Here is a 72,089-nt window from a genome sequence, read left to right as displayed (position 1 = left end):
GTATTGTTGGATGAAGCGGCCCAGACCGACATTACGCGTACGCTTACGCGAGACCGGTTCTCCCGACGTGCTTTGCACAGAGGTGGCTTGTGGGTGACAGTTTCTCCAACTTTAGTTGAACCAAGTGTGCCTACGCCCGGTCCTTGCGAAGGTTAAAACAGCACCAACTTGACAAACTATCGTTGTGGTTTTGATGCCTAGGTAAGATTAGTTCTTGCTTAAGCCCGTAGCAGCCACGTAAAACTTGCAACAACAAAGTAGAGGACGTCTAACTTGTTTTTGCAGGGCATGTTGTGATGTGATATGGTCAAGACATGATGCTGAATTTTATTGTATGAGATGATCATGTTTTGTAACCGAGTTATCGGCAACTAGCAGGAGCCATATGGTTGTCGCTTTATTGTATGCAATGCAATCGCGATGTAATGCTTTACTTTATCACTAAACGGTAGCGATAGTCGTGGAAGCACAAGCTTGGCGAGACGACAACGACGCTACGATGGAGATCAAGGTGTCACGCCTGTGACGATGGTGATCACGACGGTGCTTCGGAGATGGAGATCACAAGCACAAGATGATGATGGCCATATCATATCACTTATATTGATTGCATGTGATGTTTATCTTTTATGCATCTTATCTTGCTTTGATTGACGGTAACATTTTAAGATGATCTCTCACTAATTATCAAGAAGTGTTCTCCCTGAGTATGCACCGTTGCGAAAGTTCTTCGTGCTGAGACACCACGTGATGATCGGGTGTGATAGGTTCTACGTTCAAATACAACGGGTGCAAAACAATTGCACACGCGGAATACTCAGGTTATACTTGACGAGCCAAGCATATACAGATATGGCCTCAGAACATGGATATCGAAAGGTCGAGCGTGAATCATATCGTAGATATGATCAACATAATGATGTTCACCAATGAAACTACTCCATCTCACGTGATGATCGGACATGGTTTAGTTGATTTGGATCACGTAATCACTTAGAGGATTAGGGGGATGTCTATCTAAGTGGGAGTTCTTTAAGTAAATTAACTGAACTTAAATTTATCATGAAACTTAGTACCTGATAAGTATCTTGCTTGTTTATGCTTGTTTGTAGATAGATGGCTCGTGCTGTTGTTCCGTTGAATTTTAATGCGTTCCTTGAGAAAGCAAAGTTGAAAGATGATGGTAGCAATTACACGGACTGGGTCCGTAACTTGAGGATTATCCTCATTGCTGCACAGAAGAATTACGTCCTGGAAGCACCGCTGGGTGCCAGGCCTGCTGCAGGAGCAACGCCGGATGTTATGAACGTCTGGCAGAGCAAAGCTGATGACTACTCAATAGTTCAGTGTGCCATGCTTTACGGCTTAGAATCGGGACTTCAACGACGTTTTGAACGTCATGGAGCATATGAGATGTTCCGGGAGTTGAAGTTAATATTTCAAGAAATGCCCGGATTGAGTGATATGAAGTCTCCAATAAGTTCTATAGCTGCAAGATGGAGGAGAACAGTTCTGTCAGTGAGCATATACTCAAAATGTCTGGGTATAATAATCACTTGATTCAATTGGGAGTTAATCTTCCAGATGATTGCGTCATTGACAGAATTCTCCAATCACTGCCACCAAGCTACAAGAGCTTCGTGATGAACTATAATATGCAAGGGATGAACAAGACTATTCCCGAGCTCTTCACAATGCTAAAAGCTGCGGAGGTAGAAATCAAGAAGGAGCATCAAGTGTTGATGGTCAACAAGACCACTAGTTTCAAGAAAAAGGGCAAAGGGAAGAAGAAGGGGAACTTCAAAAAGAACAGCAAGCAAGTTGCTACTCAAGAGAAGAAACCCAAACCTGGACCTAAGCCTGAAACTGAGTGCTTTTACTGCAAGCAGACTGGTCACTGGAAGCGGAACTGCCCCAAGTATTTGGCGGATAAGAAGGATGGCAAGGTGAACAAAGGTATATGTGATATACATGTTATTGATGTGTACCTTACTAATGCTCGCAGTAGCACCTGGGTATTTGATACTGGTTCTGTTGCTAATATTTGCAACTCGAAACAGGGACTACGGATTAAGCTAAGATTGGCTAAGGACGAGGTGACGATGCGCGTGGGAAACGGTTCCAAAGTCGATGTGATCGCAGTCGGCACGCTACCTCTACATCTACCTTCGGGATTAATATTAGACCTAAATAATTGTTATTTGGTGCCAGCGTTGAGCATGAACATTATATCTGGATCTTGTTTAATGCGAGACGGTTATTCATTTAAATCAGAGAATAATGGTTGTTCTATTTATATGAGTAATATCTTTTATGGTCATGCACCCTTGAAGAGTGGTCTATTTTTATTAAATCTCGATAGTAGTAACACACATATTCATAGTGTTGAAGCCAAAAGATGCAGAGTTGATAATGATAGTGCAACTTATTTGTGGCACTACCGTTTAGGTCATATCGGTGTAAAGCGCATGAAGAAACTCCATACTGATGGACTTTTGGAATCACTTGATTATGAATCACTTGGTACTTGCGAACCATGCCTCATGGGCAAGATGACTAAAACACCGTTCTCCGGTACTATGGAGAGAGCAACAAATTTGTTGGAAATCATACATACAGATGTATGTGGCCCGATGAATATTGAGGCTCGTGGTGGATATCTTTATTTTCTCACCTTCACAGATGACTTAAGCAGATATGGGTATATCTACTTAATGAAACATAAGTCTGAAACATTTGAAAAGTTCAAAGAATTTCAGAGTGAAGTTGAAAATCATCGTAACAAGAAAATAAAATTTCTACGATTTGATCGTGGAGGAGAATATTTGAGTTACGAGTTTGGTGTACATTTGAAACAATGTGGAATAGTTTCGCAACTCACGCCACCCGGAACACCACAGCGTAATGGCGTGTCCGAATGTCGTAATCATACTTTACTAGATATGGTGCGATCTATATGTCTCTTACTGATTTACCGCTATCGTTTTGGGGATACGCTCTAGAGACGGCCGCATTCACGTTAAATAGGGCACCATCAAAATCCGTTGAGACGACACCTTATGAACTGTGGTTTGGCAAGAAACCAAAGTTGTCGTTTCTGAAAGTTTGGGGCTGCGATGCTTATGTGAAAAAGCTTCAACCTGATAAGCTCGAACCCAAATCGGAGAAATGTGTCTTCATAGGATATCCAAAGGAGACTATTGGATACACCTTCTATCACAGATCCGAAGGCAAGACTTTTGTCGCTAAATTCAGAAACTTTCTGGAGAAGGAGTTTCTATCGAAAGAAGTGAGTGGGAGGAAAGTAGAACTTGACGAGGTAACTGTACCTGCTCCCTTATTGGAAAGTAGTGCATCACAGAAAACTGTTTCAGTGACACCTACACCAGTTAGTGAGGAAGCTAATGATAATGATCGTGAAACTTCAGAACAAGATACTACTGAACCTCGTAGATCAACCAGAGTAAGATCCGCGCCAGAGTGGTACGGTAATCCTGTTCTGGAAGTCATGCTACTAGATCATGATGAACCTACGAACTATGAAGAAGCGATGGTGAGCCCAGATTCCGCAAAGTGGCTTGAAGCCATGAAATCTGAGATGGGATCCATGTATGAGAACAAAGTATGGACTTTGGTTGACTTGCCCGATGATCGGCAAGCAATTGAGAATAAATGGATCTTCAAGAAGAAGACTGACGCCGACGATAATATTACTGTCTACAAAGCTCGACTTGTCGCAAAAGGTTTTTGGCAAGTTCAAGGGATTGACTACGATGAGACCTTCTCACCCGTAGCGATGCTTAAGTCTGTCCGAATCATGTTAGCAATTGCCGCATTTTATGATTATGAAATTTGGCAGATGGATGTCAAAACTGCATTCCTGAATGGATTTCTGGAAGAAGAGTTGTATATGATGCAACCAGAAGGTTTTGTCGATCCAAAGGGAGCTAACAAAGTGTGCAAGCTCCAGCGATCCATTTATGGACTGGTGCAAGCCTCTCGGAGTTGGAATAAACGTTTTGATAGTGTGATCAAAGCATTTGGTTTTATACAAACTTTTGGAGAAGCCTGTATTTACAAGAAAGTGAGTGGGAGCTCTGTAGCATTTCTGATATTATATGTGGATGACATATTGCTAATTGGAAATGATGTAGAATTTCTGGATAGCATAAAGAGATACTTGAATAAGAGTTTTTCAATGAAAGACCTCGGTGAAGCTGCTTACATATTAGGCATTAAGATCTATAGAGATAGATCAAGACGCTTAATTGGACTTTCACAAACCACATACCTTGACAAAGTTTTGAAAAAGTTCAAAATGGATCAAGCAAAGAAAGGGTTCTTGCTTGTGTTACAAGGTGTGCAGTTGAGTAAGACTCAATGCCCGACCACTGCAGAAGATAGAGAGAATATGAAAGATGTTCCCTATGCATCAGCCATAGGATCTATCATGTATGCAATGCTGTGTACCAGACATGATGTGTGCCTTGCTATAAGTCTAGCAATGAGGTACCAAAGTAATCCAGGAGTGGATCACTGGACAGCGGTCAAGAACATCCTGAAATACCTGAAAAGGACTAAGGATATGTTTCTCATATATGGAGGTGACAAAGAGCTCATCGTAAAAGGTTACGTTGATGCAAGCTTTGACACTGATCCGGATGATTCTAAATCGTAAACCGGATACGTGTTTACATTAAACGGTGGAGCTGTCAGTTGGTGCAGTTCTAAACAAAGCATTGTAGCGGGATCTACATGTGAAGCGGAGTACATAGCTGCTTCGGAAGCGGCAAATGAAGGAGTCTGGATGAAGGAGTTCATATTCGATCTAGGTGTCATACGTAGTGCATCGGGTCCAATGAAAATCTTTTGTGACAATACTGGTGCAATTGCCTTGGCAAAGGAATCCAGATTTCACAAGAGAACCAAGCACATCAAGAGACGCTTCAATTCCATCCGGGATCTAGTCCAGGTGGGAGACATAGAGATTTGCAAGATACATACGGATCTGAATATTGTAGACCCATTGACTAAGCCTCTTCCACGAGCAAAACATGATCAGCACCAAGGCTCCATGGGTGTTAGAATCATTACTGTGTAATCTAGATTATTGACTCTAGTGCAAGTGGGAGACTGAAGGAAATATGCCCTAGAGGCAATAATAAAGTTATTATGGAAATATGCCCTAGAGGCAATAATAAAGTTATTATTTATTTCCTTATATCATGATAAATGTTTATTATTCATGCTAGAATTGTATTAACCGGAAACATAATACATGTGTGAATACATAGACAAACAAAGTGTCACTAGTATGCCTCTACTTGACTAGCTCGTTAATCAAAGATGGTTATGTTTCCTAACCATGAACAAGTAGTTGTTATTTGATTAACGGATCACATCATTAGTGAATGATCTGATTGACATGACCCATTCCACTAGCTTAGCACCCGATCGTTTAGTATGTTGCTATTGCTTTCTTCATGACTATACAATGTTCCTATGACTATGAGATTATGCAACTCCCGTTGACCAGAGGAACACTTTGTGTGCTACCAAACGTCACAACATAACTGGGTGATTATAAAGGAGCTCTACAGGTGTCTCCAAAGGTACATGTTGGGTTGGCGTATTTCGAGATTAGGATTTGTCACTCCGATTGTCGGAGAGGTATCTCTGGGCCTCTCGGTAATGCACATCACTTAATCCGTGCAAGCATTGCAAACTAATGAGTTAGTTGCGGGATGATGTATTACAGAACGAGTAAAGAGACTTGCCGGTAACGAGATTGAACTAGGTATTGGATACCGACGATCGAATCTCGGGCAAGTAACATACCGATGACAAAGGGAACAACGTATGTTGTTATGCGGTCTGACCGATAAAAGATCTTCATAGAATATGTAGGAACCAATATGAGCATCCAGGTTCCGCTATTGGTTATTGACCGGAGACATGTCTCGGTCATGTCTACATTATTCTCGAACCCGTAGGGTCCGCACGCTTAAGGTTACGATGACAGTTATATTATGAGTTTATGCATTTTGATGTACCGAAGGTTGTTCGGAGTCCCGGATGTGATCATGGACATGACGAGGAGTCTCGAAATGATCGAGACATAAAGATTGATATATTGGAAGCCTATATTTGGATATCGGAAGTGTTCCAGGTGAAATCGGGATTTTACCGGAGTACCGGGAGGTTACCGGAACCCCCCGGGAGGTACATGGGCCTTAATGGGCCTTAGTGGAAGAAGAGGAGAGGCAGCCAGGGCTGGGCCGCGCGCCCCTCCCCCCTAGTCCGAATAGGACAAGGAGAGAGGGGGCCGGCGCCCTCTTCCTTCTCTCTCTCTTTTCCCACCTCGCGAGTCCTATTCCAACTAGGATTGGGGGAGAAGTCCTACTCTCGGAGGGAGTAGGACTCCTCCTGGCGCGCCCTATGTGGCCGGCCGGCCTCCCCCTCTTGGTCCTTTATATACGGAGGCAGGGGCACCCCAGAGAGACACAAGTTGATCCACGTGATCTTATTCTTAGCCGTGTGCGGCGCCCCAGCCACCATAGTCCTCGATAATATTGTAGCGTGCTTAGGCGAAGCCCTGCGCAGTAGTATATCAAGATCGTCACCACGCCGTCGTGCTGACGGAACTCTTCCCCGACACTTTGCTGGATCGGAGTCCGGGGATCGTCATCGAGCTGAACGTGTGCTAAAACTCGGAGGTGCCGTAGTTTCGGTGCTTGATCGGTCGGGCCGTGAAGACGTACGACTACATCAACCAAACGCTTCCGTTGTCGGTCTACAAAGAGTACGTAGATCACACTCTCCCCTTGTTGCTATGCATCACCATGATCTTGCGTGTGCGTAGGAATTTTTTTGAAATTACTACGTTCCCCAACAGTGGCATCCGAGCCTAGGTTTTATATGTTGATGTTATATGCACGAGTAGAACACAAGTGAGTTGTGGCGATATAAGTCATACTGCTTACCAGCATGTCATACTTTGGTTCGGCGGTATTGTTGGACGAAGCGGCCCGGACCGACATTACGTGTACGCTTATGCGAGACCGGTTCTCCCGACGTGCTTTGCACATAGGTGGCTTGCGGGTGACAGTTTCTCCAACTTTAGTTGAATCGAGTGTGGCTACGCCTGTTCCTTGCGAAGGTTAAAACAGCACCAACTTGAAAAAACTATCGCTGTGGTTTTGATGCGTAGGTAAGATTGGTTCTTGCTTAAGCCCGTAGCAGCCACGTAAAACTTGCAACAACAAAGTAGAGGACGTCTAACTTGTTTTTGCAGGGCATGTTGTGATGTGATATGGTCAAGACATGATGCTAAATTTTATTGTATGAGATGATCATGTTTTGTAACCGAGTTATCAGCAACTGGCAGGAGCCATATGGTTGTCGCTTTATTGTATGCAATGCAATCGCGCTGTAATGCTTTACTTTATCACTAAACGGTAGCGATAGTCGTGGAATCACAAACTTGGCGAGACGACAACGATGCTACGATGGAGATCAAGGTGTCGTGACGGTGACGATGGTGATCACGATGGTGCTTCGGAGATGGAGATCACAAGCACAAGATGATGATGGCCATATCATATCACTTATATTGATGATGTTTATCTTTTATACATCTTATTTTGCTTAGTTTGACGGTAGCATTTTAAGATGATCTCTCACTAATTATCAAGAAGTGTTCTCCCTGAGTATGCACCGTTGTGAAAGTTCTTCGTGCTGAGACACCACGTGATGATCGGGTGTGATAGGCTCTACGTTCAAATACAACGGGTGCAAAACAGTTGCACGCGCGGAATACTCAGGTTATACTTGACGAGCCAAGCATATACAGATATGGCCTCGGAAACACGGAGACCGAAAGGTCGAGCGTGAATCATATAGTAGATATGATCAACATAATGATGTCACCAATGAAACTACTCCATCTCACGTGATGATCGGACATGGTTTAGTTGATTTGGATCACGTAATCACTTAGAGGATTAGAGGGATGTCTATCTAAGTGGGAGTTCTTTAAGTAAATTAACTGAACTTACAATTTATCATGAAACTTAGTACCTGATTAGTATCTTGCTTGTTTATGTTTGATTTGTAGATAGATGGCTCGTGCTGTTGTTCCGTTGAATTTTAATGCGTTCCTTGAGAAAGCAAAGTTGAAAGATGATGGTAGCAATTACACGGACTGGGTCCGTAACTTGAGGATTATCCTCATTGCTTCACAGAAGAATTACGTCCTGGAGCACCGCTGGGTGCCAGGCCTGCTGCTGGAGCAACACCAGATGTTATGAACGTCTGGCAGAGCAAAGCTGATGACTACTCGATAGTTCAGTGTGCCATGCTTTACGGCTTAGAATCGGGACTTCAACGACGTTTTGAACGTCATGGAGCATATGAGATGTTCCAGGAGTTGAAGTTAATATTTCAAGCAAATGCCCGGATTGAGAGATATGAAGTCTCCAATAAGTTCTATAGCTGCAAGATGGAGGAGAACAGTTCTGTCAGTGAGCATATACTCAAAATGTCTGGGTATAATAATCACTTGATTCAATTGGGAATTAATCTTCCAGATGATTGCGTCATTGACAGAATTCTCCAATCACTGCCACCAAGCTACAAGAGCTTCATGATGAACTATAATATGCAAGGATGAATAAGACTATTCCCGAGCTCTTCGCAATGCTAAAGCTGCGGAGTAGAAATCAAGAAGAGAGCATCAAGTGTTGATGGTCAACAAGACCACTAGTTCAAGAAAAAGGCAAGGGAAGAAGAGGGGAACCTTCAAAAAGAATGCAAGCAAGTTGCTACTCAAGAGAAGAAACCCAAACCTGGACCTAAGCCTGAAACTGAGTGCTTCTATTGCAAGCAGACTGGTCACTGGAAGCGGAACTGCCCCAAGTATTTGGCGGATAAGAAGGATGGCAAGGTGAACAAAGGTATATGTGATATACATGTTATTGATGTGTACCTTACTAATGCTCGCAGTAGCACCTGGGTATTTGATACTGGTTTTGTTGCTAATATTTGCAACTCGAAACAGGGACTACGGATTAAGCGAAGATTGGTTAAGGACGAGGTGACGATGCGCGTGGGAAACGGTTCCAAAGTCGATGTGATCGCGGTCGGCAAGCTACCTCTACATCTACCTTCGGGATTAGTATTAGACCTACATAATTGTTATTTGGTGCCAGCGTTGAGCATGAACATTATATCTGGATCTTGTTTAATGCGAGACGGTTATTCATTTAAATCAGAGAATAATGGTTGTTCTATTTATATGAGTAATATCTTTTATGGTCATGCACCCTTGAAGAGTGGTCTATTCTTATTGAATCTCGATAGTAGTGACACACATATTCATAATGTTGAAGCCAAAAGATGCAGAGTTGATAATGATGGTGCAACTTATTTGTGGGACTGCCGATTAGGCCATATCGGTGTAAAGCGCATGAAGAAACTCCATACTGATGGACTTTTGGAACCACTTGATTATGAATCACTTGGTACTTGCAAACCGTGCCTCATGGGCAAGATGACTAAAACACCGTTCTCCGGTACTATGGAGAGAGCAACAGATTTGTTGGAAATCATACATACAGATGTATGTGGTCCGATGAATATTGAGGCTCATGGCGGATATCGTTATTTTCTCACCTTCACAGATGACTTAAGCAGATATGGGTATATCTACTTAATGAAACATAAGTCTGAAACGTTTGAAAAGTTCAAAGAATTTCAGAGTGAAGTTGAAAATCATCGTAACAAGAAAATAAAGTTTCTACGATCTGATCGTGGAGGAGAATATTTGAGTTACGAGTTTGGTGTACATTTGAAAAATTGTGGAATAGTTTCGCAACTCACGCCACCCGGAACACCACAGCGTAATGGTGTGTCCGAACGTCGTAATCGTACTTTACTAGATATGGTGCGATCTATGATGTCTCTTACTGATTTACCGCTATCGTTTTGGGGATACGCTCTAGAGACGGCCGCATTCACGTTAAATAGGGCACCATCAAAATCCGTTGAGACGACGCCTTATGAACTGTGGTTTGGCAAGAAACCAAAGTTGTCGTTTCTGAAAGTTTGGGGCTGCGATGCTTATGTGAAAAAGCTTCAACCTGATAAGCTCGAACCCAAATCGGAGAAATGTGTCTTCATAGGATATCCAAAGGAGACTATTGGATACACCTTCTATCACAGATCCGAAGGCAAGACTTTTGTTGCTAAATTCGGAAACTTTCTGGAGAAGGAGTTTCTCTCGAAAGAAGTGAGTGGGAGGAAAGTAGAACTTGACGAGGTAACTGTACCTGCTCCCTTATTGGAAAGTAGTACATCACAGAAAACTGTTTCTGTGACACCTACACCAGTTAGTGAGGAAGCTAATGATGATGATCATGAAACTTCAGAACAAGATACTACTGAACCTCGTAGATCAACCAGAGTAAGATCCGCACCAGAGTGGTACGGTAATCCCGTTCTGGAAGTCATGCTACTAGATCATGATGAACCTACGAACTATGAAGAAGCGATGGTGAGCCCAGATTCCGCAAAGTGGCTTGAAGCCATGAAATCTGAGATGGGATCCATGTATGAGAACAAAGTATGGACTTTGGTTGACTTGCCCGATGATCGGCAAGCAATTGAGAATAAATGGATCTTCAAGAAGAAGACTGACGCTGACTGGTAATGTTACTGTCTACAAAGCTCGACTTGTCGCAAAAGGTTTTCGGCAAGTTCAAGGGATTGACTACGATGAGACCTTCTCACCCGTAGCGATGCTTAAGTCTGTCCGAATCATGTTAGCAATTGCCGCATTTTATGATTATGAAATTTGGCAGATGGATGTCAAAACTGCATTCCTGAATGGATTTCTGGAAGAAGAGTTGTATATGATGCAACCAGAAGGTTTTGTCGATCCAAAGGGAGCTAACAAAGTGTGCAAGCTCCAGCGATCCATTTATGGACTGGTGCAAGCCTCTCGGAGTTGGAATAAACGTTTTGATAGTGTGATCAAAGCATGGTTTTATACATTTTGATAGTGTGATCAAAGCATTTGGTTTTATACAGACTTTCGGAGAAGCCTGTATTTACAAGAAAGTGAGTGGGAGCTCTGTAGCATTTCTGATATTATATGTGGATGACATATTGCTAATTGGAAATGATATAGAATTTCTGGATAGCATAAAGGGATACTTGAATAAAAGTTTTTCAACGAAAGACCTCGGTGAAGCTGCTTACATATTAGGCATTGAGATCTATAGAGATAGATCAAGACGCTTAATTGGACTTTCACAAAGCACATACCTTGACAAAATTTTGAAAAAGTTCAAATGGATCAAGCAAAGAAAGGGTTCTTGCCTGTGTTACAAGGTGTGAAGTTGAGTAAGACTCAATGCCCGACCACTGCAGAAGATAGAGAGAATATGAAAGATGTTCCCTATGCATCAGCCATAGGATCTATCATGTATGCAATGCTGTGTACCAGACCTGATGTGTGCCTTGCTATAAGTTTAGCAGGGAGGTACCAAAGTAATCCAGGAGTGGATCACTGGACAGCGGTCAAGAACATCCTGAAATACCTGAAAAGGACTAAGGATATGTTTCTCGTATATGGAGGTGACAAAGAGCTCACCGTAAAAGGTTACGTTGATGCAAGCTTTGACACTGATCCGGACGATTCTAAATCGCAAACCGGATACGTGTTTACATTAAACGGTGGAGCTGTCAGTTGGTGCAGTTCTAAACAAAGCGTCGTAGCGGGATCTACATGTGAAGCGGAGTACATAGCTACTTCGGAAGCAGCGAACGAAGGAGTCTGGATGAAGGAGTTCATATCCGATCTAGGTGTCATACCTAATGCATCGGGTCCAATGAAAATCTTTTGTGACAATACTGGTGCAATTGCCTTGGCAAAGGAATCCAGATTTCACAAAAGGACCAAACACATCAAGAGACGCTTCAACTCCATCCGGGATCTAGTCCAGGTGGGAGACATAGAGATTTGCAAGATACATACGGATCTGAATGTTGCAGACCCGTTGACTAAGCCTCTTCCACGAGCAAAACATGATCAGCACCAAGGCTCAATGGGTGTTAGATTCATTACAGTGTAATCTAGATTATTGACTCTAGTGCAAGTGGGAGACTGAAGGAAATATGCCCTAGAGGCAATAATAAAGTTATTATTTATTTCCTTATAATCATGATAAATGTTTATTATTCATGCTAGAATTGTATCAACCGGAAACATAATACATGTGTGAATACATAGACAAACAAAGTGTCACTAGTATGCCTCTACTTGACTAGCTCGTTAATCAAAGAATGGTTATGTTTCCTGACCATGAACAATGAGTTGTTATTTGATTAACGAGGTCACATCATTAGTTGAATGATCTGATTGACATGACCCATTCCATTAGCTTAGCACCCGATCGTTTAGTATGTTGCTATTGCTTTCTTCATGACTTATACATGTTCCTATGACTATGAGATTATGCAACTCCCGTTTGACCGGAGGAACACTTTGGGTGCTACCAAACGTCACAACGTAACTGGGTGATTATAAAGGAGCATTACAGGTGTCTCCAAAGGTAGATGTTGGGTTGGCGTATTTCGAGATTAGGATTTGTCACTCCGATTGTCGGAGAGGTATCTCTGGGCCCTCTCGGTAATACACATCACATAAGCCTTGCAAGCATTACAACTAATATGTTAGTTGTGAGATGATGTATTACGGAACGAGTAAAGAGACTTGCCGGTAACGAGATTGAACTAGGTATTGGATACCGACGATCGAATCTCGGGCAAGTAACATACCGATGACAAAGGGAACAACGTATGTTGTTATGCGGTCTGACCGATAAAGATCTTCGTAGAATATGTAGGAGCCAATATGGGCATCCAGGTCCCGCTATTGGTTATTAACCGGAGACATGTCTCGGTCATGTCTACATTGTTCTCGAACCCGTAGGGTCCGCACGCTTAAGGTTACGATGACAGTTACATTATGAGTCTATGCATTTTGATGTACCGAAGGTTGTTCGGAGTCCCGGATGTGATCACGGACATGACGAGGAGTCTCGAAATGGTCGAGACGTAAAGATTGATATATTGGAAGCCTATGTTTGGATATAGGATGTCTTCCGGGTGAAATCGGGATTTTACCGGAATACCGGGAGGGTTACCGGAACCCCCCGGGAGCTATATGGGCCATAGTGGGCCTTGGTGGAAAAGAGAAGAGGCTGCCCTAGATAGGCTGTGCGCCTCCCCCTTCCCCTAGTCCTATTAGGACTAGGAGAGGTGGCCGGCCCCCTCCTCCTCTTTTCCCCCTCCGCGAATCCTATTCCGACTAGGATTGGGGGGGGGGGAATCCTACTCCTAGAGGGAGTAGGACTCTCCTGCGCCCTCCTCCTTGGCCGGCCAGCCTCCCCTCCTCTACTCCTTTATATACGGAGGCAGGGGGCACCTCTAGACACACAAGTTGATCCACGTGATCTATTCCTTAGCCGTGTGCGGTGCCCCCTGCCACCATATACCTCGATAATACTGTAGCGGAGTTTAGGCGAAGCCCTGCTGCTGTAGTACATCAAGATCGTCACCACGCCGTCGTGCTGACGGAACTCTTCCCCGACACTTTGCTGGATCGGAGTCCGGGGATCGTCATCGAGCTGAACGTGTGCTCGAACTCGGAGGTGTCGTAGTTTCAGTGCTTGATCGGTTGGATCGTGAAGACGTACGACTACTTCCTCTACGTCGTGTCATCGCTTCCGCAGTCGGTCTGCGTTGGGTACGTAGACAACACTCTCCCCCTCGTTGCTATGCATCACATGATCTTGCGTGTGCGTACGAAATTTTTTGAAATTACTACGAAACCCAACATGTCCATGGTCAGGAAACCGTAACCATCTATTGATCAACGAGCTAGTCAACTAGAGGCTTACTAGGGACATGGTGTTGTCTATGTATCCACACATGTATCTGAGTTTCCTATCAATACAATTCTAGCATGGATAATAAACGATTATCATGAACAATGAAATATAATATAATAATAACTAATTTATTATTGCCTCTAGGGCATATCTCCAAAGGGAACCGAGGATATCAACACCGAGGCTATCTGATATAAGCACGAAGAGGAAAAACTGCACAAGTGGGCTGATGTGCCCTCTCCCCTTGGCCCATAAGGCTCCCCAACGCTTGCCGGGGCCTCCGAAACCCCTTTCGGACACGCTGGTCATCACCTGGTACCCCCGGAACAATTCCGGACTCCAATACCCTTCGTCGAATATACCGATCTTCACCTTCGGACCATTCCGGAGCTCCTCGTCATGTCCGGGATCTCATCCGGGACTCCGAACAACCTTCGGTAACCACATACTATTTCCCATAACAACTCTAGCGTCACCGAACCTTAAGTGTGTAGACCCTACGGGTTCGGGAACCATGCAGACATGACCGAGACAACTCTCCGGCCAATAACCAACAGCGGGATCTGGATACCCATGTTGGCTCCCACATGTTCCACGATGATCTCATCGGATGAACCACGATGTCGAGGATTCAATCAATCCCGTATTCAATTCCCTTTGTCTAGCGGTATTGTACTTGCCCGAGATTCGATCGTCGGTATCCCGATACCTTGTTCAATCTCGTTACCGGCAAGTCTCTTTACTCGTTCCGTAACACATCATCCCGTGATCAACTCCTTGGTCACATTGTGCACATTATGATGATGTCCTACCGAGTGGGCCCAGAGATACCTCTCCGTTTACACGGAGTGACAAATCCCAGTCTCGATTCGTGCCAACCCAACAAACACTTTCGGAGATACCTGCAGTGTACCTTTATAGCCACCTAATTACGTTGTGACGTTTGGCACACCCAAAGCACTCCTACGGTATCCGGGAGTTGCACAATCTCATGGTCTAAGGAAATGATACTTGACATTAGAAAAGCTTTAGCAAACGAACTACACGATCTTGTGCTAGGCTTAGGATTGGGTCTTGTCCATCACATCATTCTCCTAATGATGTGATCCCGTTATCAACGACATCCAATGTCCATGGTCAGGAAACCGTAACCATCTATTGATCAACGAGCTAGTCAACTAGAGGCTTACTAGGGACATGGTGTTGTCTATTTATCCACACATGTATCTGAGTTTCCTATCAATACAATTCTAGCATGGATAATAAACGATTATCATGAACAAGGAAATATAATAATAACCAATTTATTATTGCCTCTAGGGCATATTTCCAACACCTCAATGGGCAGGTCATTGAGAAACTCTCCCGCACGAACTACGTGCTATGGCGCACACAGATCACGCCGTAGTTGCGTGGTGCCGGTGTCTTCAACTATGTTGACGGCACCTCGCCGGAGCCGGCCAAGCTTCTCGCCGCCAAGGACAAGAACTGCAAGGAGACTTTCGAGCCCAACCCTCTCCACCCAATCTGGGTCAAGGAGGACCAGCAGGTGCTCGGTTATCTGCTGAGCAACCTCTCCAAGCAGGTGCTCGTCACGGTGACCACGGTCACCATGGCGCAGGCGCTCTGGACGACGTTGGCGGGCATGTACTCATCGCAGTCACTGAGCCGCGTCAACAACATCCGCACCTCCCTCATCAATGCACAGAAGGGCAACCAGAACGCCACCGCCTACTTCGCCTCCATGCGCGGCCTCGCAGACGAGCTCGCCGCCGCCGGCAAACCGATCCAGGATTACGAGCTCATCTCGTATATCTTGCATGGGCTGGATATGGAGTACCAGCCCCTCATCTCGTCGCTCGACGCGTGAGTCACACCCGCCTCCCTCGACGAAATCTTCTCCATGCTCAGCAACTTTGAACAGCGCATGGCGCAGTTCCATGGATCGGGCGGTGGCGGCTTCAAATCTTCAGCAAATGTGGCTACCTGTGGGCGCGGTGGTGGCTCTCGCTATCGCGCTCCTTCCCGTGGCAAGGGGAGGTGAGGTGGTGCACGTCCCACCAGTGGCGGCGGAGGCGGCCGATCTGGCAACAGAGGACGTCGCGGTGGTGGCACTGGCAGGACCCGTCTAGATGCTCCGCGGTGCCAGATCTGCGGCAAACCTGGTCATACTGCCAGGGACTGCTGGTACCGCTATGACGAGGACGAGGAAGACTCCCAAGATGATGAAAAGGTCACGGCAGCAGCAGATGGCTCCTACGGCGTCGACACCAACTGGTACCTCGACAGCGGCGCCACCAACCATCTCACTGGAGAGCTGGAAAAAGTGACTCTCCGTGAAAAGTACCATGACAAGGATCAGATTCACACCGCCGACGGTGCAGGTATGAGGATCAGTCATGTTGGTCATTCAGTTATACAAACCCCTCATCGCAAAATACACCTTAGGAAAATCTTGCATGTCCCTAGTTCTCATAAGAATCTCCTTTCTGTCCATAGAATTGCCATTGATAACCATGTCTTCCTAGAGTTTCACCCTTTCTTCTTTTTGATCAAGGATCAGGTCATGAAGAAAGTACTCTATCGAGGTAGATGTGTTCGAGGGCTTTACCCGTTGCTTCTGGAGTTTTCAAGATTCAATAAACAAGTCTACAGTGCCATCAAGTTATCTTCCACACGATGGCATGATCGCTTAGGACATGCTTCTTTTTCTTTAGTTGAACGTTTGCTTAGAAAGAATAAGCTCCCGTTTGTTGGAGAGCGTAATACTGAAACTCTGTGATTCTTGCCAAAGAGCAAAAAGTCATCAATTGCCATACCCTATCTCTACTAGTGTTTCTACACAACCTTTGCAATTAATCTTCTCAGATGTTTGGGGCCCTGCCCCTAGGTCTATTGGTAGACACACATATTATGTCAGTTTTATCGATGACTACAGTAAATTCTCTTGGATTTATCTTCTTAAGAAAAGATCCGATGTTTTCCAAGTGTTTCCGAACTTCCAAGCGTTAGTAGAACGAAAGTTTGATCATAAGATCATTGCTGTCCAATCGGACTGGGGAGGGGAATACGAAAAGTTGAATTCCTTCTTCCAAACTCTTGGCATTTCACACCATGTGTCCTGTCTGCACGCTCATCAACAAAACGGATCGGCTGAGCGCAAGCACTGCCATATTGTTGAAGTTGGTCTTGCTCTTCTAGCCGGTGCTTCTATGCCCCTTAAGTTTTGGGACGAAGCCTTTTTGACCGCCGTGCATATTATTAACATGCTTCCTGGTCGTGTCATACACGACGAAACTCCCATGGAACGGCTTCTCCACACTAAGCTAGACTACAAATCCCTTCGCGTCTTTGGTTGTGCTTGCTGGCTGAATCTCCATCCCTGGAACACTAGGAAGCTTATGTTTAGGTCAAAACAGTGTGTATTTCTTGGGTACAGTGCCCAACACAAGGTGTTAAATGCCTTGACATTGCCACTGGTCGTGTTTATATATCCCGTGATGTGGTCTTCGACGAAACAAAGTTCCCTTTTTTCTGATCTACACCCAAACACCGGAGCCCTTCTTCGCAAAGAAATCCTTCTCTTGTCTCCTCATCTCACCGTCCTTGATCAAGGGGGTAATAACTGCGATGATCAACTATTGACTAATCCCATGTATGAGCCTTGTGATGATGCAGGAGAACATGCAGAAAAAACTAGGGCCAAAATAATGAAGAAATCGTCCCAACACAGCCATATCACATGTGTCAAGGCGCAGGGAACAAATCCTCCCTGGGATCCGTGCCGTCAGACGTGTCAGGTGCATCGTCTTCGGGATCACCGCCTGTAGATGCGCCAGGCGGGCCAGGGCGATCCACCTCCGAATCCGCGCTGGCTCCCTCGTCAGGTGCGGTCGGGCGCTCGGGCGGGAGCGGCCCCGGCTTCGACACCTGGCGGCCCTCGGGTGGCTCCACTGGGACGCGGTTCCCGGTCCAGCCGCTTTGCTACAAGCGGCGCAAAGTGGCCCGCTCGACAGGCGCGGGGACAGGCGCGGAACCCCGTGCTGATGCGCCATCATGCGACAATGATGGGGTACGCAGGGCCGGATCTTCTGTGGTCGTTGCGCCATGCAGAACTCGTTCGGCTGCCACAGAAGATCAAGCTGAGGTGAATCCGGCTGGCGCTGCGGCAGAATCCACCTCGGGATCAACTGCAACAGCAGATCCGGTGCATGTCATGGGATCTTCTGTGGCACAAGCTTCAGCAACATTGTCCCAACACCGCACACGACTACAAAAAGGGGTAATCCCACCTGTTAATTATAAGCATGTAACAAAATATGGGCTGGTCTGTTCCACAGGTGAACCTGGTGAACCACACACGCTTGAAGAGGCACTTGGTGATGAAAAATGGAAAAAGGCCATGGATGAAGAATACATGGCATTACAGAAAAATAAGACTTGACATTTGGTTCCTTCACAGCAAGGTAAAAACCTCATTGACTGCAAATGGGTATTCAGAATTAAGAGAAAATGTGATGGAACTATTGATCGCTATAAGGCAAGACTCGTTGCAAAAGGCTTTAAACATCGTTATGGTATAGACTATGATGACACCTTTAGTCCTGTTGTAAAAGATGCCACCATTCGCCTGGTTTTGTCTATTGCTGTTTCCAGTGGCTGGAGTCTCAGACAGCTAGATGTATAGAACGCGTTTCTCCATGGTGTTCTGGAAGAGGAAGTGTACATGAAGCAACCTCCTGGGTTTTTGAACAAGAATGCACCTTCTCATGTGTGCAAACTTGACAAGTCATTATATGGACTGAAGCAGGCTCCAAGGGCATGGTACTCTCGTCTCAGTCACAAAATGCAAACTCTTGGCTTTATTCCTTCTAAGTCTGACACCTCATTGTTCATTTACAACAAGTACAACACACACATATTTGTTCTCATATATGTTGATGACATTATTGTCACAAGCTCTTCAGATGAGGCCATAACAGGACTTTCGAAGGATCTTGGGTCAGAATTTGCACTCAAGGATCTTGGAAACTTGCATTACTTTTTAGGAATTGAGGTGAAGAAACATGGTGATGGACTTCATCTCTCTCAGGAAAAGTATGCAACAGATCTGGTTAAGAAAGCTGGCTTGCAAGGTTGTAAACCTTCACCTACTCCATTATCAAGCTCAGAAAAATTGTCTCTTACAGAAGGACAACCTTTAAATCAAGAGGACAGCACAAGGTACAGAAGTCTAGTAGGAGCATTACAATACTTGACACTCACTAGACCAGATATATCTTTTGCGGTTAACAAAGTTTGCCAGTTTCTTCATGCACCCACTACAGTTCATTGGACTGCTGCAAAACGTATAGTTAGATATGTCAAGAATACTCTCAATCTTGGTCTCAATTTTAGCAAGTCACCATCAACACTTATTAGTGCTTTCTCAGATTTTGATTGGGCAGGATGTCTAGATGATAGACGCTCAACTGGTGGCTTTGCAGTATTCTTTGGTTCTAACTTGATTTCATGGTGTGCAAGAAAACAAGCTACTGTCTCCAGATCCAGTACAGAAGCAGAGTACAAAGCATTAGCTAATGCTACAGCTGAGATTATATGGGTACAATCCATGTTGAAGGAACTTGGTGTCAAAAGTACTCAAGCTCCATGTTTGTGGTGTGATAACCTTGGTGCCACTTACCTATCTGCTAATCCTGTCTTTCATGCAAGAACCAAGCATATTGAGATAGATTTTCACTTTGTACAAGAAAGAGTTGCCAAGAAGCAACTTGACATTAGGTTTGTGCATTCCAGAGATCAAATTGCAGATGGATTCACAAAACCTTTGCCTACAAGAAGCTTTGAAGACTTCAAACATAATCTCAACTTGATGAAATTGTGATTAAGGGAGGGTGTTAAACAGGTAATTGCACCTGTCACGGCTGTCCAAGGAGATACACGACCGGCTTAGAGATAGACTTGGTAGTTAGCTCTCATATCTATCTATTGTAACCATCTCTGTCCCTTCCTCTCCAAGATTGTAATCTCCTGTAATATCTTAACCTCTCTGTATGCGCATCGGGGTTATTGCGCCCCTACCTATAAACACGTAGCCGTCTCCTCCAACGAGGGTAAGACGTTTCCGCATCTCGCACAACTTTTGCATCCTAGCTAAGGCAAGTCAGGTGAACGAGTATATATAGGCTTGACTTATATATACTGCAGTCTTTGTTAGGATCTTTTTACATCCATGTAAGCATGTGACATGTGTTAACTGTTAATCATGCATTCAGGAGCTGTTATCATTTCTTTAACATGTGAGCACACAACAAAATTGTGTGACACAGTAGAGCTACTTGCATACAAGTGAAAATATGGTTTAATGGGGAAAAAGATACTATGAATAGCTTTGTAGTTGAGTGGCGACAACTGCATGACAAAGAGTAGACAAAGTTCAATGTAATAATGACCCATTCAGGTCTGACAATAGACATGCAAATGCTAAATAGGTGTAGCAAAAGCATAAGATATCAATGTCAAAAAATAAAGAAGCATAAGAATAATACGCAAATGCATGGCTCCTGGAATGTGTCTTGTGCCCAACATTCAGGCCACTGCTGCATTATCAGAATGAAACAGTCAGTTATAGCTGCAAATCTCAAACAACAACACCATTCCACTTCTGAAACAGCTCAAATCTATGACAGCAAAGCAAGACTGATTGCTCTGCATCTTCAGTTTCTTTCTAGCACCGGCCAAACCTTTCTCTTCCAGTGACATCAGTAGCAATAAGGCAGCAACAGAGAAAGCACACATGGGCGTAGGATTGAAATTAGCCTAATGTAAGATAGTAAGAGGAGCAACGACTGAAGCCGGAATTGTGAATGTCTCGTTCTGGTGATTACCGAAACCAAATGGCCTGAATTCACCTTGCCAAAAGTAAACAAAGGACACAATCACATAGACCGAAATAAGCCAGAGCTATGTATAGCTCAAAAGTTTGCCATGCCAGAAATCAATGCATCATCAGGGTCAGTGCTCCAGCTGCCCACTACAGACCGAAATAAAGAAGGAAATATCATCATGATACTCTTGCCGCATCATTTCGAAATAAAGAAGGAAAAATCACACACTTCTTTTAATTAGATGTCTGTCATCGGCCGCTGCTCTACAGGCACAACCTTCCCATGTCCCCATGCCTCCTATCATCTCTGCCGTCACTTCCTTCACATTCATACCCCTTTCCCTGTTGACTATGCACAGCCGTATTCGGAAAACTGAAAGCAGAACATCGAAATGATGCTTTTATAGTAGCATGGGACCATAAAAATAACCTGTAGCTTATATCGACTCACCATTTCAACCTCAAACACTAAAAACAGAGCTGCTGAGACCAGATGGGTTTTGAATAAATAGAAACACTTCTTCGAAAAAAATATTATAAGAACAGTGATGGGACCATGAAAAAATAACCTGCAGCTTGATAGATTAATTAGCAAGCATTGCGACATCAATCACACAAAGCACTCGGCCCGAGTGGCATTCAACCGGGACAAATAATCTCAGACATAGAACATCCAAACCATGCATGATTATCATAGGACAGCATTCCATCTTAACAGCATACCAAACTCAGACTACAATAATTACATAAACATCATCTGGACAACACCCTGTTCACAGCTACCGATCAGTTTAAGATGATCCTAGCACCGTCTAATGTTGATTGCACTGTAGGAGTATTCTCCAGAGAGCGACAAAGGTCACTGTGGCTCCCAATTTGTGCAGCAGGCGCATATCCTGTAAAACGGTAATGACTTCGAGTGGACTAAACAAGACACTACATTGTCGGTGTTTTTTCTCTCCTTTTAATTTCAACTCCTTGGCTCTCACGTTTTTGCTTTCCTCCAATGTTTCAGATGGACTAAAGCTAAACACAGAAGAAAATCTGGAATCACATCTCGCTCACTTTGACACTAATCCTTTGGCATGGGTATATATAAGAGGTCTATACATCTCTAGTCTTTGTTAACTGTTCTTATGAAACAAACCTGTTGTAATCATGTGATATGTGTTGACAAGGCCATTCAGGAATTGTTTACCATGACATATTTAGCATGTGAGTAAACTGCATAATGATGTGACCTTTCTACATGCATGTTTAGTCGCCGCAGAGAAACAGGGTTTTGAGGTGGCCATGGTCACCGCCGGCAGCTACCCATGGCGACGGCGACAGGGAATTTGTGGAGCATTACAAACAGTACTACAGAAGCAGAGCAGTGCCCGGCTACAGAGATAATAAACAATAGAAAAATCCTTGACTAAGCGAGGTAATGCACAAGCATATGAGCATGCTGAAATAGTAGTACTAGCTACTAGGCGTACATGGCACGACATATAACAAGACCTAAAATATTCTGGGTAAAAGAAGAATGAATAATAACCAAACTCGTACTTCAGAAAAATGAATAATATCAATTCCACACAAGCATGCAATGTACAGAGACAAGTCCTAGCTTCTAACATAGGATTGGGACTAGCCTCCTGTAAGTCCTAGCACATGCGTAGTACCCACCTACTGAGGCATTTCAAAGATACACTAGCATTTAGCAACACGATTAAAGAACTAATTAGATTAGCATGCAACTACATGTAGTTTAGTCGACTTTACAGAAGTTGCAGACTACGGATGTGGAACAGATAACCACGATCGAACCAATCAACTCATGTCATGCTAGTTAGCTAAACAGAAAGCACATGTAGTTTAATGGACTTCATGGTGTTCATCTTGCAGGTAAAAAAGGCCAGCAGATGTCTCCACCTACCAACACATTCAAACACATTCAGAAGCAGTCAGAAGATAAATGTTATGAGAGAAAATGCACTGGATTCAAAAGATTCATCAAGACCAGCTTTTGCGCACACACAAATAGCAGTTGAAATGTAAGAAAGCATCAGTTAGTTGCACAATGAACAAAACTGGGTCAATTGAACAGAGGATTGAACATAAAATGGCAAGCTTCCACCCAGAAAAATATTAATAACGGTGGTGTATTTTGTTAACAACATGCTCGATACAACTTTCAAATGATATAGAATGCCTGCTAGAGGGCAACCAACAACCATATTTGCAGTATGATGCAAAGATGAAGAGATGATTTTCTCAGAACAGAGCACTAACATGCTTACAAACAGCATGATGCAGAAGGTGTTAACAAATATGAATATTGGTCGGAAACAAACTGGAAGGAGTCATTTGGAAAGCCAGCACTAGCTACATGCGTCCATGATCCAAGTTATCTGTGCAAACGAACTGGAAGGAATATATTCAAGCATCCCTTCATCTTGGTTCAGTTGCAAGAGCTCGATATGGAGTAAGGTGAGAATCAATACTTTCTAGATTGAGCAATCAGTCCATTAAAGGAACCATTTGAATAACCAGATAACCAATACTAATACAAAAACCAATACTAGACACGTAGCCCAACTTATACAAAATCTGGGTGATGTCGAAGGAGATAAATTAATTCACGTTACAAATATCAGGAGAAGACAAGGGTACAAGTTGAACCAAGCCGATTGATTACAATCACAACATAAAATTATTTGAAGCAAACAAAATCCAAGCCCGTCCTGCATGGTTTCTGACCTGTTTACATCAACATGAATGGCTGGCTTTCCTTGGTTTCTCGAGCGGCCATCCTCCACTCACTGACTATTCTTGGTATTCCCTTCCATGTCTTCGGTTTAAATGCCATTACTACACTTATCAGAAATGATGTCAGAGCAAACTTGTAGAAACTAATTTTTGCATGAAATTTAATTCCATATGACATTAAAATAATGGAGAACAAACTTTGTACATACAGTGTTGACGTGGTACATGGGATGGGATGGATAATTGCATTTGTTGGTTAAATGTGGTAAACAAAGAGGATAACACCGCAAGATCAGCGCAAGAATGCAGAGTCAAGGGCTCAAGGCCGGGACATGTTCAAACAAGCATGCTAGCAACGCCTCACAATATGAGATATAATAATATCGCGGATAAGTATAGGCAGAAGAACCCATACTTCCATCAGTATGAGAGAGGGAGAGGCGGAGACCAGGCCGCCTGAGGCGACCGGAATCTCACCGCCGTCACCCTCATCCTCACCGCATCGCTGCGCTAGGGGGGCACACCCGATCCGTTCGCGATCTCCTAATACATCTGCGGCGGCGCTGTCGGCAAGAAAGGAGGGGTCTACGGGATCGGGGGGGGGGGGGACCGTGATGATCCGCAGCGTCAGATCGGGCGGGAGGAGCGGCGGTGGATGCAATGGCGCGCTTCGTTCTCCATTGGGATGGATCCGGTTTGCTGGATCGAAGGGCGGCTTCGTTCACCCCTCATTCTAGATGGATGGTTCTTCTCGATCTGGAGAACGACGTCCTCGCCGGCGAGTATCTTCCAGACAGAGAGATGATTGAGGTAGGTCTTCATTTCAAACTTGATGATTATGACATAGTTGTTGGCGAGTGTGTGCAGATTGACGTACGACCGAAAGCATCGGAGATGATTGATCTGACGGAGCCGATCCAGGCACGACCGGGAGGACGGTTTTGGGTGCTTCTGGAGAGCGATGACGAAGACCAAGCGGAGTGTCATGCACCCACCAGAGTCATGGTCTCGTCAGGTGTCGGTCCGCTGCCGTCGCCGGAGCCCATGAGTAAGATCGTTCGACGTCGTTCAAAATTTGAAAATTCCAAGCCGTCCATGAAGCCATGGATCGGACCGATCCCTAAGGTAATGAGAGAACCGGTGACCTTGTCACAATTTTTGCCGGACAATTGGACTATGGTTACGAGAAAGAAGAAGAAAGAAAAGTTTAGCCGGCCACCGCCGCCGCCAAGATCGCCGGTGGCGACATCGGCGAGTACTGTTCGAGCGGCCAGACGGGCTCGTTTGAATATGATATTGGGTCATGGACCTGGTTTGGATGTTTCGCCGGATGGAACGATGGTCGTGGGTCTTTTAGGTTCGGGCGAGGCCCAGCTGGAGGCCCAAGCCTCGTTTCATCACAAACAGGCGGACGTACATGTTGCATCGCTGCCAGTCACGCAATCGATCGAGACTAGGGCGGTGGTGCCGGGCTTCTGTTCGCTGGGTACTGGGCGAGCGAGGAGGATCTCCTGCGCCGACGCCATGACCTGACGAGGGCAGCCGCCCATCAAGCGAGCGCCGCACACCGCTGGTGCTTCAACTGCTGGAGGGACCGGGCGTGGCGCCCCGACGTCCAGTACTGCCGTGGCGGCTGGGCCCGGGCGTGGCACTCAGCCAGTACTGCCCGCCGGCGGCGCTGGTCGTGGTGCCCCGACGGCTGGGGGGAACGGCGCTATCGGGCGGAGCGCCCTGCCTCCGCCGAGGTCGGTGGGAACGGGAGTGCAGCCCAGAGCTGCCGCCGGCCGGGGCGTTCCCTCATCCGTACAGCAGGGGACCGAGACATCTAACTCTTCGGCGTTGACACAGGCGCCTAGGCCCAATACGCGACAACCGGATGAATAGGCGCAGCCACCTGCAGCCAAGGCACCGGCCCTAGGAAGGGGTTGCGGTGCGCAAGTGTAACGCCCAAATAATTAGGCTACAGCAAAATTCTCCTAATGATGCCATGTCATCGGTAATTACTGTTGCTAAACTTCCGTTAGTTCAAACCGATTCAAAAATCAATTCAGAAAATGACAAACAACAAAAGTTTTTAAAAGTTGAAACCAAAAATGTTCGGTGGATGCCAAATATTGCACTGATAATTATGATGAAGTAAACACATTTTTAAAAAACGCCTAAATACTTTAAAATGAAATAAAACAGAAAAGAAAATAAATAAAAAGAAAAAGGAAAACACAAAAACAAAAGAACTAACAAAAAGAAAAAAGAAAGAAAAAGGGGGAAGCACCCCCCTCCCCCGGGCTTCGGCCTAGCAGGCCACAGGCCAGCCCAGCTGCGGCCCACCCCGCACCCATAAGACCCCCCATTCCCCCAGTACCCACCGACACCCCCACTCCCTCCCCGCAAAATATCTCCTCCCCCTCTCTCCCGATTGGATCGGGATCGAGGAGGAGACCGCTCGCCGCCGCCTCGCCCTCACCTGACGCCGCCCGGAGCTCCCCTGCCGGCCTGCTTCCTCCTCCCCACGCCGGACCTCCTCGTCCTCCTCCCCGAGTCGCTCCCCGCGCCCCGTTGCCCAAACCCTACTCCCCGCAGTGAGCTGCCCCTCCTCGCGTCCCGCCCTCTCTCCTCGCACTCCCTTCCTCGCGACCGTCGCCGCGCCTCGCGCACTCCGGCCCCGCGCTCACCGCAGCCGGACGCGCCCTGGCCGCCCGCCGCTCCGCCTGGCCGCGCCCATCGCCCCGCCTCGACGCGCCTCGCCTGCGCCGCTCGCTCGCCGCGCCGCCGCCCTGTTTCTCCCGCACGCTGCGCCCCATGGCCACCTTTGCTCGCCCGCGCTCCGGCGCCCGCCTCCTTCTCCGGCGACCGATCGGCGCCGCATGGCCCCCCTGCCTACCCGCGCGTCGCGAGCGCGGTGCCTCGCACCGCCGAGCTCCGCCGCAGCCCCGCCGCTCCCTGCCGCGCCAAAGTTAGATAAGCCCTAGTTATTCTTTAGAGTAGTATTTGAACATTATCCACATTATCATTTGACTCCTGTGAAAACATCTTTGTTTTCAGATGGAACCCACGAGGCAGGTCGTGCGCCACACGACGGCCATTGGTGCCTCAGAATCACCTGCTGTGTTGGTTGAGATGATGACCTATCTGGGTTATCGCTGGCACCCTGAGTACACCGTCTATGAGGAGTATCAGGACTTCAACCAGGAGCAGTACCGTGCCATCGTCCACCTCTACTCTCGGGAGTATGACTCCACTACCGTGTTGCACACTGCTCATAGTGTTGGAGTGACTATCGATATGGCGGTCCACGATGCTGCTTATGCTGCTCTGACACGTCTTTGTGGAGAGTATCAGGAGCTGGACACCTCCCCCTTCAGGCACATTGCTATCGCATCCGATGTTGGTGCGGAGGGTTACTACACTGCAGCCTACTCCACTGTCACCCGAAAGCCCTTCTACCATCAGAACCTGGTTCTGCATGCTGATGGGCTGGATAGAGCTAACCGAGCTCTTCGCCACGAGTTGTACACCACCCGTCAGCACCTGTATCATGCTCTGACGCTGTTGCACCCCTCTGTCCGATCTGGTGATCTGTCGCGTTCTGCGATCTACCCTGCCAGGACCGTGATGCCCCAGGGCGTCGGCTGGCCAGATGTGGGAGGCTACACTCCTGCACTTGGTCCTCTCCTGCCACCTGCGCATCGGGTTCCGCACCAGAGTATCCGCGGACCCCAGGCTACTCGCGTGGAGGTCTTCCCTTCGCGTCACTACCAGCTGTCGGGCTACACCTACCTCTGCAGTACCGCGTGGGACTGATGTAGACTTGCTTGTTAGTGTTAGATGCATTCGCCGCGAGCCTGTGTGCCGCCTATGATGTCTTAGTCTATGTACCGAACTCTGTGTACCGAACTCTATGCATGATCTCTTTTGTAAGATATGCCGACTACTATGTAGTGTCTATCGTGCTGCTTTCGTTGTGCATGTTTCATCATGAATGATTCTTGTCTTTGCAAATTTCTCAATGCTGAACTACCCCTGTTATATATTAGCAGGATGGTTAGACCAGGTGGTCGTGGTGGCAACGCCCCACCACCGCCTGAGTACATGGCTGGGATGATGCAACAGTTTGAGCTGAATCGTCAGTTCATGGAGAATATTATGGCTCAGTTTCCTTGCCCCAATATGAACCAGCAGCCAACCCAAGTGACTCTGCAGGATTTCATGCGCCTCAACCCAACCGTGTACCGCAGCTCAACTCAGCCTCTTGATGCTGATGACTGGCTCCGTGACATCACCTATGAGATGGAGTCTGCTGATGTAGCCCCTGCAAGCTACGTCACCTTTGCTTCTTTCTTCCTAAAAGGACCCGCAGCTCAATGGTGGGACAGCCACAGGCGTACTTTGCCAGCTGGAACAATCATCGCCTGGCCAGATTTCCAAGCTGCCTTCCGTGCTCGCTTCATTCCTCAGGGAGTCATGGACCGGAAGAAGCGTGAGTTCCGCAACCTCACCCAAGGCAACAAAACTGTGGAAGCTTATCAGCGGGAGTTTCTGGATCTGTCCCGCTATGCTGAAGAAGACATTGCAACTGATGCACGCAGACAGGAGAAGTTCCGTGATGGCCTTCAAGCTGATATCAAGCTCGCACTTCTAGTGCATGACTTTACTGATTTCGCCACCCTGGTGAACAAGGCCATCAATGTCGAAACTGGTCTGCAGGAATACCAGAGCTCTCACAGGCGCAACCATGACACGGGCTCATCTTCGGGCCCGTCCTCGCAGAAGCGTAAGATATGGATTCCCAACAGCATGTACCAACCAACTGCACCTGCCCCAAGGCAGTCCTATGTTGCACCTCGTCTGCCTGCTCCACCAACTAGGCAGCCAAGGCTTCCAGCTCCACCACCCCAAGCTCCTGTTCCCACTCCCAATAATGGTCTGTGCTACAAGTGTGGCCAACCTGGTCACCTTGCCAGGAACTGCTATCAGAATCAGAACCAGAATCAACTGGCCCTCCCCACAGCTGGCTGTGGAAGCAACCAGCCTCGCAACAACAATGGCAAGTCTTATGGTCGTGTTCACGCCAACCACGTTGATCTCAATGAAGTTCTAGACCAGCCTGCTACCGTGATGGGTACACTCCTCGTAAACTCAGTACCTGCATTTGTTTTATTAGATTCAGGAGCATCGCATTCATTCATGTCAGAAGATTTTGCATACAAGCATGACGTTAAATGTGAGGAGATGAACACTTCGGTATTGGTAAAAAACCCCGTGGGACAATGCCAAACCTAACTGGTAGGCATCGATGTCCCCGTGGAAATCAAAGGGCTGGAATTCTATGCATCTCCCATTATCCTGAAGTCGTCTAACATCGACCTCATTCTGGGAATGGATTGGTTGAAAGCGCATATTGCTTCTATAGTTTGCGCCACTAAGGTCGTCCATCTGCTACACCCTTCTGACGAAATAATAGCTTACCAAAATCATCTAGTTCAGAACGTCGAGGCACGACTTTATGCCTTGAATGCGTTGAACGCTGCACCACTCGAGGGCATTGAAAACATTCCCGTCGTTCGTGAATTCCAAGATGTCTTCCCAGAAGAACTTCCAGGGATTCCCCCTGCTAGAGCTGTCGAATTCATCATCGACTTGAAACCCGACACCACCCCTATAGCTAAACGACCCTACAAGATGCCGCCGCATGAACTCATTGAGCTTAAGGAGGAAATCGACAAATCTCTTGTCAAAGGTTTCATTCGCCCAAGTTGCTCTCCTTGGGGAGCACCTTCTCTCTTTGTTAAGAAGAAGGATGGGACAAACCGATTAGTCCAAGACTACCGTCCTATAAACCAAGCTACCATTCAGAATAAATATCCTCTTCCTCGGATCAATGATCTTTATGATCAACTGGCTGGCTCATCAATGTTCTCTAAACTCGACTTGAGGTTGGGTTACCACCAGATCCGTGTTCGTGAAGAGGACATCCCAAAAACCGCCTTCGTGACTCGGTATGGATCATACGAGTACACCGTCATGTCATTCGGCTTAACGAATGCTCCCGCCACCTTCTCTCGTCTGATGAACTATATATTCATGGATTACCTCGACAAGTTCGTCGTGGTTTACTTGGACGATATCCTTGTATTTTCCAAGAACAAGGAAGAGCATGCTGAACATCTTCGTCTTGTGCTGGAAAAGCTTCGAGAGCATCAACTGTATGCTAAGTATTCCAAGTGTGAATTCTGGCTCCCCGAAGTAACCTATCTTGGGAATGTCATCTCCAAGGATGGTATTGCCATCAACCCTGAACGAGTTCAGGCTATTCTCGATTGGACTCCTCCGAAGAATGTCAAGCAAGTCCGAAGTTTTCTCGGTCTCGCCAACTATTGCCGTCGATTCGTCGAGAACTTCTCCAAGATTGCCAGACCTCAGACTAATCTGTTGCATAAGGGTGTCAAATTCGAATGGACAGACAAGTGTCAGGAAATTTTCCAGGCGCTCAAAGACAAGTTTACTTCTGCCCCAGTGCTTGCTCCACCTGATACTAAGAAGGACTTTGTCATTTACTGCGACGCTTCCCGTCAAGGATTAGGCTGTGTCCTAATGCAAGAGCGCAGAGTGATTGCTTATGCCTCTCGTCAACTGCGCCCTCACGAAGAAAACTACCCAGTTCACAACCTCGAACTTGCTGCTGTCATTCATGCACTGAAGTAGTGGCGACATTACCTTCTCCGTAATCGTTGCGAAATCTTCACCGACCACCAAAGTCTGAAGTATCTGTTTACTCAGCCAGATCTGAACCTCCGTCAGCAGAGATGGATGGAGACTGTTGCAGACTTTGACGTGGGTATATCCTATACCCCCGGCAAGGCTAATGTAATGGCTGATGCCTTGAGCCGCAAGTCTTACTGCAACCACCTCCAGGTTCACAAAGTTCAGCCCTCGCTTGTCGAAGAATTTAGAAAGATGAACCTTCATATTGTTCCTCCTGGAGCACTCGCTCCCCCTCCCTCGGTGTTCCGCAAAATGAATCTTCTTGTTGTTACTAAGGGTTCTCTAAATACCCTGGCTGTTGTACCAGATCTCGTAGCTGGTATAAAGACTATTCACGGTTATGACTCTGAAGTCCATAAGATTAAACGCCATCTAGCAAAAGGAAAGCCCTCATTCTTCACTATCGCCGATGATGGCGCCTTGTACTTCAAAGGCCGCCTAGTGGTACCATGTTCGAAGAAAAACCTGGATAAGACTAAAAGGGTTATGCAAGAAGCTCATGATACGCCTCTGTCCATCCATCCTGGTAGTACAAAGATGTACCAGGATATTCGTCAAAGATTCTGGTGGTCTAATATGAAGCAGGACATTGCTCGTTATGTTGCTGAGTGTGACGTTTGCCGCCGTATCAAAGCAGAGCATCAAAGGCCTGCTGGAACTCTGCAACCTATCTCTATTCCTGAATGGAAATGGGACCATGTTGAAATGGACTTCGTCACTGGATTTCCCAAATCGCAGAAAGGTAATGATGCTATTCTTGTCGTCATTGACCGGCTTTCCAAAGTTGCCCATTTTCTGGCAGTCAAAGAGACAATCACTGCTAGTCAGCTTGCTACTCTCTACATGGCCAGAATTGTTTCACTTCACGGTATTCCACTGGTTATCAGTTCAGACCGTGGCAGCTTATTCACTTCAAGATTCTGGGCAAGTTTCCAAGAAGCTATGGGGACTCATCTGTCGTTCAGTACTGCGTTTCATCCTCAGTCGCAAGGACAGGTTGAACGTGTCAACCAAGTTCTCGAAGACATGCTTCGAGCTTGTGTAATTTCATTCGGCAAGAAATGGGAGGAATCTCTTCCATATGCCGAGTTCTCTTATAATAATAGCTATCAAGCTAGTCTGAAGATGTCCCCCTTCGAAGTGCTATATGGACGAAAGTGTCGGACCCCTCTGAACTGGTCAAAAACTGGGGAACGTCCACTCTTCGGTCCGGATACTATCCAACAGGCCGAAGAACAAGTTCGCATTATTCGCGAGAATCTCAAGACTGCTCAGTCACGTCAGGAAAGTCAGTATAACCGTCATCACCAAGACATGGTCTATCAACCTGGCGAAAAGGCTTATCTTCGAGTTACACCAACGAAGGGTGATCACCGCTTCGGGATCAAGGGCAAGCTAGCTCCTCGCTATATCGGTCCCTTCACTATTCTCGAAAGGCATGGAAAGGTGGCATATCAACTGGAGCTTCCGCTGAACCTTTCTCAGGTTCACGATGTGTTCCATGTGTCACAACTCCGCCGTTGCTTCAAGGATCCAATCCGAGCGGTAGATCATGAAGTGCTCGAATTGCAACAGGACCTCTCCTATAAAGAGCATCCGGTCCGCATTCTTGACCAAGCTGAACGCCGCACACGTCAGAAGGCGATCAAATTCCTCAAAGTCCAGTGGTCGAATCACTCTGAAGACGAAGCCACTGGGGAACGTGAGGACCGCCTGCGTGATGAATACCCCGCATTGTTTCCTTCTACCTCCTAAATCTCGGGACGAGATTTCTTGTAGTGGAGGAGATTTGTAACGCCCGGATAATTAGGCTACAGTAAAACTCTCCTAATGATGCCATGTCATCGGTGATTACTGTTGCTAAACTTTCGTTAATTCAAACCGATTCAAAAATCAATTCAGAAAATGGCAAACAACAAAAGTTTTTAAAAGTTGAAACCACAAATGTTCGGTGGGTGCCAAATATTGCACTGGTAATTATGGTGAAGTAAACACATTTTTACAAAATGCCTAAATACTTTAAAATGAAATAAAACAGAAAAGAAAATAAATAAAAAGAAAAAGGAAAACACAAAACAAAAGAACTAACAAAAAGAAAAAAAAAGAAAAAGGGGGGAAGCACCCCACCTCCCCCTGGGCTTCGGCCTAGCAGGCCACAGGCCGGCCCAGCTGCGGCCCACCCCGCACCCATAAGACCCCCCATTCCCCCAGTACCCACCGACACCCCCACTCCCTCCCCGCAAAATATCTCCTCCCACTCTCTCCCGATTGGATCGGGATCGAGGAGGAGACCGCTCGCCGCCGCCTCGCCCTCACCTGATGCCGCCCGGAGCTCCCCTGCCGGCCTGCTTCCTCCTCCCCACGCCAGACCTCCTCGTCCTCCTCCCCGAGTCGCTCCCCGCGCCCCGCGCCCCGTTGCCCAGACCCTACTCCCCGTAGTGAGCTGCCCTCCTCGCGTCCCGCCCTCTCTCCTCGCACTCCCTTCCTTGCGACCATCGCCGCGCCTAGCGCGCTCCGGCTCCGCATTCACCGCAGTCGGCCGCGCCCTGGCCGCGCGCCGCTCCGCCTGGCCGCGCCCGTCACCCCGCCCCGACACGCCTCGCCTGCGCCGCTCGCTCGCCGCGCCGCCGCCCCGTTTCCCCCGCACGCTGCGCTGCATGGCCACCTTTGCTCGCCTGCGGTCCGGTGCCCCCCTCCTTCTCCGGCGACCGGTCGGCGCCCCATGGGCCCGCTGCCTACCCGCGCGTCGCGAGCGCCGTGCCTCGCACCGCCGAGCGCCCCTGCAGCCCCGCCGCTCCCTCCTGCGCTCCGCCCCTGGCCTCTCCTCCCCTCGCGCTCTCGCGCTCGCACCGCAGCCCGTGTGGCCTCGCCCTGGACTGCCGCCGCTGCCCTGAGCCCCGCCCTGCGCTGCCGCCCCCGCGACGCCTCTCCTCTGTGCCGCCCCACGCCGCTTCTCCCGCACCGTCCTGCTCGGCCGCTGCCGCACCGCGCCCGCCCTTGCACCACACCACGGTCGTGTGCCCCGTCGCCACCGGTGCTGCAGCGCCACTGCGCCGGCCGCCGCGTCCCAGCGTGCTGGACGCCCGGGTCGGCCCTGCACGGTGCCAGTTAACCGCGTGCCCGCTAAGGCCCCTGTGGGCCTATGACAGATAGGGCCCACCCTCAGAACGTTTTATTAAAAAAACAATAATAAATAAATAATAATTAACTTAATTAATTAATTAAGGAATTAATTAAGCTAATTAATCATAATTAGATTAACCTAATTAACTGTTAGTTAATTAATCAATCAATGACAATGGGGCCCACCCCTAATTAATTCTGATTAGATTAATTAAAATTTGGATAATTAACATGTGTCTCTGACCAGTGGGACCCCCTGGTCAGGTTGACCAGTCAACTCTGTTGACTGCTGACGTCAGCATGACATCATGCTGATGTCATTAATTTATTTTGGAATTAATTTAAATAATTAATTAAATTCCAGAAATTAATAAAATCTTTAGAAAATCATATCTTTTAATCCGTAACTAGGATTAAAATATTTTCAACATGAAAGTTGCTCAGAACGACGAGACGAATCCGGATACGCAGCCCGTTCGTCCGCCACGCATCCCTAGCATAGCGAACACGCAACTTTCCCCCTCCGGCTCCTCTGCCCGAAAATGCGAAACACCGGGGATAATTTCCCGGATGTTCCCCCCCTTCACCGGTACCACCTCGTACCGCGTTAGGGCACACCTAGCATCACGCTTTGTCATGTCATGCATCGTCATGCATTTGCTTGCATTATATTTATTGTTTCTCCCCCCTCTTCTCTCGCTAGACACCGAGACCGACGCCGCGGCTACCCAGTACGACTACGGTGTTGACGACCACTCTCTCTTGCCAGAGCAACCAGGCAAGCCCCCCCTTGATCACCAGATATCGCCTACTCTGCTTTCTATACTGCTTGCATCAGAGTAGTGTAGCATGTTACTGCTTTCCGTTAATCCTATCCTGATGCATAACCTGTCCTTGCTACTACTGTTGTTACCTTACCTGCAATTCTAATGCTTAGTATAGGATGCTAGTTTATCATCAGTGGCCATACATTCTTGTCCGTCTGCCATGCTATACTATCGGGCCGTGATCACTCGGGAGTTGATCACGGGTATATACTTATACATAAATACATGCTATACAGTTGGTGACTAAAGACGGGTCGGCTCGTAGGAGTACCCGTGAGTGATTCCGATGTTGGGGGCTGAAGGGGCAGGTGGCTCCATCCCGGTAGAGGTGGGCCTGAGTTCCCGAAGGCCCCCGACTGTTACTTTGTGGCGGAGCGACAGGGCAGGTTGAGACCACCTAGGAGAGAGGTGGGCCTGGCCCTGGTCGGCGTCCGTGGTTATTTCAAAATAACACGCTTAACGAGATCTTGGTATTTGATCTGAGTCTGGCTACTGGCCTATACGCACTAACCATCTACGTGGGGACAGTTATGGGCACTCGACGTCGTGGTATTAGCCGAAGCCTTCGTGACGTCAGCAACTGAGCGGCGCGCGCCGGGTTGGACCGCGTAACACAACTTCCTTTGTAATGGAGGTTGCTAGGTCTGCTCTCCGGCCGCGTACGCAACGTGTAGGTGTGCAATGGGCGATGGGCCCAGACCCCTGCGCCATAGGATTTAGACCGGCGTGCTGACCTCTCTGTTGTGCCTAGGTAGGGCTGCGACGTGTTGATCTTCCGAGGCCGAGCATGACCCAGGAAAGTATGTCCGGCCAAATGGGATCGAGCGTGTTGGGTTATGTGGTGCACCCCTGCAGGGAAGTTGATCTATTCGAATAGCCGTGTCCCTCGGTAAAAGGACAACCCAGAATTGTACCTTGACCTTATGACAACTAGAACCGGATACTTAATAAAACACACCCTTCCAAGTGCCAGATACAACCGGTGATCGCTCTCTCACAGGGCGATGAGGGGAGGATCATCGGTTAGGATTATGCTATGCGATGATACTTGGAGGACTTCAGTCTACTCTATTCTACATGCTGCAAGGCGGAGGCTGCTAGAAGCGTAGTCTTCGAAAAGACTAGCTATCCCCCTCTTATTCCGGCTTTCTGCAGTTCAGTTCACATATATTAGCCTTATTCCAGTTGATACCAATGCATACATATGTAGTGTAGCTCCTTGCTTGCGAGTACTTTGGATGAGTACTCACGGTTGCTTTTCTCCCCCTTTTCCCCTTTCCTATACCCGATTGCTGCGACCAGACATTGGAGCCCAGGAGCCAGACGCCACCGTCGACGACGACTACTACTACACTGGGGGTGCCTACTACTACGTGCAGCCTGCTGACGGCGACGAGGAGTAGTTTAGGAGGATCCCAGGCAGGAGGCCTGCGCCTCTTTCGATCCGTATCCCAGTTTATGCAAGCCTTCTTAAGGCATACTTGTTTATCTTATGTCTGTACTCAGATATTGTTGCTTCCACTGACTCGTCTATGATCGAGCTCTTGTATTCGAGCCCTCGAGGCCCCTGGCTTGTAATATGATGCTTGTATGACTTATTTTATTTGTAGAGTTGTGTTGTGATATCTTCCCGTGAGTCCCTGATCTTGATCGTACATGTTTGCGTGTAAGATTAGTGTACGATTGAATCGGGGGCGTCACAACAAGGGCGTGGCGGATACTCTGGATACAGCCGGGATGGTCAGAACGTCAATCGATACGGGCAGTGGGGAGATGATGGATATGATGCATATGGTGAGGGATTGCACCGTGGATCTTCGTCCGGTGGCGGCCGTGGATATAACCGATACAATGATAATGATGCTGGACAGTTTCAAGGTCCGCCCGGTAACTTCGTTGAAGGTGTCACAGGTCCTCGGGATCGCTACCGCGGTGGATATCGTCGTGGTGGGAGAGGGAGACGCCCACCACCGCCTCGACAATACCCACCGCCACCACCGCTTGCTATGGATATGGCTTCGGGGGAGGAACTCGAGCACGGAGCGGCTGAGGTGGGAGGTCCATCCACGCTACCGGCGGCGGCAGTTGACGCGGTTAGGGCTTTGGCAGCAGTGCAGATTCCGGTGTCTTCTGGAGGGACCAAAACTAAGGAAGGTGCGTCTGACAAAGGGTCGGAGAAAGCGGAGGGGGAAAAACTCTCTAAGTGGGCGATTAAGAAGAAAAAGTTGCCTTGCTATAGATGTGGTCAACAGGATCATTTTGTGGCAGAGTGTACGAATAAGCTTTGTGATTATTACCTCCGCTCCCAGCATGTGACTGGGGAATGCCCTCTTCTCTCCGGTCCTAAGCCTGGTATTAATATTTTTGGGGTCTGCTGTAAGGAGTTGATGTTCTTTGAGACACCGGAGGTGGATCCTCTACCGCAGATGGTTGAGAGCTCCTTCCCGGCAGTAATCAGAGTTACTAATGGACAGTTGACTGAGGCTCAGATCATGAGACAACTACGTGATTTAGTGCCAGGTAATTATCAGTGACATCTGGAGAAGTTAGAAGGTCAGACTTATAAGGTGGCTTTTCCCACTAAAGAGGATCAGATGCATTTTCTTAAATGGGGTTTATGCAGAGTTTCCAGCACAAACGTTGTGATTGCTTTTGACGAGTGGAAGCAGGACGAACCTGAGGGTACACCTTTGGAGAAGGTGTGGGTTCGTTTTTATGGCGTGCCACCTAAATTTGTAAAACATTTTCTGATTGCTTGGAGTTTGGGTGGTTTGATTGGTAAGACAGAAAAGGTGGACATGCCATCCACTCGAGCACAAAACGCTGCGAGGCTTTTGGTCAGTGTTGTGAGTGTTGAGCATATACCAGATGTGGTCAGATGGACACATGCTGGAGTCACTTATGTCTTAGAGCTTGAGATTGAGGATACTGCAGTTTCTGAGGAGGGAGATGGGACACAAGACATGGATACTACTGAGGGGGGCGGCGCACCCAGGAACCAAGAGAAGGGGTCCGATGACACACTGCCAGAGTCGGACAAGGGGCCTGTTACACAGTCTGATAAGGTAGACAGTTCTACCAAAGAGGCGCCCCCGTCCAACACTCCGATGAACACACTTCGTTTTGGATCCTTTGTACCGAGGTCTGCTCCTAGTCGGTTATGGAGCACCAGGGTCGAGGCAAACGACCCGATTGAGCTTGAGCTGCCACTAGTGCCGAGTCTAGTCAGTGATGTGACGACCACAGAGTCTTCTCCCGGTGCGAGGGTGGATTCTGTTGGGATGGCCGCAGATTTGGGAGACCTCGGGCAGGATGTTCACACCGAGGTACCACGGCCGGACCTTTCGTCGGTGGTTGGGGCGCCCGGCCAGGAGATCTATGGCGCGCCTCCTACTTCGCTGTCTCCGGTTGAGTTGGGGGTGAGATACGGGAAGGAGTCCCGTGTTGTAACCCCTCTGCAGTTTTGTTCCGAGCAGGATGGCCGAGGTACGATGAGTTCCACGGGTGATAAGGGGGATGAGATCTATGAGCAGGCGGCTCCACCGTCCTCTTCCCCCTTGTTACCCAAAGCGGCAGTTCACCCCACCACGCCCCTTCCTCCTTCACCGACGATACGGGAAGGGCGTGGGAGTCCTGACCGTACCCCGCGCGAGAGGACCACGGAGGAGCTCATCGCTTTTGGTGGGATTACGGATCCGGTGTCGGCTGGCAGGCGTGTCAGCAACCGGATCCAGGGACAACCCGATGCGGATGACTTTCAACTAGCGTGTGCCAAGAGGGCTGCCATGTTCGTCAGGCCGAGACTACTGCAGGTACGTCTTTTGATATAAGTTGTTCAATTTTACACTTCTCTGAGAATGAGTTAATTGATAAGGCAAACGACTTAGGCATTTCTTTGGGATCAAATGAAATCGAGGTCGTCAAATCCGTTAATGATCTTTTAGCCATGGAAGCGGAGAGGGCTTCTGAGATCATTCATAATCTAGCCTCTATCAAACCTATGAATGACAATGACATGAATAATTTAGGCATTAATGATCTTGCAAATATCTGTAATAATCTCTTGCCTAGTGTCGAGACCGAAGATGAGGAGGTTGAGAACACAGATACGGTAGAGCCTCTCCTGACGGAGGAGGCAGTGTCCGGCATTGATAATAATATTGTCCCACAGGGGGTTGGGGAGAAGCCCAAACGACCCTGGAAGTGGAAAATTTATCCTACTTCGGCGGTACGCAGAAGTGCTAGAGTTAAACTTAAGAAAAAAATTCCATGATGACTTATGAAAGGACTCTTTTGGAATAGCAGAGGTCTAGCAGACTTGGCTAAACAAAGATTCTTAGCAGAGACAACATTAGAGCATCACTTGGATTTTTTTGCACTCTTGGAAACGGGACGAGATAATTACACATCCCAATTCCTTCAATCCCTCTCCAGTGGTATCGATTTTGATTGGCACATTTTACCACCTAGAGGAAGATCCGGCGGGATTTTACTAGGAGTACGGTGTGAGACATTAGAGGTGCTTAATGTGGTGCACGGAGACTTTTCAGTTAAATTCAGGGTGAGATCAAAATTGGATGGATTCCGATGGTCACTAGTTGCGGTATATGGGGCAGCGCAACCTGAATTTAAACCTGATTTTCTTGCCGGTTTAGTGCGGATTTGTGGAGATGAAAATCTGCCACTACTAGTCGGGGGGGGGGGGGGGGGTTTAATATCATCCGGAGAAGGGAAGAAAAGAATAATGACAATTTCGATGGACGTTGGTCTATGATGTTTAACATGATTATCGAGAGCCTCAATTTGAGAGAAATTGAGCTTACCGGTAGACAGTTCACATGGGCCAATTCGTTACCTGTTCCGACTTATGAAAAGCTGGACAGGGTACTTGCTAGTGTGGAGTGGGAACAAAAGTATCCGTTGGTGTCGGTTCATGCGATGCAAAGAGCGATCTCGGATCATACACCACTCCTTTTAGATTCGGGAGAGGCTACCCATGTTGCAAACAAAAATTCTTTCTCCTTCGAACACAGTTGGTTTGAGCGAGAAGGATTTATGGAGATGATTGCACGCGAATGGGCTAAGCCGGTTACGGGAAGGACACATGTTGAGAGATGGCAAAATAAGATTAGACACCTACGACAATTTCTGAGAGGATGGGCCAGGAATGAAAGTGGGATTTATAAGCAGAAAAAAGAATACCTAACGCAACTCATCGAGGCACTCGATGTTAAGGCTGAAACCACTCTTCTTTCTGTGAACGAACATCGTACCAAGTCCGAGGCTGAGCAAGGCCTACGTGCTCTCCTCAGAGAGGAGGAACTCAAATGGGCTTTGCGCGCGAAAATGCTTAAGGTTGTAAAAGGGGACGACAACACACAATTTTTCCATATGGTTGCAAATGGTAAACATAGGAAGAAGAAAATCATACAGCTTGAACACGACGAGGGAACAATAGTGGGACATGAAAATTTGAAACATGTGTCTCTTTGGACCTCCCAATACTTCCACGGTGTCTCTTGATGAGTCTGTGATTGATGATATACCTCAATTACAGGCAGCGGAGAATGAAATTCTCTCTGCACCGTTTACTGAAAAAGAAGTTCTTTTGGCCATAACTCAAATGAAGCCGAATAAAGCACCGGGACCAGATGGGTTTCCAGCTGAATTCTATAAGAAATGTTGGCATATCATTAAAGATGATCTTATGCCTATGTTTCATGACTTTTTTGATGGCCATTTGGAGTTGTTTCACCTAAACTTTGGTACGATTACGTTATTACCAAAAAAGAATGAGGCAGTCCGGATAGAACAATTTCGACCCATTTGCCTACTGAATGTGAGTTTTAAAATCTTCACAAAGGTTGGAACCAATAGATTGACACAAATTGCTCACTCAGTGGTTCAACCTAGTCAGACAACATTCATGCCGGGACGACACATACTCGAGGGAGTAGTTGTCTTACATGAAACGCTTCATGAGATTCACTCGAAGAAACTAGATGGGGTTATACTAAAAGTGGATTTCGAGAAGGCTTATGATAAAGTAAAATGGCCTTTTCTTCAGCAGGCAATGCGCATGAAGGGTTTTAGTGAAACCTGGAGGCACCAAGTGGATACTCAAGTCCAGAATGGTAGTGTCAGTATTAAGGTGAACGATGACATTGGTCATTATTTCCAGACGCATAAGGGGTTGAGACAAGGGGATTCCATGTCACCCCTTCTGTTCAATATCGTGGCAGATATGTTGGCCGTCATTATTGGCAGGGCCAAGCAACATGGTCAGGTAGAGGGTCTGTCTAGTTCCTCATCTAGTTGATGGAGGAGTGTCCATTCTACAATATGCTGATGACACTATTCTTTCATGGAACATGACATGGCTAAGGCACGTAACATGAAACTTATCTTATGTCTCTTCGAGCAATTGTCTGGCTTAAAGATCAATTTCCATAAGAGCGAGGTGTTCTGTTTTGGGAAGGCCAAAGACGAGGAACATACTTACAGACAATTGTTTGGATGCGAATTAGGTGCTTTACCGTTCAGTTATTTGGGTATTCCGATTCATCACCGTAAATTATCCAATAAAGAATGGAAATGTATTGAAGAACGAATTGAAAAAAAACTCATCTGCTGGAAAGGCAAGTTGGTGTCATATGGAGGTCGATTAGTTGTGATCAACTCAGTACTAACTAGTATGCCAATGTTTTTACTTTCGTTCTTCGAAATTCCGAAAGGGGTCCGAAAGCGACTTGATTTCTTTAGATCTCGATTCTTTTGGCAGTCTGATGAGGCCAAGAGGAAATACCTTCTCGCGCGATGGGATATACTTTGTCGACCTAAAGACCAAGGGGGTCTCGGTATTGAGAACTTGGAAATTAAGAATAAATGCCTTATGAGCAAATGGTTGTACAGGTTAGGGACAGAGCCGGAGGGCATGTGGTCTCAAATTCTGTGCAATAAGTATTTGCACACGAAAACTCTAGCCCAGACTACCATCAGACCAACTGATTCACCTTCTGGAAGGGACTTATGAGAACGAAGGATATGTTCTTTCGTAGGGTCAAATTCTTGGTTGGCAATGGGATGTCAACAAGATTTTGGGAGGATACATGGTTAGGAGAGACACCTTTGGCCTTACAATATCCTACCCTTTACAATATTGTGCAACGTAAGGAAGATTACGTAGGTATCGTCCTTCAAACTATTCCCTTGAATATCCAGTTCAGACATACGTTAGTGGGTGCGAGATGGACAGCCTGGATGCACTTGGTTCGGAGGTTGATTCAAGTTCGACTCTTCGACGTGTCGGACTCTACACAATGAAAGTTAACTAAAAATGGGATACTTACGGTGAAATCCTTTTATACGGATTTGATTAATTCTGGCCCCCTCTCAAGGTCACTTCATATATGGAAGGTTAAGGTTCCATTGCGGATTAAATTTTTTATGTGGTTTGTCCACAAACAAGTAATACTCATGAAGGACAACTTACTTAAGAGGCGATGGGTAGGCAACTCGCGGTGTTGTTTTTGTGCTTAGGATAAGACAATACAACATTTATTTATTGAATGCCCACTTGCCAAGTTACTTTGGAGAACGATTCATATAGTTTTTAATATTAATCCCCCAGTAGATATTGCGTCTTTGTTTGGGACGTGGTTAGCTGGGGTTGAACAGATTACGGCAGCTCGTATTTGGATTGGAATATGTGCGTTACTATGGGCTATATGGAACTGCAGAAATGATATGATTTTTAACAGACAACACAACTTAACTTTTTTGCAGGTTATCTTCAGAGCTACAGCTTGGATTCGTACGTGGTCCTTACTCACTCCTATGAACTCCAGGGAGTCTTTGGTTACTGGGTGCAACCAATGGGAGATAGTGGCTCGGGCTATATTCAACCGGTTCGGATGACGTTCGCATAACAGGATAGACGGCTAGAGAGCTTGTCCTTATTATCACCGTATCGGTTGTTGTTAGGCCATTTCTATTTTTTCAGATTTATATGCTTCGCTTTTGCTCCGTTTGCGAGCTGTAAGACCTTTTGAGGATACGTTCTGGATTTTTAATAAAAGGGCCGCATGCATCGTCATGATGCAGAGGCCGGGGGTTTTACCTCCATTTCCAAAAAAAATGTGGTAAACAAAGAAAGACGTGCATACCTTCATAATGGGCATCTAGTCATTTGCGTTTGATGCTGCTCAGTTGCTGCTCAAGACATCTGGGGAGCTTCTTTATAGCAGGACAACCTTTAATTGCAAGCTCTTGGAGAAATCTGTATGCTTGTAGTTCATTCGGTAGGGATGCCAGGGTACTGCAGCTAACAAGCTGAAGGTCTTCCAGCGATGCGGGGTGCAGAGACTCCAGCGACTTCAACCCACTGGTCCTCCGAATGTCCAGTCTCTTGAGGGACGTGGGTAGACGGAGAATGCCTCCCAACATGCCAATTGAGGGACGCCCACACCAATCGCTTCTCCTGCAACTGTATAGCATGTGTAGGAGTTAAAAATTGAGGTAACGTGCACATAAAGCAGAGTTATTCAGCTAGAAAAGCACAGGCATACATCATTGTCAGGTTACACAGCTGAATTCTGCTTCCTGACCCTCCTGATTCACACATCTGGCACATAGATGGGTGTGCCTCATAAGTCGTGTGAATCAGATCAGAGAAAAGACAGACGAACAGGATTGGTAACTTATAAATTGACTGGAAGGGCAGACTGGATGCCATCAGTGTACAGCTTGCACCAGTTGGTTGGTGCGCTACCCCTCGATCTGAATGTGAGTAGAAAATTCAAACACCTCATGAAGTGTCATTTTGATATACTAAAGTGCATTTCAGCAGGAAAAGCACAGAATAAGTACTTGCATGTCCTTAAGAACTCTGACATTTTGGGTCTGCGCATACTATTATCAGAGATTAGGGGCACATATTTTCAGAATTAGCACAAATTAGGCAGCGCAACAACATATTTGTTACACTGATTAGCAGAGTCCTCATGCTAAGAAAATGTGGAACCATCATATTAATGGCTAGCTAGGATCATATTTGCAACCTGGGAACTTGGTACGCTCGGTCCAACACGCCTGGTGAAAGCATATTTCCTCTGATATGCACATATGAACTGATGTGACTGCTACAAAACAGAAGAGGCAGTGAGATATAAGGATGATTGGAGGCAGTGACTGAATCTGGATATTGCTCCAGTTCACCCAGCGGACAAACTTCATAGGAGCTCTATTCTCGGACATCGGAGAGAAACGAAACTTCCACGCAAAATTGCTTCAACTTCTCAGACATAGAGCGGCGTAGGCAAAAATTTGATGAGTCTTTTAAGTAACATCCACAGAAAGCACATAGTAGTAATTCTGCTAGCAAAGCACAAACGTACTCCCTCCGTTCCGATTTACTCGTCGTGGTTTTAGATCAAGATTTGAACTAAAACCACGACGAGTAAATCGGAACGGAGGGAGTATACATTAGGGTCTGTCAGTCTAGACAAGTGAATTCTGCTTCACTTCACGCAGCTGGGTGCAGATGGGCGCGCCCCTTAAATTCACGTGAATCGAATCGCACCCGACGAGACGAGGAGCTCGGAGACCTTCTCGTGGAGACCATCTGCGACTGAGAGGGATGTAAAACGGGAGGTCAGAAGAGGAAACATGAGAGGTTGGGGGTGGGAAGGGAAGGAGGGGAAGGGGAACGAGTGGTGGCGGCGGTGGAGGGGGCGAGATGGGGGCTTGGATGGCGAGCGGCGTAGCCGATGGGGCTCGGGAGAGCCTGCGCCGGCGAGCGGCCGTGGTCCGGCCGGCGAGGAGGACGAACAAGGGAGAGGAGGACGCAAGATCCGCGAAATGTGGGCTGGGCTTGTGGATTTGGTGGTCTCAGAAAAGAAAAAAAACTGCGGTTATGCTGGGCCTAATCACTCACTCCAGGCTCTGGGCCTCACTCACCTAAAACAAAGGCTGTGGGCCTCACTCACCTAAAAAAGCTGTGGGCCCCACTACCAGCGTCATCTGTCGTTCCCCTCATAGCCTAAAAAAAACTATCATTCCCCTTGTTCTCTCTCAAAAAAAATACTATCATTTCCCTCAAAGAGAAACGGCATCTACCCTTCTCGCCCCCAAGAGATGGAGGAACCCCGGGACCGTTGCATAGTTTGCATAGCATGTAGAATAGCTTCTCTCTCTTAGTTTTATGTGTCCTTAACGACAATGGCTGGACGGCGAAGGCGATGCCGCGTGGAGTCATGATGGTCTCTCGGCTCCATTTTTGTTCCGATTAGGCGTTCCCACATAACCTTGGAGAGCTAGCGGTGTTTTGGTTCCTCTAATTTCTATCGCATCAATATCAGTCTTTGGAATTGGGTCATGGGTCAACTAAAATGGGTTTGTCCTTCTTTCTTCTTACCGATCTTCTCCTCCTAGTTCATCGTGTCTCCTTATTCCTCAAGGTGTATCGGCTCTGCAAACATATTGTATCCACCTCATGTCCTCGCAACTAAAATATCAGCAACTTTCATCCTATCGCAGTAACAATATCTATTTTCAAGAACCTGCCATCCTTGAATTTAATACTGCCTCCGGTCCTTTTCAGTCTGCATATAAGTTTTATCTGAAGTCAAAGTATCTCTACTTTGACCAAACTATAGAAAAATGCATTAACATTCACAATGCCATATCATAGTGTTACATTCATTATGAAATGTAGTTTCATAGCATATATACTTGGTATTATAGATGTTGTTATTGTTTAATATAAATTTGATGAAACTTTATAAAGTTCGACTTGACACAATCTAATACGCGGAGTAAAAATGACCGGATGGGATACCAAGTTAATCGCCCGATGTCAAAATTAATTGCATGACCCGGTACAACTCTTCTGTTTACAGTTCACATAAATTGCATGACCCGGTATCACTTTACTGTGAAAGAACACCACCTTCAGCTCCTCATTTACAAACTTAGAACCCATTTGGACCACATAAATTTCACAATATGTTTGCTGCATTTCACATGAAACCATGATTTTGTACATAAAGAATTACACTGTTTCATCCTCATCACTACACAACATTAATTAGATCACCAGAATACCTCCCACTGCCCTTTTTTGGAAAAATACACAGAATACTGATTGACCTTAAAGAATGAAGGAAGCCATATGTTGCTGCATGAGCAGGAAAAGTAGCCTTCATTTAAAAAAGAAGCCGAAAGTACTAGAGTGAAAAATATTATAAGTACGGAAGCTGGATATCACCAGCAAGGTGGAGAAGTGGGAGAAAAATGGTCAAATGCGGTTATCAATCTTTTGATATGCAAGCAAGTAAGCGAGCGGGTGTTTGAGCTATCTTTGTGTGATCAGAACAGATCCATGTCCAATCATTAGTCTTAATATCATCTTCACAGTACTAGGGACTCCCGGATACTAAGAGCGCTTAATAATTTTATAATTAGGCGGAGACATGTTTCATTACCTGCAAATAAATGAGTATGCATGACGAGATTTTATTTCATTTTCTTTGCAACTTAAGCATATCTATTCTACCATAACTACAAGCACCAAACATCAGAGTGCCCACAAAGTGAAAACCGAAGGTTTAAACAAAACTGCTTTCAACCTTGAGTAAAAGGAATGTTTCTCTCTCCATGTACCACTCTCTACCGACTACTCCCTACACCAGGAAACTATGAAGCCAGCTGTGACGAGAGAAGCTTAGATGAGGGACTTGGATGTAAATTCATGTGGAGGAGAACGTGGTAGAGTCGATGATGCTGAGGACTAGTGTTGTCACTACCACATTCATTCAGACTTGGCGCATGACCATAAAATTCATTGTAACTAAGCAGTCATCGTGTAGGGATGTTTTCCCAAGAGCTACCAAGATCACCGCAGCTCTGAACTCCAGTACCATCACTGTAGTCTCCGTGAAATGGCAATCCAACTTCAAGTGGACAAGGCAAGACACGCCATTGCCAGTGATTTTCAGCTCATTTTCCCTCCACCCCTTTGACTCTTACGTTTTTGTTTTCCTCCAATATTTTAGATGGACTGAAGTTAAAGACGTAAACAAATCTGAACACATACCACACTCACTTTAACATCCTGGGGCAGTATATATATAGGACTTCTATGCATCTCTAATCTATTCAGCACTTCTTATGAAGCAAATATATCATGAGCGTGTGATTTATCATTCAAGAATCGTTCATCATGACATTTTTAGCATGTGAGTTGACTGCAGAATGGTGTGACCGTACCATTCTACTTGCATGTCTAGTTTCCCATATCTTGCCGAAAACGAAGTGAAGGGAAATATCGTGTGTGGTTGGAGGGAACTCACGTCAAATGAGTGAGAGATGTCCATAAATGAGTGGGTGGTGGAACGACAATAGCCTTTTCAAACAATAACCTTCATGTAGTCAAAGAACTTATTATGCATGTTACACTAGTTTCAGTTATACTTACTATCACTTGGCGCCAAATAAAAACATAGTTCTCCAAAACCATTGCATCATGTAAGAATTGTGTGAAATGGTAATTGATACGATTTAAATTTTCGGGTCCCTTTATTGATCAGCGTATCATAGCGAAGAAACCTAGAAGAAAACATTGGAGAAAGTGAGGCATAAAATGGGAAATTATTAATAGTAAGTGACTGTTGATGTACTAATGCACACCAGTTCTGAATAAATAGATGGACTTTTTCTTCTTTCTGCTCTTCAATATTTTCTTCTTCTGGAAGAGGCTAGCAGTCTTAACATCATGCTGGTCTGAGGGAAAAAAGGCATTTACTCTATTTGTTACATGATTTTTTGTAAATAAAAATAGCAAATGAGCCTACTGCAGCAGGAATCCAGATTCTTATTCTGAATATTGTCATCGAGAGAAACAAAAGGCTTGTTTTTGTGACAATAATTTATTCAATGAAAAGAGTACATGAGGCCCGGGTGGAGTAATATAAGTTAATTTGTCACGGATAGGGACTCTTGGATGTCAAAAACACCGTTAGAGTTAGAGTCATCGGGGAAAAACACTTGAGAGTGCTTACCACAGTTATAATTAGGATGAGACGTCTTTTATTACCAGCATTGAGTTATCTATTTTCTTCCAACTAAATATCTACTCTCCATAACTGCAGCTTCAAACAACAGAGTGCACATAGAATTAGAAGTAGAAGGGCCCATGCGTAATTCATGCCTTTCAAATGTTCATATAGAAAATATCCGTTCTGTCATGGATTTGCGCCTGCATAAATTATTTAAGAAAAATTACGATGATTGCGGTTGTCAAATTGTGATGTCCAAGTGAATGAGAAGAAGAGAGTAAGAGGGTGAGATGGAGAACAGAGTAGGTGAGAGTTGAGGCAATTCTCATTTCGTCAATAAGTAACGGAGTATGTGAGATTCACGTGCCCCTGGTAAACACACACACTCTTACAAGTGAGACCCTCGAGTCCAAAAACTCAGTGCACTAGATGATCTTCTTACGGATCATTCCTATGTTGTCTCTTTCTAGCTGTTAGGCCCTTCGTCATCGGTATCCTAGTACTCCTCTGCTCCTTATTCCCCTGGACTGGGATCTTGTTCGCCACCATAGCCATGGTAGAGAGCACAGCCTGACATGGACATTGCTCCATTTGGCTTCCTCAAAGTTATCATTATGGATATTGTCATGTCTACAAGAAGCAATCGCTTGGCAATTTGTTGCTTCAAAAACATCTTCTGGAATTATATGGGATTAGAGGTGTTCTGGTTGCATGGCAGGTGTTCTCCCGAAAGCTAGATTGGTCACTGAGATTCCTAGTTCCAGTTCCATCAGCATACCCTGCCAAAAGGTGAGCTCACATCGCTGTGGTTTTAGAGCTCTTTTTCCTTTCACCTTTTTGACTCTCACATTTTTGTTTTCCTCCAATATCTTAGATGGAATGAAGCTAAAGGCGGAAGCAAATCTGAATGCATATCACACTCACTTTGACATCCTAATTAAGGCAGGGGTATATATAAGACTTCTACACATCTGAACCCCTGTTGGCTCTTCTTATGAAACAAATACATTGTGAGCATGGGTTATGTGTTGAGAAGGTCATTCAGGAATCGTCAATCATGACATTTTTATTATGTGAGTAGACTGCAAAATGAAACGACCATTCGACTTGCATGTTTAGTTTCCAATCTCTTTCCAGGGAAATGTCATGTGAAAAATGGTCAAAGAAAACTCACAATTAAAGAATATATATCAGCTTCTAAACGAGCGAGTGGTTGAACGTCAAACACATCTGCAAACAGGCAAAGCCTGTATGATCCAACTAACCAACCTTCATGTAGTTATGCATGTCATAAATTCTGGTCATACGCCATCATAAGATTGGGAAGTAAGAACAGACAGTTTTCCAAGCTCATTGCATAATGAAAGATGCATGAAATGGATAGACTAATTTTTAGCGTATCATAGCAAAGAAACCTGCACAAAATGGGACATTATTCATAGTAAGTGACTGTCGTTGTACGAATGCACATCAGTTCGGAATAAAATGGTCTTTTTCTTCTCTCTGCTCTTCAGTGTTTTCTTCACTTGCAAGGACGTAGCAGTCAACATCATCATGGAATAAGGAAATAAGTGACACTTACTCCATTTGTTACATCAGTTGCTGCAGAAACTCCTAATGGACTTAACTGAACCAAAAGTACAGCTTCAAGGACTGATGAGTAAAAAAAATGCTTGGCATTGGCTTGACTAGCGTTTGGTTGGAAAAAATAAGAAAAACATGGAGGGTATATGTGCCCAGTTACTGCCCACCAGTCGCATAGTTTGCATGATCACCATGACATCGTTGCAATGTGCCCACCATCAGCTGCAATGAGGACTGCTTCCGGTGCACCAAAAAGCATCACTGCTAATATCTGATAGTTCGGTGGCTGAAAAACAGGTCGAAAACACGCTGGACTCAGCTGCACAGAGTGGCAATGCAGAACACAGATGACAATGTAAACGGAACAGTCTAACGTAAACTAGTATACAGCTACTGATACAGGCTGTAAAGAAACACATAATACTACTCCCTCTGTTCCATAATCATAGTACTCGGCCGGCCAGTGAAGTGGTACTTACTCAACACTTCTGACATAGCAATGTACACATTGTCAGAGGAGTGATGACAATGGAACCAAGTAAATGAGTTACAGTAAGAATGAAACAACGAAGCAGGTAAAGGAATCGCAGTTCCTCAAATAACACGTGCTGTGAACAAGTTAGGTCAATGTTTACTGAACTAACAAAATGACGCTGGAACTAGCATCATATCTCACAATTATGAGAGTAAACTGAAATTCATTCTGTCCCCAAGATCCGTAAAGACTACTTGTTACTTGTTGGCATCAGGGAATGCTTGCGGATCTTGAGTTCTGCAGTTATCAGCGATGTCAACCCACTGCAATCAATGCTGAATGTTGAGCCCCAGTTTAAATCAGTCTGCAACTACGCCTTGTGACCATGTTCCTGCCACTTCATCTTCCTCAATCAATCAAGGCATCATTCCACAGACATGTCAAAGAGGATCACATATATTTCAGACATTGACTGGTGACGAAATAATTAATAACACGATTAATTTCGAGATTAGCAGTCATATTGATCTAGTATGATCATGGTTTGCTAACAGCTTCAGTAAACAAACAACATGTGCTACCTAAGCTAGCCAATGCACAAGCATGAGCATGCTGAAATAGCATTACTTGGCATACGTGGTGATAAAGGCAAGGCGCAATATGCAACAAGATAAAAAAAATAAATATTTTTGGCCAAATAAAAATATATAATAAATAAAATTCGTATTTAAGCATGAGTGTACAGAGGCGAGTCCTATAGCTGGCTTGTACACATGATATAGGGTTAAGATTAGCCTGCTGTAAGACCGTACATGACTTAGGACATGCATTTAGCAGCGCAGCTTGGTGAAAACAACTAGTCAGATTAGCAAAGTTACTAGGGGCAGTATCGACATGCAGCTGCTAATGTTCATGTGCTTACTAGAGGCAGTATCGACACGTATATAATTTAATACACTTCATATAAGTTGCTAGTTACACAAGCTAGAGTAGTGGATGCTAATTAAGCTACCAACAGAGCAGACGCTTCAGGTTAGTCAGTTGAACAAACAGGTTATGGTCTCACGTTAACTAGCTGCTAGTACAGGCATTGCAGAGAAACAGGGCTCTCGGCCAGCACCTTCCCACGGCGATGGACTTTGTGGAGCATTACAAACGATATTGTAAAAACAGAGCACTGACTGACTAGAGGAGGATGCAAAGATAATAAATCCCCAAAATTATCCTGCCTAGTTTCTGTATGTTTCTGTATGCAAAACCATCAACGAAGTCTGAATTCGCCTAATCAGAAGTAATCAAACTACAATTCTCAATGACACCGTCAGTAAGTTCTACTGCTACTTTACCCGGAGTGAAACTAAAGTCAGTTGTAAACAGCAGCATCCCACTGCTAAAATAGCAAATGGAAGAGATATCACCATTCAATAAACCTACAACAGCCAAAGCAAAACTACGTTCTCCAACTATATTGCTGTACATCTGAGTTTCTTCCTCACCTTGGCACCAAATCTTCTACTTGCAAATTAAATCAACACCTGCTGGACAGGAAAACGGGCACCTGCTGTAAAGGGGAGCCAAACTGCAGGATCGAATTAACACCTGCTGCGCATCTAGAACAGCCATTCAGTTAAAATCTACAACAGCCAAGCGAAACTGACCTCACCACGCGCCGAAAGGGTTTCCTTCTGCGCCCAGACATTTTGCTCATGAACATACATCAGTAGCTGCAATGCACATCTCTCACAGGGCAGGAGCAGGGGAAGCAGTAAACACCTACTTTGCAAATTAAACAGCTGATATGCAGAGGATTCCATGTGCTCTGAGGATGCTTGGAATCAGGGTAACCATATAGCTTCACAATCTACCTTCACCTCATGTAGGACCTGCAACACTACCAAAGCGAACATCACTAGCTGTGCATCTTCCACAGGTGTGGACAGCAGCAGAAGCTGAGAACATGTTACTAATCGTTATGTTTGTTTTATACTTGCACAGGAGTAGCAAAATGTCAGATAAATTTCACCCCACCATAGCTTAGCAATATATGCCAACCAAAGCCAACCTGGAGTACTAGTTTGGTTTCTCCCCAGTCACCAAGTCTTCCCTATAAGAGAAGGAGACACAGGAACACAATCCAGACCAGCAGCTCATCCCATCTAGGGAAGCCAATTTTACAGTTTAAAGCAAGTATCTGAACAAGTTACAGGCCAACCTCTGAACTAAGTAATCCTTGAGAACAAGTTACAGCATCTTCCCGCAGTCTAGACTAGGAGTGCTGGAAAATTTCTCAACAAGTTGTACCATCATTCAATCAGTATTGAAGCAGATAAAACTGGACGCCAGTTTACAAGTTGAAAGGCAAATATCATCTCAACAAAATAACAACGGCTAAAACTAGATAGATAGATAGATAGATAGATAGATAGCTCAAACTATTATTTTGAAGCAAACAGAATCTGTGCCCTTTCTGCGTGGTTTCCACCCTGTTTACTCCTGCGTGGATTGCTGGAGCTCCCTGGCTGCTCGAGCGGCCCGCCTCCGCTCACGGACTAATCATGGTATTTCCTTCCATGTCTTCGGTTTAAATGTCATCACTGTATATATCACAAATGATGTCAGATTAACAAACTTGTGCAAACTAATCTAACATGAAAATACATACACCTATGGATTAAAACAATGGAGAACAAACTTATACTATTGTACAAACGTGTTGATGTGGTGCATGGGATGGGAATGGATAGCTGCATTTGCTGGTAAAATGTGGCGAAGATAGAAAGACGTGGAGCATACCTTCATACCGAGCATCTAGCTCTTTGTACTCGATGCTGTCCAGTTGCTGCTGCAGGCAGCTCGGGAGTTTCCTTATAGCAGGACAGTGTAAAATTCTAAGCAATCCGAGGGGGGCGGGGGTGCTCTGCCGACAGAGACTCCAGCAATGTGAACCCACTGTTGCTGAAAATGCTCAGTGTCACGAGGGATGTGGGCAGACGGAGAATCCCCCCCAACATGCCAGCACCTGGTAATATTCTTAGAGATTCGAGACAAGGAGGAAGTGAATGCTCTCTTGCTGCTGCTACTGCTGCTGATGGCTCTGGTACATTTTTGGAGGTAGTGACTTCTCGTTTCTGGAGCCCACCCACCTAACATGTCAGGACTTGAACACTACTACAGTCTTCAATTTCTAAGGTCTTTAAGGACAGAGGAAGATGTAGAACCGCTTGTAAGCTTCCACATCCAGTTAAAGTTAGATGTTCTAGACATGGACAAAAGTGATTCATGGATGAGGATAACAACTCTGATACAGCCGTGGAAACGATTGCTTCACTGCAGCAAGACCCTTGGACTAACTCTGACATGCCCTGTTGCTTTCCCAATATGGACTCAAGCTTAATGCACCCAAAAATATACATGACCTCGAGAGATGTTGGGACGTTGAGCATCTCGACCAAGCTTTCACAATCTTTTAACTAGAAAAATACCATGGCTGGCAGGTGTTGACTCCTTTGGGATGCTGATAGTGTCAAACACGCATCATATCTGCCGCACCATCTTGTTTGCTTCGGTCGTTAGGAGTCCTAGTTAGATAGACTAGGTTGTTAAGGTTTATCTCTATCTAAGAGATCTTTCTTTCTCTCCAACATGTAATCTCCAACAACTTGTATGCGCTGTACAGGGAGGTGCGCCCCTGCTATATAAACACGTACACATCGCCCCCATCGGGTAAGACGTTTCCGCCATCGCACATGGTAATCAGAGCCCTTCTCTTCCAATCCTAGTCTCCCGATTGCATCTAGTGCATAGCCATGTCTTCATCCTCCGGCGCCACCCCTAGCCTCAATGGCCAGGTCACCGAAAAGCTCAATCGCACGAACTACGTGCTATGGCGCATGCAGGTCACACCCCACCTGCGGGGCGCCGGCGTTTTCGGCTACGTCGACGGCACCGCGCCGGAGCCAGCCAGACTCTACGTCACGAAAGATAAGGACAGTAAGGAGACTTCTGAGCCCAACCCTCTCCACCCACTCTGCATCCGGGAGGATCAACAGGTGCTTGGCTATTTGCTGAGCACCCTCTCCAAGGAGGTGCTGGTCGCGGTCACCGCGATCACCACGGCGCGCGAACTCTGGGTGGCGCTGGCGGGCATGTTCTCGTCCCAATCACTCAGCCGCGTCAACAACATCAGGATTGCACTCATCAACACGCAGAAGGGCAACCAGTCGGTCGCCTCCTACTTCGCCTCCCTCCGCGGCCTTGCTGATGAACTTGCTGCTGCGGGCAAGCCCATCCAGGATGACGAACTCATCTCGTACATTCTCCATGGCCTCGACGTCGACTACCAGCCGCTCGTCTCCGCCCTCGACGCCCGCGTCACGCCCGTCACCATCGACGAACTCTACGCCATGCTGAGTAACTTTGACCAGCGCATGGCCCAGTTCCGCGGCTCCTTCGGCGGCTTCAAGTCTTCTGCAAATGCCGCATCTCGTGGCCGTGGCGGCGGCCCTCGCTCGCGTGGATCTCCCCACAACAAGGGGCGGTCAGGAAACAACAGCAACGATAGCGGCGGCTCCAGCAACTCTCGCATCGGGCGCTCCACCAACTCCAAGTCTCGTCGTGGCGGCGGCTCCAGCAGGTCTCGCCCAGATGCACCACGCTGCCAGATCTGTGGCAAGCTTGGGCACACGGCCAAAGACTGTTGGTAGCGCTATGATGAAGATGATGACTCCTCTCAAGACGAGGACAAGGTTGCGGCAGCTGCGGACGGCTCCTACGGCGTCGACACGAACTGGTACGTCGACAGCGGGGCGACAAATCACATCACCAATGAGCTCGAGAAGGTCACCATGAAGGAGAAATACCGTGGCAAAGACCAAATCTACACTGCCAACGGCGAAGGTATGAGGATCAGTCACGTTGGTCATTCACTTTTTAGTACCCCTCGTTGTAAAATTCATCTAAAGAAAATCTTGCTAGTTCCTAGTGCCGATAAGAATCTTCTCTCTGTTCATAGAATTGCCATTGATAATCATGTCTTCCTTGAGTTTCATCCTTATTTTTTCTTGATCAAGGACCAGGCAACGAAGAAAATTCTCTATCGAGGTAGATGCGTTCGAGGACTCTACCCATTGATCCCGGAGCATAGAAGATCCAATAAACAAGCCTATGGTGTTGCCAAACTTTCGTCAACACGGTGGCACGATCGACTAGGACATGCTGCTTTCCCTTTAGTTGAAAAATTGCTTAGGAAAAATAAGCTCCCGTATGTTGGTGAGCGTGTTCTATTTGTGATTCTTGTCAACGAGCAAAAAGTCATCAATTGCCTTATCCTATATCTACTAGTGTTTCTACCAAACCCTTGCAATTAATCTTTTCTGATGTTTGGGGTCCTGCCCCAGTTCTGTTGGTAGACATACCTATTATGTGAGCTTCATAGATGACCACAGTAAATTCTCCTGGATCTATCTTCTCAAAAGAAGATCAGATGTCTTCCAAGTTTTTCAAAACTTTCAAGCTCTCGTTGAACGAAACTTTGATAGTAAGATCATTGCAGTTCAGTCTGATTGGGGAGGGGAATACGAGAAATTAAACTCATTTTTCCAAACCCTTGGCATATCACATCATGTGTCATGCCCCCACGCTCATCAGCAAAATGGCTCTGCCGAACGTAAGCACCGACATATAGTTGAGGTTGGATTACCCCTCCTAGCCGGTGCATCAATGCCTCTCAAGTTCTGGGATGAGGCTTTCCTCACAGCTGTTCATATCATAAACATGCTCCCTAGTCGAGTCATTAACAATGGAACTCCACTAGAACGCCTCCTTCACATGAAACCCGACTACAAATCTCTTCGTGTCTTTGGGTGTGCCTGTTGGCCCAATCTTCGTCCCTACAACAAACGCAAGCTCATGTTTCGCTCAAAACAATGTGTTTTTCTAGGGTATAGCAATCAACATAAAGGTGTCAAGTGCCTTGACATTGCAACTGGACGTGTCTACATTTCACGTGATGTTGTCTTCGAGGACACCAAGTTTCCTTTTGCTGATCTTCATCCTAACGCCGGTGCTTTGCTCCGTCAAGAGATTCTTCTTTTGCCTCCTCATCTATCCGGTGTTGATCAAGGGGGAAACGATTGTGATAATGATCAACTGTTGACTAACCCTCTTACTGATGACATGCATGAGTCTTGTGATATTACAGGTGAAAACAGTGAAGAAAACAGAGAAGAAAATGGTGAAAAAAACCCTCAGCCGAAGACATATTTCATGTGCCCGGAATCTGGGGACAAATCCTCCTCGGGATCTGTTCCCCTGCAGGGCAGCGGATCCTCCTCGGGATCGGTGGTGGCAGATGCGCCAGGGGTGCAGCCTGCATGTGCACCCGCCTCGGTCCAGACGCGCGCCTCGTCGCCACCCGCGGGCCGCAGCACGACATCGCCTACATGCCAATCGCCATCTGCCACGCGTCATCGCTCAGTTGGTGCGGGCGGCGCACGCTTCTCCACCCAGCCCGTGTGTTACAAGCGGCGGCCCCCAACTCGTCCGACCAACGTGGGGCTTGAAGCTGGTGCGGGATCCAGTGTCGGTGCGCGCGCGCCCACGCATCCGACCAGCGTCCGACCCGAGGCCGATTCGTCATCATGTGACCATGATGAGTCCACTCCTCTAGCGGGATCTTCTGCGGAGTCTGCACGTACACGGCTGCTGGAATCTGCCATAGAAAATCCGAATGAGGCAGAACCTGCCGCTGCAGCGCGTGGATCGTCCTTGGGATTGGTTCCTGCAGCAACTCCTGCTCATGCTGCGGAATCCTCTGCAGCCGAAAATTTGGCTGGTTCTCCGTGCCGTACAAGATCACAAAAGGGAGTAATACAACCTGTTGACTACAAACGAGTAACAAAATATGGCATGGTTTGTTCTACAGGTGAACCTCTTACTCTAGAAGAAGCACTTGGTGATGAAAAATGGCAGAAAGTGATGAATGAAGAATACATGGCTCTAAAGAAGAATAATACATGGCACTTAGTTCCTCCACAGCAAGGTAAAAATTTAATTGATTGCAAGTGGGTTTTCAGGATCAAGAGGAAATCTGATGGAACTATTGACCGTTACAAAGCTAGGCTAGTTGCAAAGGGGTTTAAACAACGATATGGTATTGACTATGAGGATACTTTTAGTCTAGTTGTTAAAGCTGCAACCATTCGTCTAGTTTTGTCTATTGCTGTTTCTAGGGGCTGGAGTCTCAGACAGTTAGACGTTTAGAATGCATTTCTTCACGGTGTTCTGGAAGAGGAAGTGTACATGAAGCAACCTCCTGGGTTTGAAAGCAAGAAAACTCCCTCCTATGTGTGTAAACTTGACAAGGCACTGTATGGGTTAAAGCAAGCACCGAGAGCATGGTACTCTCGACTCTGTCACAAAATGCAAGCACTTGGTTTTATTCCATCAAAATCTGACACTTCTTTGTTCATCTACAACAAGTTCAACACATGCATATTTGTTTTAATATATGTTGATGATATCATTGTGACAAGCTCATCAAATGAAGCAATCACAGGACTGTTGAAAGATTTGAGTGCAGATTTTGCTTTGAAAGATCTTGGTGACTTGCATTATTTTCTTGGAATTGAGGTGAAGAAGCACACAGATGGACTTCATCTCTCTCAGGGAAAGTATGCAACTGATCTTGTAAAAAAGGCTGGTCTACAAGGTTGCAAGCCTACACCTACTCCATTATCCAGTTCAGAAAAACTGACTCTCACAAAAGGTAATCTTTTGAGTCAAGAAGATAGCACCAAGTATAGAAGCTTGGTAGGAGCCCTTCAATATCTTACCCTGACTAGGCCTGATATATCTTTTGCTGTCAATAAAGTATGCCAGTTTCTTCATGCACCTACCAATGTTCACTTCACTGCTGCAAAACACATAGTGAGATATGTCAAAGGAACTTTGAGTATTGGCTTAGATTTCAGCAGATCATCCTCTAATCTGGTCAGTGCCTTTTCTGACTCAGACTGGGCAGGGTGCTTGGATGACAGGCGGTCCACTGGTGGCTTTGCAATATTTTTTGGACCAAATCTGATTTCATGGTGTGCTCGAAAACAAGCCACTGTTTCCAGGTCTAGCACAGAGGCAGAATATAAAGCACTTGCAAATGCTACCGCTGAAATTATATGGGTTCAATCCATGCTGAAAGAACTAGGTATAAAGAACACACCAGCTCCATGTCTGTGGTGTGACAATCTTGGTGCAACTTATTTGTCTGCTAATCCAGTTTTTCATGCAAGAACAAAGCATATTGAAATAGATTTTCATTTTGTTTGAGAGAGAGTTGCTCAAAAGCAACTTGATATTCGCTTCATTCATTCCAAAGATCAGCTTGCAGATGGTTTTACTAAGGCTTTACCTGTGAGGAGCTTTGAGAACTTCAGACATAATCTCAACTTAATGAAGTTGTGATTAAGGGGGGTGTCAAACACGCATCATTTCTGCCGCACCATCTTGTTTGCTTCGGTTGTTAGGAGTCCTAGTTAGATAGACTAGGTTGTTAAGGTTTATCTCTATCTAAGAGATCTTTCTTTCTCTCCAAGATGTAATCTCCAACAACTTGTATGCGCTGTACAGGGAGGTGCGCCCCTGCTATATAAACACGTACACGTCGCCCTCATCGGGTAAGACGTTTCCGCCATCGCACAGATAGCTCAAGAGGAGCTTGTGAGTATCCGGTCAGATTCTTGCAGTTTCCAATCATTAATCTCCTCAAGGATACCAAGCTTTGGAACACTTCCTTTGGCCAGTGGACGAGTACATCACATTCATAAATTTCCAACTGTTCCAGATGTACAAGATAGTCCCACTGTTCTAGTGCACCTGGCCCAAAGAATAAGTTGCAACATCCCAAGTCCATAACTGTAAGTGGGGATTTCTGGTTCCATTGCCCCTTTCTGTCCACTGATACAATTGAAGTGCACTCAGCCTTTGATGTTGTTTCTGTGTTTTCTAGCATCAGTTTCAGGTTGGTCAATGAAGACAAATACCTATCTACACAATGGAATATCTCTTGCCTGCCATCTCTAACTTCTAGTACTCTGAGTTCTGGTGCTTCAGGTAAATCTATCAGCTTTGGGCATTCCTGAATTGTTAGTTTCTTAAGACGGGGAAACAATATCTCTTCTCCTTCGGCAGCAGCATCCCATCTCTGAAAGCTTACCAAGCATTTCAATTCGAGTACCTTCAGGGAAGGAAACGATGAGTGTACCAACCTGTAGTCTCCACTCCATGGTTCTTGAAGCAACCGTCCTTCAGATAATGCTATCTGCTCCCCACATTTCCCAATAAACAAAAATTGTGCTTCAGGTAATGCTACCAACTTTTGACAATAACTAATAAGCAGCTTCTCAAGCACAGGAAATATTATCCTGTCTTCTTGCCTCTCATTTATTTCCCACCATCTATCAAATTTCAACAGACCAACTAGCTGTAGCTGCTTCAGTTTTGGAAAAGTAAAGGATGAACCACATCTGAACAAAAATTGCAATCTTCCACAATAAAAAGATGGATCTCAACCATGTTTTGCAACATACCGATGCACTCTCCTCCATAGAAATGTATCTTCAGAAACTGCAGCCCATCATGAGGTTTGAAATTGTCGAGCACCTTGCTCTCGCAAATAGAAGTCCATCTTAATGTCAATTCTCTGAGATCCTTCTTATTTCCAAGATTTGAAACTTTTGCCTCTGCTTCTATAACATTCTCTGCCTGACATAACTCTGGCTTACCACCAAGGTTCAAATCCTGCAGCTCTGCAACATCACTGCAATCAGGTCCCATAACTGCTGCTACAAAGCATGTAATTGTCTGCAGCCTAGTGAGTTTTCCGAGTTCTGCAGGCATGCTCTTCAACTTCGGACACCCATCAGTGTAGAGATGACACAGGGAAGTCATATACTTCATTTTCCTTGGAAGTCGTTCAAGATAACGGCAGTTGGAAAGGTCCAAATTTTGCAAGGTATATAGAATACTTATATCTTCAGGAAGTGATTTGATATCACTGTATGAGAGATCAAGGTACCTCAGGTGATGAAGGTACTTTGGTTTCAGTAAAATCGATTCTGTCTTTATATAGAGCTTCAAGGCATGCAAAGATCTGTATTTTGATAGATGTTGCAATGAGCTTCGCACAGGACTATGGCATATCAGAGTTTGGATAGCAGGGGATCTTTTGTCCATATAATCATTCAAAATACCTCCTGTTTCTTCATATGGCAAGAACAAATGTCGAGCAGCATATGGAAGGCACTCGATTTGACTTAATTACTTATTTGCAATGATACATTCCTTTCCCATAACAAACATTGCAATATCATGCATAAGATCATGAATTTTACATGTAGTTCTGAAACGGTCCTCCTTGTAGCCTTTAAATTCTTATATATCCAGAAAGAATGCTTGATGCCAGCTCAATAAAAAAATGTTTTCCAATGGTTTCAAGACTATATTCCTCCTGTTCTGGGATAAAGCCATTTGCGATCCATAGTTGGATAAGCTTCTCCACATTAATCTTGTAATCCTTGGGAAATAAGGCACAGAAAGCAAAGCACTACTTCATGTGTGCTGGCAAATCATTGTGGCTAAGCTTGAGTATTGGCAAAATTCCAGTTTCCCCAGTGCAAATACTGCTCCTAGATGATACAGACTTCCACTCTTCCACGCTGGTCTTGGTACGAAGTACAGATCCCAGTGCAGTTGCAGCTAATGGAGAGCCACGACATCTCTTCACAATATCACCAACCATCTCGAGTAGCTCAGGAGGCCTTTCTTTCTTTGGACTGAATGCTCTGGCCTCAATAATTTCCTCTATGAAGTTATCCTTCAAAACATTGAGATTGTAGGTTCTATCTGCACCCATAATCTCAGCAACTTGTTTATCACGGGTTGTTGTCAACACTGCACTACCCATACCACCATGCTGAAGGCAGACCTTCAGCCTTTCCCACTTATGGACCTCTCTATTCCAGACATCATCCAATACAAGGAGATACCTCTGCCCGCTGACCAATTTTTGAAGTCTATCTAGTGGTGATTTGTCTGTATCTTCATTCTTCTTGGGAGATGCTTCGACTATACTCTTAGCCAGGGAGTTCACATCAAATATATTAGAGATACAAACCCAGAGCAGCAACTGAAAATGCTTCTGAATATCAGGTCCGTTGTATATAAGTTGTGCTAATGTGGTCTTGCCAAGGCCCCCCATTCCAACAACGGGAACAACTACAAGATCCGAGCTGCTAGCTTGACCAAGTAGTATATCAACAATCTTCTTCTTATCTTCGTGTCTGGACTGGCTAGCAATTTTTCGTGGGTCGGTGATAACATAATCAGTCTGCCTCCACTGCTTCGAAACCGGTGGCTGTGGTCGGTACTTGAACCTAAAGGCATGCATCTCTGCTACGAGGACTTCAATGGCCTGTAGAATCTGGTAAAGCTTGCGACCCATCTTGTAACGGAACACAATACGGTTGTGAATAGGGAACAGTTTTGTTGCATTGGAGCCAAGCTTCGTGTAGTGCCCCTTCTTCTTGGCTTCACGGCGGAGTGCTTCATACTTTAATTCATTGAACACTTCATTCGCCTCATAGGCCACTGTCTTGAGCTCCTGGAGCCAAGCTTTCGCTCCTTCTCTGTGTGCCGTGGCCTGCTCCTCGGCATCGGTGATGACATCGAGAATGTCCGGGAGCTTGCGTTTGAGAATCTTGTGCTGCTCCTCCATTCCCTCCATGACCGTGTATTGGTCCAAGAGGGAGCTGGACGCCTTGTTCATCAGCATGGACACCAGTGGCCGGATGGCCATGGCAGCCACCAGCTCCGCCATTGCAATACACGAACACAAGTGCACTGCACAATTAATGGAGAAGAGAATGGTGTGAGCAAGACATGCATAGGTTGGGATCTGTTTTTGATGTGCGATGGCGGAAACGTCTTACCCGATGAGGGCGATGTGTACGTGTTTATATAGCAGGGGCGCACCTCCCTGTACAGCGCATACAAGTTGTTGGAGATTACATCTTGGAGAGAAAGAAAGATCTCTTAGATAGAGATAAACCTTAACAACCTAGTCTATCTAACTAGGACTCCTAACAACCGAAGCAAACAAGATGGTGCGGCACATATGATGCGTGTTTGACACCCCACCTTAATCACAACTTCATTAAGTTGAGATTATGTCTGAAGTTCTCAAAGCTCCTCACAGGTAAAGCCTTAGTAAAACCATCTACAAGCTAATCTTTGGAATGAATGAAGCGAATATCAAGTTGCTTTTGAGCAACTCTCTCTCGAACAAAATGAAAATCTATTTCAATATGCTTTGTTCTTGCATGAAAAACTGGATTAGCAGACAAATAAGTTGCACCAAGATTGTCACACCACAGACATGGAGCTGGTGTGTTCTTTATACCCAGTTATTTCAGCACGGATTGAACCCATATAATTTTAGCTGTAGCATTTGCAAGTGCTTTATATTCTGCCTCTGTGCTAGACCTGGAAATAGTGGCTTGTTTTCGAGCACACCATGAAATCAGATTTGGTCCAAAAAATATTGCAAAGCCACCAGTGGACCGCCTGTCATCCAAGCACCCTGCCCAGTCTGAGTCAAAAAAGGAACTGACCAGATTAGAGGATGATCTGCTGAAATCTAAGCCAATACTCAAAGTTCCTTTGACATATCTCACTATGCGTTTTGCAGCAGTGAAGTGAACATTGATAGGTGCATGAAGAAACTGGCATACTTTATTGAAAGCAAAAGATATATCAGGCCTAGTCAGGGTAAGATATTGAAGGGCTCCTACCAAGCTTCTATACTTGGTGCTATCTTCTTGACTCAAAAGATTACCTTCTGTGAGAGACAGTTTTTCTGAACTGGATAATGGAGTAGGTGTAGGCTTGCAACCTTGTAGACCAGCCCTTTTTACAAGATCAGTTGCATACTTTTCCTGAGAGAGATGAAGTCCATCTGTGTGCTTATTCACCTCAATTCCAAGAAAGTAATGCAAGTCACCAAGATCTTTCAAAGCAAAATCTGCACTCAAATCTTTCAACAGTCCTGTGATTGCTTCATTTGATGAGCTTGTCACAATGATATCATCAACATATATTAAAACAAAGGGTTTTTATCAGTTTTGCCATCGGCTGTCTAATGCTACTCAGTTTTGCCACTAAATGTTTTCACTAATAAAAAATGCCACTGCTCCGTTAGACACAAACTTGGAAATGCCATTTTTCACCATTACCGTCTGGTCAATGCACGTTGACTGGAGGTAGATGACAAAAATACCCCTGTCCCCCCGTCTCTCTGTGTTGACTTGTGGGACCATTTGTAAGGTGTGCATGAAAATAGAATAAAAATTGTCGTCTTGGGGTTTCGAACCCAAGACCACAACCTCCAGTAAAGAGCGAGCAAACCAACTGAGCTAAGGAGATGTTATGTTGCAGAAGGAGATATATCCATTATATATTATATGGAATAATATTCCAACACAACAACGTCTCGTATATTTTCCTGTTGCTAAATAGTTGAACTTCGGTTTGAAAGTTACTATGGACAACAGATCCGCACGAGCGGCTGGCCGGCTAGAAGAAACTGTCTGGTACTAGTAGACATAAACAAATGAGGCAGACCGCCACGCCCAAACTTTTTGATGGTCACACACTAATTGACAGAAACAACACATATGACAGCACGATCACATATTATTTTATATTTCTATGAAAATTTCAGCATGGTTGCTGCCCATTTTTCTGAAAATGACACAAACACAAAGTGGTTCACGGACATAAATAAGGTTCGAAATATCAACTTGTTGTTTTTTCAGCACACACAAATCAGGTTCACAAACATAAATAAGGTTCAATAACATCCACTTGTTGGTCGAAATATAAAGGTCCAAATTCTCAAACATGCATAAGGTTGAAAGGAAACATGTCCAGGTTCACAAGCAAAAGGTCACGATCACACAAACTTCACATATGTAGCTTCTTTTTGCTTCTTGTGTTTTTAGCAGGACTGTCTGGTGGTTCCGCATTTGCAATTCGAATATGCATGGGAGACGAAACAAATCCACTTGCAGGTCCATCGGTTGTGGTACAAACTTCATTTTGCATGTCCTTCCGTTTCCTAGTGTTCTTCACACTTTCCTTTGAGCTGTACAGAAGTTAGTCATGTTGCAAAAAAGAATGAAAATAGATGTTGAAAATACATATAGAAAAGCACATGTTCTTTTGATGTTACCTAGCAGAACTTGCAACCATTGATAGTTCAGGGTCGCCTTCTCCTGCCACAAAAGGAGCTTCCCTAGCTTGGAGGTCAGCCTCATCTTCTCCAAATGTCGGGTCAACTGGATTTGTGCACAATCTGGCAATGTGCCCGAAGCCTCCACATCGCTTGCACTTCCTTTTCCTGGCGCCCACGCCAGCACCTTCAGCACTAGATCTAATTCTAGTCTTCCTTGGTCGGCCTTTTGGCCTCCTCAACACTGGAGCATGTAGTTTGAAGCCAGGGTCAACAATGTCCCAGTGTTGCTTGCCTACCATTGCAGGTATGTTGTCCGCATACGCAGCCTTAAATTTTGCAACGGAGTAGAACTCATGTACATATGGTTCAATTTCTGATACTGGACCTCGTAGTGAAGTAATAAAGTACAGGGCATGGATACATGGCAAACCCTTGACCTGCCATTGCCTGCAGCCGCTACATGTTTCCTTTGCGATGTCAACAGGGTACCTCCATTCCCTATTCTCTTTGTCCACTGCAGTAATTTCTGCCTCAACATCACTGCGTCTAATTACCATCATCTTCAGCCCTAAAAAAACACAAAACATTAATTATTGAATTGAGTTGTTATGAAATTAATCAATTGAAAGAGTACAAGATATTTACCTTTGGATTCGGCATGCAGTGCCTTTATCACACTTGGTATTAGGAGATGGCCAAGCCATTTTTCTAATGCTATCCTCATCCGCAGATCAAACTTCTCCATTATCATCTGCCTAATCTTGTCCAACATGTCGACAACAAGAAGAGACTTAACTTTTCTGACTTTTCTATTAAATGACTCTGCGAGGTTGTTGTTGACGTAGTCAACCTTGCATATTTCATTGAACTTGCTTCTATACCATATCTTTGTGTGGTGTTCAGCCATATATTTTTGGACACTCTTCTTAGCAAGGATCTGTTTCATATGCCAGTTGTGCTTTCTAGAGCTGAAAGTTAAGCTTGCAGCCCAAAGATTATCATCATAGACCTTGCCCTTGAATTTTTTTTGAAAATTTGCAGCAAGATGCCTCATACACTCCCTATGCTCCACTCCAGGCCACACTTGTTCTACTGCTGTCTCTAAACCTTTGCAAGCGTTAGTGTGTATGACTAGTCCTTCAGGATGCCCAATAAGCCCACGCAGATTTTGAAGAAACCAAGCCCAACTTTCAGATGATTCTGTCTCTAGCACCCCATATGCAACTGGGTAAAGCCAATTACGGCCATCAATGGCACAAGCAGAAGCTAGTTGCCCTTTGAATCTCCCATTTAGTGCAGTTGAGTCTACGGCCAAGTATGGTCGACATCCATTTAAAAAGCCTTGCCAACATGCCTTGAATGAAACAAACACCCTCCTAAAGCATTCCTTCTCCCTCACTTTTCCTTTGATCTTGTACTTTACAGTTTCTTTGTCTATTTCCACTACACTACCAAGAGAACACTTCTCCACCTTAGCCTTGAAACTATAGAGACGATGGAAGCTATCTTCCCATTTTCCACTAATCATATCCATTGCTTTGTCTTTACCACGAGATACACGCATGTATGGCACCGTGAAGTGGTACTTCTCATGGATCTTCTCTTGAAGAGCAGTAGGGCCAATATCTGGGTTCTTTCTCACCCACTCCAGCACAACATCAGCAACCCACCTGCTCTTTGCCGGCTTGAACTTCTCACTTCTCATCTTAGTTGGGCATGTATGAGAGAAAGGACACACCTTGATCTGTAGGAAACAACAAAATCAGTTAGTATGTTAAACTTGCCACATTTGTATAGTTACCAGTTCCACAAAATAAAGGGTACAATAAACAAATCAATTAGATGTTAGCAAGTTATACCTGAAATATTGTGCTATTCCTCATATAAGAGTCATGAATTCTCCACTTACACCTCTTATATGCACAACTTGCTCTCAGCCTCTTAGAATCACTCTTTTCGACTGTATAGTCAAATTCACGTTTAACTGCAAAAGTAGAAAGTGCATTCTTGCAGTCCAACAAAGAGGGGAATACCGAGCCTTCTGCAAATAATGGGTTCTCCTTGTTATATACTACAACAAGTCTGTCCTCCTCCTCCTCTTCCTCTTCATCAACTAAACCCATGTCTCTATTCTCTTCTTCCTCTTCAGTGTCAGTGGATTCATATGCTGGAGGATTATCTTCCTCTTCCATATCTGCCGAATCATCTTCTTTGGTAGACTTCTTGACCAAGTCTGGATACTGCCGCTCACCATCATTATCCGAGAGAATAGCATCATCAGGTATAGCATCATTAGTTATGTCTCTATTAGCATCGTCAACACTATTAGACTGCTTGACTCCCTGTATGTTGACTGTATCAACATCAACTGCCTGACTCCCTGTATGTTGACTCTCACTGTAACAAGGTTGTGTAGGTGGATTATGGCTAGGTGTGCTAGGAGTTTGGGATTTTTGAAGAACCTCAATTTGCATAGATATTTTCTTTGAATCTTGATGTTTTCCAAACATCAAAGCTGCATCATCATCACATACAACAGCAACCCATTTATTCTGCTCCCTGTCATAGTACTTCAACTCAACGTAATCACGCCACCCCCATGGATAGGTATCACACAGTTTGTGCAGCAAGGTTTTGTGTGTGATACTAGGTTCTACGAATAGATGAAAATCAAAGCCGCTAACATATCGCTTGAGACCATCGCTATTCTCACGGCTTGTTTCCATCCTAACTATCAGCATACAAGCAGTATCTGCATCCATCCTGACCATCAGGAACACAAGTACCAAATTGCACGCGATTATCAGTAAGGCAAAGTCAGCTACTACAAATTCTATGTACAAATTTCTACCTCTACAAGTTATATTCAACCACACACGCACACTAAGAATTAGTATACTCACAATGCAGGAATTTCAGAGCATATGTCATGTTGGGGCGTCCTGTGGCCGATGCAAGCCTCCGATTCGGTCCTGCTGTCCGTCGCCATTGCCGTGGAACAATTGCACTTCAAGACTCGGGAGGAGCTGCGGAGTCAGCCGGGAGAAGCGTCGGAGCTGCCTGCCTCCCGTGGCGGTGTCGGGCGGGAGGAAGAGCCGAAGCTGGGATGGGTGGCGGCACTCGGCGGGAGGCGCCGCAGCTGCGGCGAGTGGGGGCGCGCCGGAGCTGGGCGGGCAGCCCGGCGACCGGCGGTGCCAGGTGAGGATTTTGGCAGGCGGCGGCGATGACTGGGGATATTGGTTCCGGCTGGGGAAAGGGAAACTGCCATGAACAGATCGGGTCAAGGATTAGATAAGATTTTGTTTAGTTAGGTTCAGACATCTGTATATAAGGTCTGTATCTCCTCACAAAACAAATTGTTTCCATGGTTTAGTTGGTTAGCTTGTGCGCCTGTGTAGCCCGTGGTCTTGGGTTCGAACCCCTAGCCTCCCAATTTTTCTTCTCTTTTTCTCATGCGGCCCTTACAAATGGGATAGGGGTAATTTCGTCATCTAACTTCAGTCAACGTGTATTGACCAAATGGTAACGGTGAAAAATGGTCTTTTTGAGCTTGATTTAACAGAACAGTGGCATTTTTGAGTAGTGAAAATGTTTAGTGGCAAAACTGAGTAGCGCTAGACAGGCGATGGCAAAACTGATAAAAACCCTAAAACAAATATGCATGTGTTGAACTTGTTGTAGATGAACAAAGAAGTGTCAGATTTTGATGGAATAAAACCAAGTGCTTGCATTTTGTGACAGAGTCGAGAGTACCATGCTCTCGGTGCTTGCTTTAACCCATACAGTGCCTTGTCAAGTTTACACACATAGGAGGGAGTTTTCTTGCTTTCAAACCCAGGAGGTTGCTTCATGTACACTTCCTCTTCCAGAACACAGTGAAGAAACGCGTTCTGAATGTCTAACTGTCTGAGACTCCAGCCCCTAGAAACAGCAATAGACAAAACTAGACGAATGGTTGCAGCTTTAACAACTGGACTAAAAGTATCCTCATAGTCAATACCATATCGTTGTTTAAACCCCTTTGCAACTAGCCTAGCTTTGTAAGGTCAATAGTTCCATCAGATTTCCTCTTGATCCTGAAAACCCACTTGCAATCAATTAAATTTTTACCTTGCTGTGGAGGAACTAAGTGCCATGTATTATTCTTCTTTAGAGCCATGTATTCTTCATTCATCGCTTTCTGCCATTTTTCATCACCAAGTGCTTCTTCTAGAGTAAGAGGTTCATCTGTAGAACAAACCATGCCATATTTTGTTACTCGTTTGTAGTCAACAGGTTGTATTACTCCCTTTTGTAATCTTGTACGGCGCGAAGAACCAGCCAAATTTTCGGCCGCAGAGGATCCCGCAGCATGAGCAGGAGTTGCTGCAGTAACCAATCCCAAGGAGGATCCACGCGCTGCAGCGGCAGGTTCTGCCTCATTCGGATTTTCTATGGCAGATTCCAGCAGCCGTGTACGTGCAGACTCCGCAGAAGATCCCGCTACATGAGTGGACTCATCATGGCCACATGATGGCGAATCGGCCTCGGGTCGGACGCTGGTCGGATGCGTGGGCACGCGCGCACCAACACTGGATCCCGCGCCAGCTTCAGGCCCCACGTTGGTCGGACGAGTTGGGGGCCGCCGCTTGTAACACACGAGCTGGCTGGAGAAGCGTGCGCCGCCCGCACCAACTGAGCGATGACGCATGGCAGATAGCGATTGGCATGTAGGCGATGTCGTGCTGCGGCCCGCGGGTGGCGACGAGGCGTGCGTCTGGACTGAGGCGGGTGCACATGCAGGCTACACCCCTGGTGCATCTGCCGCCACCGATCCCGGGGAGGATCCGCTGCCCTGCAGGGGAACAGATCCCGAGGAGGATTTGTCCCCAGATTCCGGGCACATGAATATGGCTTCGGCTGAGGTTTTTTTTCACCATTTTCTTCTCTGTTTTCTTCGCTGTTTTCACCTGTAATATCACAAGACTCATGCATGTCATCAGTAAGAGGGTTAGTCAATAGTTGATCGTTATCACAATCGTTTCCCCCTTGATCAACACCGGATAGATGAGGAGGCAAAAGAAGAATCTCTTGACGGAGCAAAGCACCGGCGTTAGGATGAAGATCAGCAAAAGGAAACTTGGTTTTATCAAAGACAATATCACGTGAAATGTAGACATGTCAAGTTGCAACGTCAAGGCACTTGACACCTTTATGTTGATTGCTATACCCTAGAAAAACACATTGTTTTGAGCGAAACATGAGCTTGCGTTTGTTGTAGGGACGAAGATTGGGCCAACAGGCACACCCGAAGACACGAAGAGATTTCTAGTCGGGTTTCATGTGAAGGAGGCGTTCTAGTGGAGTTTCATTGTTAATGACTCGACTAGGGAGCATGTTTATGATATGAACAGCTGTGAGGAAAGCCTCATCCCAGAACTTGAGAGGCATTGATGCACCGGATAGGAGGGCTGATCCAACCTCAACTATATGTCGGTGCTTACGTTCGGCAGAGCCGTTTTGCTGATGAGTGTGGGGGAATGACACATGATGTGATATGCCAAGGGTTTGGAAAAATGAGTTTAATTTCTCGTATTCCCCTCCCCAATCAGACTGAACTGCAATGATCTTACTATCAAATTTTCGTTCAACGAGAGCTTGTAAGTTTTGAAAAACTTGGAAGACATCTGATCTTCTTTTGAGAAGATAGATCCAGGAGAATTTACTGTCGTCATCTATGAAGCTCACATAATAGGTATGTCTACCAACAGAACTGGGGGCAGGACCCCAAACATCAGAAAATATTAATTGCAAGGGTTTGGTAGAAACACTAGTAGATATAGGATAAGGCAACTGATGACTTTTCGCTCGTTGACAAGAATCAGAAATAGTTTCAAGATCACGCTCACCAAAATACGGGAGCTTATTTTTCCTAAGCAATTTTTCAACTAAAGGGAAAGCAGCATGTCCTAGTCGATCGTGCCACCGTGTTGATGAAAGTCTGGCAACACCATAGGCTTGTTTATTGGATCTTCTATGCTCCGGGATCAATGGGTAGAGTCCTCGAACGCATCTACCTCGATAGAGAATTTTCTTCATTGCCTGATCCTTGATCAAGAAAAAATAAGGATGAAACTCAAGGAAGACATGATTATCAATGGCAATTCTATGAACAGAGAGAAGATTCTTATCAGCACTAGGAACTAGCAAGATTTTCTTTAGATGAATTTTACGACGAGGGGTACTAAAAAGTGAATGACCAACGTGACTGATCCTCATACCTTCGCCGTTGGCAGTGTAGATTTGGTCTTTGCCATGGTATTTCTCCTTCATGGTGACCTTCTCGAGCTCATTGGTGATGTGATTTGTCGCCCCGCTGCGACGTACCAGTTCGTGTCGACGCCGTAGGAGCCGTCCGCAGCCGCCGCAACCTTGTCCTCGTCTTGAGAGGAGTCATCATCTTCATCATAGTGATACCAACAGTCTTTGGCCGTGTGCCCAAGCTTGCCACAGATCTGGCAGCGTGGTGCATCTGGTCTAGACCTGCTGGAGCCGCCGCCACGACGAGACTTGGAGTTGGTGGAGCGCCTGATGCGAGAGTTGCTAGAGCCGCCGCCACCATTGCTGTTGTTTCCTGAACGCCCCTTGTTGCGGGGAGATCCACGTGAGCGAGGGCCGCCGCCACGGCCACGAGATGCGGCATTTGGAGAAGACTTGAAGCCGCCAGAGGAGCCGTGGAACTGGGCCATGCGCTGGTCAAAGTTACTCAGCATGGCGTAGAGTTCGTCGATGGTGACAGGCGTGACGCGGGCGTCGAGGGCGGAGACGAGCGGCTGGTAGTCGACGTCGAGGCCATGGAGAATGTAAGAGATGAGTTCGTCATCCTGGATGGGCTTGCCCGCAGCAGCAAGTTCATCAGCAAGGCCGTGGAGGGAGGCGAAGTAGGAGGCGACCGACTGGTTGCCCTTCTGCGCGCTGATGAGCGCAGTCCTGATGTTGTTGACGCGGCTGAGTGACTGGGACGAGAACATGCCCGCCAGCGCCACCCAGAGTTCGCGCGCCGTGGTGATCGCGATGACCGCGACCAGCACCTCCTTGGAGAGGGTGCTCAGCAAATAGCCAAGCACCTGTTGATTCTCCCGGACCCAGAGTGGGTGGAGAGGGTTGGGCTCAGAAGTCTCCTTACCGTCCTTATCTTTGGTGACGTGGAGTCTGGCCGGCTCCGGTGCGGTGCCATCGACGTAGCCGAAAACACTGACGCCCCGCGGGTGGGGTGTGACCTGCGTGCGCCATAGCACGTAGTTCGTGCGATTGAGCTTTTCGCTGACCTAGCCATTGAGGCTAGGGGTGGCGCCGGAGGATGAAGACATGGCTATGCACTAGATGCAATCGGGAGACTAGGATTGGAAGAGAAGGGCTCTGATTACCATGTGCGATGGCGGAAACGTCTTACCCGATGAGGGCGACGTGTACGTGTTTATATAGCAGGGGTGCACCTCCCTGTACAGCGCATACAAGTTGTTGGAGATTACATCTTGGAGAGAAAGAAAGATCTCTTAGATAGAGATAAACCTTAACAACCTAGTCTATCTAACTAGGACTCCTAACAACCGAAGCAAACAAGATGGTGCGGCAGATATGATGTGTGTTTGACACTTGAATGAACCACAAGTCAATAATCCAATCTTGGAGCCATAGTTTACCAGATTCTTTCTTAAAGGGTGCCTTCACGAGCTCAGTCCTGAGCACCCAAGACCAGCAACGAAGCTATGGCGAGGAAGAACGTGGTCCTCACCGACGCACTGACACCAGCTCTGGCTTGGTAGCAGCAGCAGTACAGGCTGGCTTGTGCCAGTGACGAGGCGCGAAAGCAGGCGGTGACTCCGGTGAAGCTACAACGGCCAGCGCCACATGGATGCGTGGGCAGGCTCAACTAGGACAAACAGGAGCTGAACACCTTGTCCCTCAGCATGGACACCCGTGGCTCCATCTCTATGATGGCCAACAGCTCGGCCACTAGAACTCAGCAGGAACTCCACAGCACACTCGGCACAACACAGGGTGCAAGCTAGTCAAGTGTAACTGTAGATTGGAGAAGTGTATGGTGTGAGCAAGAGGAGTTTGCTTGTGACTTGAGGTGTTACGATCTTGATGTGTCACGAGCTTTGCTATTATAGTTGGATCTTATGATGTTTCTCCCCCTCTACTCTCTTGCAATGGATTGAGTTTTCCCTTTGAAGTTATCTTATCGGATTGAGTTTTAAGGATTTGAGAACACTTGATGTATGTTTTGCACGTGCTTATCTGTGGTAACAATGGGATATCATGTGATCCACTTGATTTATGTTTTGATGATCAACTTGCGAGTTCCGTGACCTCGTGAACTTATGCATAGGGGTTGGCAC

At 46.0% G+C, this 72,089-nt stretch overlaps 2 pseudogenes; both read right to left on the bottom strand.

Annotated features, from left to right (window-relative positions):
• Positions 1–23,424: 23,424 nt before the first annotated feature.
• LOC125541757 lies at positions 23,425–61,269 on the bottom strand (annotated as a pseudogene).
• Positions 61,270–70,438: 9,169 nt separating this feature from the next.
• On the bottom strand, positions 70,439–70,577 carry LOC125533335 (annotated as a pseudogene).
• Between the last annotated feature and the right edge of the window lie 1,512 nt (positions 70,578–72,089).

This window comes from Triticum urartu, chromosome 1 (assembly GCF_003073215.2).
Source record: "Triticum urartu cultivar G1812 chromosome 1, Tu2.1, whole genome shotgun sequence".
Lineage (NCBI taxonomy): Eukaryota > Viridiplantae > Streptophyta > Magnoliopsida > Poales > Poaceae > Triticum > Triticum urartu.
This window is presented reverse-complemented; position numbering and strand designations above follow the sequence as displayed.